This window comes from Mesoplodon bidens (genome assembly GCF_964165515.1).
Source record: "Mesoplodon bidens genome assembly, chromosome: 19".
Taxonomy (NCBI): Eukaryota; Metazoa; Chordata; class Mammalia; order Artiodactyla; family Ziphiidae; genus Mesoplodon; species Mesoplodon bidens.
In genome coordinates, this window is record NC_138179.1 from 52,234,521 (window position 1) to 52,304,880 (window position 70,360).

The window sequence follows — 70,360 nt, forward strand, 5'->3', positions numbered from 1 at the left end:
CCTGGGCTCCGCTTCCTGCTGCTTCAATTTGGAAGCTTCTGGCTCTACTCAGAGAGCAGGACCCAGAAGGGAGTCAGGGACCCTGATCCCTGGACCTGCCAGGCCGTAGCACCCAGGATCCTCCCCGTGGTCCTTGCTCTCGGGAAGCTTTTTCTGGATCCTCAAGTTTCCTTGTCCTATCTTAGCAACCTGGGTTTGCTGGGCCTCCATCTTAGCCTGTCCCCCACCCACGGTAGCTCTGTGCCCCCCAGCTCCCTACCTCTGTCTCTAGGCTCTCGGGGCAAGCCGATAGAGGTACAGCTGTAAAGCATTTGTGCTGGCCGCCAGGCTGGCGGGAGGGCCATCTGCAGCCGGGTAGCTGCCAGGCCTGCAGTGACGGGAACCCTGGGCCTCAGCCCAGCCCCAGCCCTTCCACCCCAACCCCCAGGGCAGGAACTTGGCAGTCTACCAAGGCCAAGGAGTCCAAGGGTGAGGGGAATGACCTCGGGGCACTCCTGCAGTCGGGGGACAGACATAGTTAGCCCCTATTTGGCAACCTGCAGCTGAGCTGAGCTTCAGGGATAGGGATCAGCCTCCCAGAGGAGGCGTCATAAATTCTAAGACTGCCCCGCTAAGCCTCAGTGAGAGATTTGTCCTCAGCTGGCCACGGTCCCACCATAATCCTCTGTGGGTAATAGAAAAGTTCCCAGGCCACTCGCCTGGAGAGGAGAGAGAAGGAAAGTACTCTCTCTCCCAGCCCTGATGAAAAGGACCCTCCTCACCTCCACTTGCCCTTAGCCCACGCCCCCTCTCCCCTCCCAGGGAAGGGCATTGAGTAAGTGGACTGCCGAAACAGGCCTCTGGCCACAGCGGACCCATCTGGTTCCGATCAGGAGAGCAGGTTCCCAGATTGTGGAGGGCACACGGGGGAGGGAGACCACAACCTCACAAACTCACTACCTCACTGTGCACCCCCAACACCTCTCCCCACAGTGTGGCCCCCTTTTGCCTCCCAGAGGGGCCTCACACACAGCCACTGGAAGACTAGGTGAGGCAGGAAAACTTTAGGGGGCCTGGGCCTGCCTTTTCCTACCCAGTGGTCTAACCATACACCCCAGACCTCTGCCCTTAGTTAGACAACTAGACCACAGAGGAGAGAAGGGAAACTGCAGGAAAGGTGGGGCCTGGAGGGAGGAGAAAGGACTTCAAACACAGAGCAAGGGAGCCCTAGAAACCACCAGGTTCCAGCTGGATTTTATTACAAATGGGGACCACAGGTCCTGAGAAGGGAGTCCAGTAGAACCACTTACTGGACTTGGCCCCAAGCCCTATTCAGGCATTCTGCCCACTGGCCCTCACAGGAACTCTATAGATAGGAATCACCATCCCCATTTGACAGATAGGAAAACTGAGGCTCGCAGGATTGAAAGGTCATACCTGCCCAACCTCACCCAAGTAGTTCAGTGACCGGGTCTGTCTGAGCCAGAGTCTGGGCACTAGGCTGCCCTCCATAAAGTCAAGGTTGCCTCAGCAGCCCAAGCCCCAGGAACCCATCTTGTTTTCCCTCCTGCCTCCAGACTTGGACCAGGGCCTGCTCTGGTTTCCCTCCCCCACCCAGCCCCAACCTCTGTCTCCAGGCCCAGGGTGGAAGGATAAAACAGCCTCCCCGGTCATGGCTTGGTGCCAGGTTTCTCTCCTGGCTCTGGATGACACGGGCCCCTGGGCCTCAACGTACCCATGGATAAAATGGACCGAGTTGTCTGAAACTGGGTTGAACAATGATTCTGTGATTCTCCAACCCTCCATTCCTGTCATCCTGAACAAACCTAGAGGCTTCCCCTTGGCTTGGGTGGTCTTTAGAAGGTTCTGACCCCAATCTCAGAATTTAGAGCCAGCCAGGGGGCCAAGACAAAGAGGGGACCCAGCCAGCTATGGAAGCCGCTAATCTCCATCTCTCCCTGAGGGGACTTCACTGCTACCTCCACTGAAAGCAATTTGTCATGCCCTGAATTAAGTGATTCCAACAAGGGTTTAATTTCAGTTTAATGGCTCTGTTTTTATGTGTAATTAAATACCACTGCATGGCAAAAATATGTTGTTTGCACTTTAGAGACTGTGTAAGGGTCCAGGAAGCCAATCCCACCGGGTTTCCACTCCCAGGCTCCACCAGCCCCTCCCCTTGCCTGGCTGGAATTGTCCAGGTCACGGAGAAGGGGGTTGGGGACCTGGGGAAGGGAGGGGGACAGTGAGGGGAGAGGTGGTCCTGGTGGCGCCTGCTCACTCATTAGGGTATGTTTCTAATTATCTACAGCACCCCCACTTCTACTCCCTGACCCCAAGCCTCCCCAACCTCTGGAGCCTCAGACATAGAGGGGACAGGTTACTCTACAGTTAGGATCTAATTAGGCACCACGCTGGCTGGCGTGGTGTCTGCTCCCCCGCGCATGCGCATGTGTGTGCCCCGAGGTCCGTTCCATTGCCCCTCCTCCACTCATTGCTCCCCGTTAACTCCCTCCTCCCCCTTGAATATGCTTCCTCCTCCTTGACCCTCTCCCCAGACTCACAAAGCGCCCCTTTCCTCCCCTCTTCCCTAGGACAACCCAGCATCCCAGCTGCCAGTGCCTCCCAGCTCCATCCAACCACATCATCTTGACTTTCTCTTTCGAGGTCAGAGGTGACATTGCCATAGGGGTCTGGAATGCAGGGGGAGTTTCTCTGGCTGGGAATATTTCAGGGTCATTTACCACACAGCCAGATCCCCCCAGGAAGGGGGACCCCTGAGCAGGAGCCCCAAGTCCTGCATGCCTCATAACATTCCTGGAGTAACTTAGTGGTGGAATCTGGCCCAGAGGGCAGAGGGGTTAGAACAAGCAGCCCTTTCCTGAGGGGTTGAAGGAATGGCTGTGTCTGGACCCTCAGGTCCCCAATAGGAGAAGGGCCAGAAGGCTTGGCCAGCTCTCCAGAGACTCCCCCACCTGAATCCAGTACTGGAATCAATCCAAGTCTCCATTTTGTTTCTCTCTACTCCCACCTGGTCTTCTTGACAATGGAAAACCCAGCCTCCACCCCTCAGCCAGACATCAGGTCTTGATCTCCACTGGGGAGCTGGGAGATGGAAACCGAATGAATGCCTGGTGCCAGTCAGCACCAATGGGCTAGGGGGTCCCCCATCCCCCTGCTCCAAACCACAGTGGGAGGAATGACGTTTCTTAGGGAGGCAGGACAGACCACTCAAGGACTTTGGTTTAAAGTTATTCTAGGGGACTTCCTTGGTGGTCCAGTGATTAAGACTTCGCCTTCCAATGCAGGGGTTGCGGGTTCAATCCCTGGTTGGGGAGCTAGGATCCCGCATGCCTCGGGGCCAAAAAACCAAAGCATAAAACAGAAGCAATATTGTAACGAACTCAATAAAGACTTTAAAAAATGGTCCACGTCAAAAAAAACTTTAAAAAAATAATAAATTAAAAATTAAAGTTATTCTAGGTATGGTGGCCCCACCAGGACACAAGAGTTTGGTCCTTGCCTCCTCCTCCCTTCCACCTCTGCCAGGATGCTGATGCCCCTGTGGCAACTAGAGTGACCATTCAAGGGTATTTGGAGGCCACGGGAGGGCTTAGGTACAAACTAGACCAGCTATTCCTCTCTGGAGCCCGGTTCCCCCCACTGTGACACTACCCAGGGCAGTTCACTTCCTCTGGCCTGGCAGTGGTAGAGGGTGTCCACACAGACACGGAGTTGCTTTTATTTTGTCCCCGTCACATGGCCAAAATTAAAATGTGGCATCTTAGTTCCCCGACCAGGGATCGAACCCGCACCCCCTGCCATGGAAGCGCAGAGCCTTCACCACTGGACCGCCAGGGGAGTCCCCAGAGTTGCTTTTATTTCCTTCTTTTTTGACAACTAGGACCTGGCTCCCAGATGGTGTGGGCAAGCACCAGGGGTGGGGGGCGTTCTGTGGGATGTGGGAGTCCCACTCCCAAAGTGCACATCCTCTGTTCTCTTGTGCGAGACATCTCCCTACAAGCCCTGCACTGAGGGTACCTAATGAGTGGAGGAGGGAAGTACATACATACACTGTGAATTTCACTCCCTCTCTCTTCACATCACACCCATTCATACTCAGATTCGTACAGCCCACCCAGACACACCACACGAATGTGCATCACATCTACACACACCCAGCCCAGGTACACACGCCCTGTAAAAGCCCACACTCTCACTCACATTTCAGGTGTCACTTCACTATATGCACACTCAGGCACACACACACATTATAAATACACACCTATCACAAAGGCACATCCCAGGCCACACGGGCAGCTACTTCCCAAGCAGACCCAGGTTTTTTTTGGAGGCACATGTAAAGAAAAGGACCTCTTACCACCCATTCCGAGGATACAAGAATAGAGCATTAGGAAGGGAGGCTGGAGACAAAGGGTAATTTAAAGAGATGGCTTAGGGAAAGAGATACTCTCCCTACATTTGGCTTAGGGACCTAAAACTTCATCTTCAGCCTACACTCAACCTCCTCTCCCAGCATGCCTTGGCTTCAGCCCCAGAAGGAGGGGGCTCTATGTAGAGCAGGCCCCCTAGCTGAAGGAGCGTCACTTTGTTCTTTATCTCCTGCTGCTGGCAGCAGCTTGTGGTGCCTCAGGAAGACTAGATGGCTGTGGGATGCCGCCACAAAGGCAGAGTTAGAGAGATGAGGATTGCAGCGCCAGGGTCAAGATTCAGACGGCACAGGTGCCAGTGCATCAGGGGCCAGTGCAATCGAGAAGCCTGGGAGTACCTGAAGAGATCAATCACACACACACACACACACACACACACACACGCACACACAGCACAAAGGTGAGAGGTAAGGAGCATTGGGAGATGACCAGGAATCCAGTGGTACCACGTGGGCACACATTCTGGGGCTGGCACTGAGAGCCCACAGCCTGGTGAGTCCAGGACAGCAAGATCAAAGATACCCCCACTCCCAACCCCTCAGAATCAAATCTCAGCCCCAACCCCCAGTCAGGAATCTAGGCAGTCAGAGCTGTGGAATGTGTTGGAGAGCTTACCCCCTTTCCCTAGCTTCAGGGCAGTACCTCCCCTCACTAAATCGATAAATCAAATCCAGACGCAAACCCAGTCTGCCTGATGCCCTAGGAAATGCCCCCGCTTCACACACCAGCTGATCCCAGAAATAGCTCTGGCCCAGCAGGGCTGGCCCAGCTTGCTGCCTCCCTTCAGAAGCCATTACTGGCCCACCAGGAGTCTGAACACAGACAGCACAGACTTTGGGGACAGAGAGACTCCCCAGGAAGAAGCTGCAAGGAAGAGGAGGGTGAAGTGGCTGACCCTTTGCAGTCCTTTTTACCATGTAAGACACAGTTCTCCCCACCCCTGGTGCATCCCTGTCTCTTAATTGTAAATAAATCAACCAAACACCATTGTCTACGGTTTTTTTGGTTTTGTTCTGTTTTGTTAAAAAAAAAAAAAAAAAAAAAAAAAAAAAAAAGACAAGACATCATGGCCAACTGGTAGGTTCCTAAGTCTCTTTCCATCCAGTCAAGCCAGAAAATGCCCAGTGGGTAGGGAAGTATCGGGGAGGAAGGTCCAGGGAAGGAGGTGTGGGGAGGAAGGCAGAGCCACAGTGAGCCACTGAAGGAGGGAGTCGTCCTGGTGACTTCCTGGCTGTGACCACAAGTGGGGGAGGAAGCAGGACCCCAGGTAAGCCCCTCACCTCCCGGCATGTGATTTCCTTTCTCCAGGCACATGCAGTCCAGCTGTGCACTCCTTCCTCCTCCCCTGACTGCTCAGAGATGGGCCCCACCTCCCCAGCCCTCAGTCCTGCAGGGCTTCCGCTGACCTCTTCCCTCCCCCAAAGCAGGGTCTCAGTTGCCAGGCAACCAAGCTAAGGTGCGCTTGTCCCTGCAGGTCCTTCCCCCTGGAGGGACCTGGGGAGGAAGTAAAGGGGAGCCTGGCAGGCTTTAGCTTTGGAATTGGGTCTCAGTCGGTCTCCTAACCACTGAGTCATCTGCTACCCCACACTTTCCCTATGGCCTCCACCCTCTGACTAGTTTGAGGGGAGGGACAACGGTCAAGGTACATGTCTATTTTCCTCCCCTCATTATGGGACTGGGACTTTTCTTCTCCTACAGACTTGTGCTCACCTTATAGGAGGTGGCCTCACATGTCTAAATCAGAGGGAGTCAAAATAAGAGCCCGCAGGGCTGAAAACTAGAGCTGACATGTAGTATGTGGTCAAGAAGTGTTTATAGACGGCTGAAGGGCTGAATGAATCCAGGATCAATTTGGAAACATACCAGGGCTCTCTCAGGCTATCTAAGCCCAAAGAAGGACATCCCTAGGCTTCGGCTCACCCCAAGGGCACACCCACGCTCATAAACACACACGCATACACACAAACACACCCCAAGGGAAACTTCTGGGCCAGAAGCAGGGCCAGGACTCAGACCCAGGCTCCAGGTCAGCTCTGCAGCCTCCAGGGGAGGGGGCAGCAGGGGGCAGTGAGCCCCCCGCCTGCTGACAGGGCTCACTCGCGGAAGCTGTCAGCCAGCTGGTGGCAGTCCAGCTCCCCCTTCGGCTCCAGGCCCCCCGGAAGCTTCACTCCCGTCTTCCGGTCCACACACCAGCACTTGCCGCGCTGCCCATCCAGGGCCGGGTGGCACTGCCAAGACAAGGGTGTGAGAGGTCAGATCTCAGGCAGCCGGCCCCGATCCCAGCCCAGCCCCCAAGTCAGACAGTGGCTCCAAGATGGACTCTTGAGGGCAGAGGCTTTCTTGAACATGAGTCCTCTGAGCTCAATGGAGTAAAGTTGGCCAAGAAGGAAAGGTCCAGACAGTTTTGGTCCAGAAGGTCCAGAAGGCAGGGTCCTGAGGAAGTTCTGCAGCCTACCTGGAGGGGAGACTGGATCCATGGAGTTGAAAGGTGCAGGTGGACTTAAAAGGCTAGGGTTCAGGTTGGAGAAGTTTTTAATTTGTGTTCTGATTGTGTTTTAGTTTGGGTTCTGATTGTGTTGGGACTTTAAGAATAGGATTATGGTTAAGATTGTGATTATCCACATTGAAGTTAGGGTAGGATCAGCATAAGAGTTGCAGTTGAACTGGGGATTATGACTAAAACTTGAATGGGGTGAGGCTTAGAGCCCAGGTCAGAAATGGAATTGGGATAGAGATAGAGGTCAAGGTCAGAACAATTAAAGCAGTTGGGCTAAAGTTTGGGTCGGGATTAGACGGGGGAGGAGGAAGAGTAGGGGTAAAGGTGTATTTCAGAGTCAGGATTAGAGTTGGAGTGAAGGTTGTCTCAAGGGTCAGAACCGGCCTGAGGATAAAGGGTCAAGTGTCAGAATTTTCAGTGGGATAAAAACTGGGGGGAAGGAAACACATAAACATGTATAACACAAAGAGTAAGCCCTAACGTAAACTATGGACTTTAGTTAATAACTAATAATCAATTTTAGTTCCTCAATTGTAACAAATGTACCACACTCACGTTAATAGGAGAGATTGGGGGTGGGAAAGTAGATGGGAACCCTGTACTTCCTGCTCAGTTTTTCTGTAAACTTAAAACTGCTCTAAAAAATAAAGTCTACTGATTTTTTTAAAGGGGTCGGTGGGGGGTAGTTTTTAAAAATTGGGACAAGGAGGAATTCCCTGGCGGTCCAGTGATTAGGACTCTGCTTTCACTGCCGGAGGGCCCAGGTTGGGGAACTGAGATCCCACAAGCCACATGGCGCGGTCAAAAAAAAGGAAAAAGAAAAATTGGGACAAGGATAAAATTGGTATTGGGATAAAGGCTGGAGAGAGGTTTGGCGTAGGTTTGGCGGGGAGACCCTTGTGGTCCTCCTCCATTGCACACCTCTTCATAACCTCCTCATGCCATCCTGGGGTGTGCAGACTCGGGGGCAGCCTTTCTCCTCCTAGCTAGGCCTCTTCTGGCTGAGTGGTGGTCCACCTTGTGGATTCATCTGTAGAGCACAGAATGGGAGGACGTGTGTACCTACACCCACAAGGGCTGGAGGAGATCCAGGCCACACCCAGCACGCCAATCCCAAGCGTCCTGGGGGCTTGTCAGAGGAGCCCATGTTCCAAGGGCGTAAGGAGGTACAGAGGTTTCTGCATTCCTGTCTTGTCTCCTGCCCTCTCCTTCCTCTGCTGCACCCAAAGTTCCCGTCTCCAGCTGTCAGGTCTGGCTTCGCCTCCAGCCTGGCTGAACCCCAGGTGGCTGGGCGGCTCAGCTTGCGGGAAGGGGAAGGCTGAGTTTCCTCCTCAACTCTTCAAGACCTAGCCCCTCCATTCCCAGAGGAAACCTCAGACATCAGGAGTTCCCTGGCAGTCCAGTGGTTAGGACTTCACGCTTTCACTGCGAGGGCGTGGGCTCGATCCCTGGCCAGGAAACTAAGATCCCACAAGCCACATGTGGAAACCTCAGACGTCCAGGGACAAAGGAGAACTCACAGGAATGGAGGAAGGGGAGTGAGAGAGGGTTGGGAGGCAGAGGTTGGCAGGAGTGCCAGGTCTGCATCACAGATGGTGACCACAGAGGTCATAGAAATAAGCCTGGACGGGGAGGCAGGGTCACTGGTCTGCCTTTAACTCGCTCTGTGACTTCGGGCCGGCCTCTACCCCTCCCTGGGCCTCAGTCTCCTCATCTGCAAAATGAGTGAGTGGGCAAAATGAGTTGAGGTCCTGAGGCTGGGGGAGGGTTTGGGGAGGGTCCAAGGGGTTAGGTTTGGGTTGAGGAGCTCCCCCCTTCCCGAGACCTCCATCCTGGACATCCTGGAGCTGAGGCCGGGCCAAGTCGGCGGAGATGGAGACCCACCTGCTTGGGGTGGAAGTTGCCGTTGCGGTCGCAGTTGGGGATGGGGATGACGTAGAGGTCCTCGTGGGTGCGGCTCTGTGAGGCGGCCAGCCGCTCCAGGGCCCGGTGCAGCTCACTCTGGCAGGAGCCCTGGGGCTGGAGGAGGGGGAGAAGGAAACTGCTCAGCAGAAGGGAGAGAGGCAGGAGGACCGGGGCTGGGGGTCAAATCAGGACTGCAGGCTCTGAAAGGAGGGTTAAGGCCTGGAAGCTGAGCGGGGCCCAACGAGGTAAAAGGAGGAGCTCGGGCTCAGGGGACACTGGCGGGCAGAACAGAGGGACATTGAAGAGAGGATCTTGAGCCAAAGGGCTTCTAAAAAGGAGGGGTATGATGTGAAGGGAAATTGTGGGGAAAGGAAATCTATGGTGAAGGACAGGAAGGGGATGATTTCTAAACAGGAGTGATGGATGAAATCATGTAATTAACAACTTGTAAGACCCAGGCATGGATCCATCAGAAACACCCATCAGAAAGGACATTAGCCAGACCCTGGAGCAGGGTCCCAAGGCTCCCTGCTCTGGCCAGCATGAACCCTTTAGCTACTGAGAAGCTCTGGGGTGGGGAATCCCTGGGAAGGGCCAAGAAACATCAGGAGGCTTGGGGCCACTGCTGTTCACCCACCAGTACGCAAGTGTCTCAGTATTTAACAATAACTTGAGCTATCCCAATGTCTAGAACTGGTGAGCGGGAAAGGAATTTCAAGAAGAGGAGTGAGGACTTTCTGGGTCCTGATGATGCACACTAGGTGCATCTTGCACACAGCAGACATGTAAAGAATGTTTGCTGAATGGTCATTGTCCAGATCTGGTGACGGTGATGGTGTGTGTGCCTATGCACATGCGCATCTGGTCAGAGGTCCTCACCACAGGCCGGGCTTCCTCCCGAGGGACCCCGATGACCTTCATCTTGCCCCCACTGGTGCTCCGGTCTCGAATTTTGGCGAAGTGCTTCTGCAGGCACCTGCGGTCATGGGCGCTGCAGGGGCTGAAGCTGTTATTGGGGTGATCACCCTCGTCCTTGTCTGCAATCAGGCCAAGATGGGGAAAGGTCAGCGATGGGAAAGGACAAGGCAGCACAGCAACCCAGCCTCCCACCTGCTTTCTCCTTCTTAGGGATGAAGAGCAGGGGGTCTGGGGGGTGCGAAGAAATGAAAGCAGCCGCCGGTTTCTTCCCCACTCCCCAGGATCTCCCCAGGAGAACATTCCTCTTGAAGTCCTTGATCTGTCCCTCACTCCACCCAGTCCAGCCCTCAGATGAGTCACCAGCTGCAGCTGCCCAGACAGCAGGAGGGTCCCCCGGGCCCTGCAGGGAGGTCTCAAGCAGGCAGGGGGCCCCACAGCGAATCTCCTCCCCCTGCCATTCATCTCTTCCTACCATCCCCCTCTCAGTCTGCTCTTTCTTCCTCTCTCCTTTCCTGCTCTTTTCGGCATCTGGCTGAGGCAGCCAGGGGATCCCCAGGGCTGTGGGCTCTGCTGACCCTCTTCCAAATGGCCAGAATCAAAGTTTCCATGAGTGATGAGAAATCTGGCCCCCAAACTCTCTCCATTGGCTGCACAGGAGAAGTGGGAGTGGGTGTGTATGCCTGCATGTGAAAGAGTGTGTGTGTGTGCGTGTGTCTGAGACACTGTGTGGCCCCAGGACCAAGAGAACACCCTCACACATCCCTTCAGCACCCCCACCCCAAAGTCTCCCATCCTTACATTTCAGGCCCCATCCAAAGTGCACATCTGTTGCCCAGAGCCAGGGCACTGGGGACGTGGAGATGGGGGGTGGTGAGGCTGAACCGCCACGCTTTCCCTGGGCTCTCCTAAAGGCTCTACCCGAACTCAAGAAAAACCCCATCCAGAAGTCCCAGAATTGTAACCACTGCTCCTCCATCCAGGCAGCCAAAACCAGAACACAGGGCTGAGCTGGAGAAAGAGGTCGCAAGATCCCTCTGCAAATCAGAGCCACCTCTGAAATGCTCGGGTTTGGCAACTTGCTGCCGGCCTGAGTGCAGAGCCCCTGCCAGCATTCCAGATGTTGGCAGCAGGACAGAAGGTTACATCTGGTTTGCGTCAGGGTTTTTTTTCCTGAGGAGTTAGCAGGTTCCTCCATGCATGGCCGCAGTCCCAGAGCTGCCTCTGGGTTAAATGGTATTTTTCTGCCGAGCCAAAGTTAGTTGGGGGGTTAGTTCTCTTTTTATTCTCCTAGTTCTGGGGGTCCAGGGGGAAGCACGTGGATAAAGGGAAACCAGGCAAGGAGGAATCTAGACCCCCAGAAAGTCTTTGTCAAGATTCCACACCAAAGGTTATTTATAAAATTCAGTCACCGAGGATGGGAAGAGGTTTTGTCACTGATGCAGGGCTGGCTTAGAAAAAAAAGCAACAGAGGGAAGGAATAAATGGAGCAGATAGATATAATCTCTCCTTCTGCATATTTAACATCCCAAGAAGAACAGTCTGGAGGGGACTTCCGTCCCAAAAGATCAAGTTCCCGAAGGTCAACCAAGGAGAAGCCACTACAGCAAAGACTTCCCAGCTGGTGTGGGCAGCAAAAGAAGGAGCAGATCAAGTTCAGAAGACCAGGATTGTGCAAAGGGGGCCGTAGGAAGATGGACCCCAAGCCCCCAGGCAGGAACCAGAGAGAAGACCTGAGATCGAAGCTCTTCCCTGAAGACCTTCCCAAGGAAACTTCTGGTTAAGAAGGCCCAGGCTGGTCAGTGACCACACCCCGCCATCACCGCGTCCGCCTTGCCCAAAGCCCCAGGACTAGTGGATGGGGCCACAGCACTGCAGGTGTGTAGGCTGGAGCTGGGGATTGGAGAGAAAGGAAATAGAAGACCTAAGAGAATTGAGAGAGTTGTCTTGGAACCACAGAAGCGGAGCGAGCTTGGAACAAAGGGGCCACCATTCTACCTGGAAAGGCTGGAAGGGTCCCAGGGGCTCATTTGACACAACCCATGACACTACCTTGAGGGGCCCCTTCAACCGGAAAGGTTTTGTCGTTCTTCGAGTTTGCTTTCCTTTCATGACCATAAAGGAAAGCACGGCTGTGCACAGTGACACTTGTCCCTCTTGGTAAGTGGCCAGATGTTCTTAGGTTCCCTAGGAAGAGTTTTCTAATGCATGGGGCTGCCTCAGGAGGTAGAGTTCTGCCCTGGAGGCGTGGCACGTCAGGGTGGCAGAGGTCTCAAGGACCCGGAGAGATCTGCCGTAGAAATTCGACTACTTTCCAACATTGTGTTTCTATGAGTCAAGTTCACAAAAACACTCGGGGGAGTGATTTTTTTTTTTAACATCTTTATTGGAGTATAATTGCTTTACAATGGTGTGTTAGTTTCTGCTCTATAACAAAGTGAATCAGTTGTACATAAACATATATCGCCATATCTCCTCCCTCTTGCGTCTCCCTCCCACCCTCCCTATCCCACCCCTCTAGGTGGACACAAAGCACCGAGCTGATCTCCCTGTGCTACACGGGGGATTATTCAAGGATATTTGGAATGATTATCCCTTAATTTAGGAAGTGCCATGAAGGAGGACAACTGGGTCCCCTCACTGAACCCCGGGGACGCGCGGGGCATAGGGCGAGCTTGGAAACATAGCTCATGTTCTTGTATCCGCAGGGCTCCCATCACATGGGGCACTATCAGCAGGCGGCCTGCCTGGCCTCCCCCACCTTGGTTTCTCCACCACCCAGCGCACGTAGCCGCAGCTTGTGTCTCAGCCTAAGAGTAGGACACGGCAGGCAGGGAGAGCGGCTCCGTGCTGCCTCTCTCAGGGGCCAGGGTACAAAGACCACGTCCCTATCTGCCAGCTCAGACACAGGCTGGGACTCAAGGATCACACACATACACAAACAATCACGTGTCCAGACACACACGGGTCCACGCGTGCACACCCACATGCACCCAGGCGCCCTGACCCTGCCCTGGCCAGAGCACACTGACTGTGCCCCGGCTGTTGACTTTCCACTTAATCTGTAACTTCTTCTTGCCCAGGCTTGTCTAACTGGCAGACTGAGACCCCACCCCAGGATCCACCCTAGGCACTAGGCTTGAGAGGGTGAGGGTCATAGCCTTGAGTCTCTAAAGAAACGTTCACCTTCCCGTGTCTAAAAGTGGCTAAATTCTTGCTACTTCCCTGCTCATGCAGGATGTCCATCTTTCTCGTGCTCCACACCCAGGTGGTGCCCTCTGGAAAAACCGCAATCCCGGTGGGTTCCCCTCTGGGCGGGAGCTGAGTCAAACCTGCCCGCCCCCCACCAAAGGTCGCACCTCCCGACATCCATCCGAAAGGCTTGTTTGGGAGGCGGGGCTTCCGAGGTAGGCCAGGTCACCTCCTCTTGCCCCGCTGGAGCTAAGCCAACGACATCCAGCCACAGGGGAAACCTTGGTCTTTGCTCCAGCCACAGAGGAAGGGCGGGCACCCAGAGAAAGAAGAGGTTTCACAGCTTTGGCACCGATGGCTGCAAAGTTCATGGTCAAAGCTAGAAGATTTCCTCTTTCCTGCTGCCTGATTTCATCCTCATGATTTCCCTTCACCTCCAGCCCCCACTCCCCTCAAGACGCCCAGGGTGAGGCTGTGAGGTAGGTGGGCCCAGCCAACCAGACACAGTCTGGAGGGTCACCCACCTGCCCTACAACAAAGGCCTTTTCCTTCTTCGCCTGCATTCTGGCTGGAGAAGCCAAGACCACCCATGCTGGGTGCCAGGCCTTTCTTTGAGGTCTGGCTCAAGCGGTGTCCCCCTCACCCTTGGGCCATGCTGCGGGCCTCAGACTGAAGAGTCAGAGAAGTACAGCTGGCCCTTCCACCCTACCCCCTCCACCCCTCTGCATGTCCCCCCAGCTTTGCTCACTTGCCCTACTGTCCCCCAGAGCCCCAGCATCAGAGGAGAAGTTAAGCTTCAACTTAAATCCATTCGGTTTCCTCTTCATCAGCATCCTCATCACTGCTCCCTTACTCCATGCCAGATGCCCCCACCCTGCAAGATAGGTCCCACTGTCCCCCCTTTTTACAGATGAGGAAGTGAAGCAGTCCGGCTAGAGGAAAGGAGAAGAACTTATCTCTGCAGCTCCTATGTCTTTAAATGGAAAGACTCCTGATACCCGAGGCACCAATAATTCTGGCTTTGCCAAAACTAAAGAAAAAATGTTAAGCAGCCATGCTCCCCCTTCCCCCCTCCCCCAAGGCACAGAATTTCTGGGAAGGCCCTGTTCCCATGACATGACTGGATTCCCAGTACTGAAGTAGGGGGGACAATATTTGCTGTGTTGACTAAAAATTAACCCAGCCTGCATGTTCCCTAACCCTGTCCCAGAGGGACCCAGAGCACAGTTTAGGATCTCCCCAGTCCAAACGCTAATCTTCCCACTGTCCACTCCCCCAGATTCCACAAGTCGAGGGTCAGTACACTGAATCAGGATTGTGGACTTCTGACACACGTGTCCCACCCCGCCCCCACCTCTGGTGGCCTGAGCTGTGTTAATCCACAACCTTTTCTGGCTTGGAAAGCTGGGACAGGGGGTCACGGCAGAGGGCACGGGAGAGGGGGGTAGCCGGGAGAGGGATGGGGGAGACCTGCCCCAGGAGCAAAGAGTGGGCCTCTGGACCATAGCAGGCCAAGGGAGGGGGCACGCTGAGTGACTGCCCTCCCCAGTCACCTGCTGAAGCTCAGCGCCAAGAGGAAAAGGCAGGAAGAAGAGCCTGATTGACCTCTCTGCCAAACTATTCCCCAGGCAAGAAGGCCCTTGGGCTTCCCTGGTGGCGCAGTGGTTGAGAGTCCGCCTGCCGATGCAGGGGACGCGGGTTCGTGCCCCGGTCCGGGAAGATCCCACATGCTGCAGAGCGGCTGGGCCCGTGAGCCATGGCCGCTGAGCCTGCGCGTCTGGAGCCTGTGCTCCGCAACAGGAGAGCCCACAACAGTGAGAGGCCCGCGTACAGCAAAAAAAAAAGAAGACCCAAGCTTTGGGACGCAGGAGGGACAGTAGCCTATCGACAGTGGAAGGCTCAGGAGGACAGCGGGGAGAGGGGCCGAGCCCTGGCCGCCTGGTCTCACCAGACACCCTGCAGGGCTACGGCACAACTCTAGGGGGCGCCTTTCACGCAGTGCAGTGTGGCCGGGCCGTGGCAGGGGTACTTCTGGGATGACTGGGAGGTAAGAGGGCATGGACACAGCTTGCTGAGTAGGTACCTAGTTTCCCCAGGGCCCCCCCAGACCTCCCCTTTCCCTCTCCCGATATCTGCCTGCACTGCAAGGGTGGAAGCCAAGGCAAGGAGACCTTGGGCCCTGTAATCCAAAAGGGGCCTAAAGCTGCCTTTCGAGGCTGGTGTACACGATGTTCACAGGACACTCACAAACTGCTCACGGCATGCCTCCCCAAAGCTCCTAGGGGAGCAGTTTCTTCCACTTCAGGATGGGGTGTTCCTACCCAGCCAGGGAAGAAGGGGTTCCCGAGACCCACTGAGGGCTCTTCTGTCCCCCCTTCAAGTTGGTGACAGAGGAGGAGCTCACCAGCCATCCTAATCTGGTGCCAGATACCCGCTGGCCGGCAGAGGGTGGAGATACGAAGCAAAAGGAACCCGTTATACCCGGGGAGCCCAAGGGCTCAGCCCTCACTCCCAGTCTGGTCCTGTACCAGTACCCCTCCTCTCCCACTAGCACTGGCATCTCTGCCCCAGGATCAGCGACTGACACCCCCAGAACCCCCCCACCCCCGCTTCCCAGATGTGCCGGGTGCCAGGCTGGCATTTTCCTAGAATGTTTTCTGCTGACCTATCTCTCGCTGCCCAGGGGCAGGAGGGGCAGAGAGGCCCGAGGCCCAGACCCCTGGGGTCCACCTCCTTCCTGTTTTCCCTGCATCCTGCTCTCCTCTGGCTAACAAGCTGCAGAGGATTGAGGAAGTGGAGCGGTCTGGGACCCAGGGCAGGAAGCTTGGGGCCGGAGTCCCAGCATCCGGACTGCAACAATGGAAGCTTCAAGCACCAGGAAAAGAGACAGAAACAGACAGAGGCACAGGGAGAGCAAAACAGAGTCGGAGAGGGAACAAGAAACAGAGACAGAGGTAGAGAAAGGCAGACAGAGAGATTCTGAAAGCAACAGAGAAAGACAGGAACAAAGACAGAAAGAGAAACGGTGACAGGGTCAAGAGAATGAGCAACGGAAAGAGCCTGAGATGAAAGTGAGCAAAGCAGGGCAACAAAAACAGGAAAAGGAATAGGATAAAGAGAAAGAAACTGATAACGGGCAGGAGATATTTCGGAAAGGAGAATCTGAGAATGTTGTTAGTGAAACTAGAGGTTGAGAGACACAGCAGGGAAGAACAAAAGAATAAGAGAAAGAAGGAGAGAGACAGAAAGACTACAAGGGAGAAACTGAAAGTCTCACTGAGAAATAGAAAGGAAGTGTAAGAATGAGTTTAGGGCAAGAGACCTTCTAAACCTCTCTCTCCCTTTCTCTCTCTCTCTCTCCCCCCACCCCATCCCTCCCCTCTCTACTGCCTGTCCCGTTAGGGTTTCTGCAGCTCTGGGCTGGGAGCCAAGACTTGCTTCTCTTCTGCCACCTCAAATGGCACCTGCCAGGAGAAAGGAGCAGGGTGCCTGTGTACCAGGGCAGGAGGAGGTGCCCAGGCCTGCCAGAGAGACCCCTGTCTTCCCAATACCTCTCAAAAAGCTAGGTGAGCCGGCCTGGGTCTTTGAGGAAGGGCCACTCTGATGCCCCTCACCACCAAAGCCACTCTAATTTACATGTCCCACTCCACCCCACCCCACCTCAATGTCAAAAGCCCGAGCCCTGGCTTCTCAGACCCCTGGGGCCTCCACTTGTGTCCAGGGTGAGGGGAGGTCCCTGGATCAGGAACAGAAAGCCTCCACTGCCACCAACCCCATCCTCCAGGTATCTGGCCCTAGACTGCTCACTTGCAGGCTGTGGGCTGGACCAGGTCACTTAATTTTCCACTCTTGCTCCAGCAGCCAGGACTACCCTTGAGACGTCTCTTCCCAAATAGGCACCCTTGAGATGGAGGGGTGGGACAGAGTCCTCCCTGATGGTGGCAACAGGCTGCTAGGGACTTGAGAGCAGTTTCCTTGGCTGACCCTGTCCCGTGCCAGTCGGGCCCTGCCACATACCTGCCTTCTGCTCAGCTCACAGGGGATTTTCAAGAGTCTTTCGGGCCAGCCCGAATGGGGAAGGGGCTTCTGGGAGGGGAGGACCCCAGGGAGGGCGTGCAAGGGATGGGGCACCTTACCAGAGGGCTGCAGGCTTTCCTGGATAGCCTCGATCTCTGCCAGTTCCATACACACGCCTTGCCCGTGCACCAGCGTGTGCAGGGGCTTCTCCACGCCCCGGGGCGGGTAGCAGCGCAGGCCGGAGCCGCAGCGGGGGGTATACACCCCGCAGGGCATCCCCTTGCCCAGGGCGCAAGTGGCGCAACAGCCGCAGCCCGGCTCTCGCACCAGCTCCTCGCAGCCCACGGGGGGGCGGCAGCGCGCCAGCTTCTCCTCGGAGCAGGGCGGGCAGTGGATGGCTTCGTCGCCCAGGCTCGGCCCGGGCCCGGCGGCCAGCAGCAGCGCGGCCACGAGGCACAGGGGCAGCATGACCGGGCGAGGACGGGGCACGGGCGGACAGCGGGGGACACAGAGGCAGCGCCCGGCGCGCCTGGAGGACCCGACCCAGAGGGCGCGGCGACACGGGGCGGCTCCGCTGGCGGACAAGGACGAAGCCGAGGAAGTTAGCAAGCGGGCCGGAGGGGAGCGAGCCTGGCGCTGCGCCGCATCCTCGGCCCGGCCCAGGCGGCTGGCTGTAGGGGGCAGGGGGCTGAGCTGCTGCCCGGGACCGGCTCCCCCGGACTTTATACCGGCCCCTGGCCACACCCCCAGCGCCTTCCCGGGGGTGGGGGGAATGGGGGGGAGGGGAGGAATGGGGGGGAGGGGACGGGGGCGCCCAGGGAGAGGGAGAAGGAGAGGCGGCGGTTAGGGGGAGGGGGCGCTGTCCTAAGTCGTCGCTGCTGTCGCTGCTGCCGCCGCCGCCGCCGCTACTACATCTGAAAGTCCTTTTCTGCCGCAGGAGAAAGCGGCGCAGTTTGGAAGCCACGGCAGGCGCCGAGAGCGCTTCTGAACCGGAGCCCGGGAGGGCAGCGAAGGGCGAACGAAAGCGAAGGGGCGGCTCCGTGGCCCCCTCCCCCGACCTTGGAGGATTCTCCCCGGACCCCACTGAGATGGCCCCGCAGCCCCCCCGCACTGAGAGCGCGGCGACCTCCTAGCCCGGACTCCCAGCTCCGGGGATTCAGTCTCCCTGGCCAGAGTCCTTCCCACCCCACTCCAGTGCTTCCAGTCTCAGCCGCTGGAGCCCAAGTCTGGTGAGGAGGGGAAAGGGGGCCCAGAAGGGCCTAATGGCCCTAAGAGGTTGATAGGCTCTCTCCCCACTCGCCCCTTCCAACCTGCCCCTGCCCCCAATCTCCCCAGGGTTCATTTGGGCCCCTGTCCCCTCTGCCTTACACAGGATGGCATCCACAGAACTCGCACCCGGAGAGGGAGGTGCCAAGACGCTTGCTCCTTCCTGGGTGTTTGCTTCTACTGCCCAGACCCACTCCCAGAGGGATATAAGCTGAGGCAATATATATTGTGGCAATATATATTGCCACTCTCAAGTGCAAATTGCGCATTGCACAACTCCAGGGGGCGCCATTTCTCTGGTAGTCATTGTAGACTTGTATAGCTGTTGTGACTGTTTTCCAGCAGATGGCACTCAAGGGTTTTGAGAAAGGGGTGCCTTTTTCTAATTCACCTAGCAGTGCTGTTTGGGCTAGTGTCAGGGGTGGCTAGGCCCTCTGTGAGATCCTGTTGGTGCCTATATCCCCTACCCTTTGCCTCAGTCTTGCTGGGATTGGGAGGGATTCTAGAGTAGCATGTGGAGAAGGGACTCCTCTCCTAGGTGGTCTCTCAGGTCCCCCCAGGGTTTACCCATCCTCCCTCACAAAACTTTCTGCTATCCTGGAGCTGATTTCAGAGTAAGGGCGCCTGTCCAGGCATACCTGGTGACCTACTGTGGATTTTTTTGGCTTGGCCTAGAAAGCTGCAGGGCAGCCAAGCTGAAGTGCAGATCAGAGACCCTCTTCCCGCTTCCTCTCCCAGGGCAGGGGTTTTTCAATCTCACAGGGATTGGGCCCTCTCCTACTTTCTGCAAGTACAGACTGTCCAGGTTGAGAGGAGAAAGAGGGGCTAGAAGCTGGACCTGCCGGGGCAGAACCAAAAGTTGCAAACTGACGGCACCTACTGGCAGCCATAAGGACTGCAGACGGGCTGGAGAGTCGCGGCCGAGGACAAGATTCTGGGATTCTCTCCGCGCCATCTCACGGACTACTGGGGTCTCTTCTGCCCCCATCTGCCTTGGAGAAGGGTAAAGAGAACCAGGATCCTCAAGTCCCTGGGGGAAGCCTGGCCTGTCCCTGATTCAGAAAACTGCCCCCAGCCCCCTCCCCATCCTTCGCCATCACTGGACCCAGTTCTGCCACAAACTTATGGTGTGAACTTGGACACCAGCCCTTGGAGCTCGAATGTCCCTAACTGCAATGGAGGTAGGTCATCTCCACCTAGCCTAGCTTTTGAAGCTCTTGTGAGAATAAAATGGGACCAGGAAGAATAGTTCTGATCCCAATGCCAGACTTGTCTTCTAGACCGCACACCTGGGAGGGATAAAGGTACTGGGACATGGAGGAAGGAGGGCAGAGCTGGCGATGAAGCATGAATGCGGGTGAGTGCAGGAAATCTGGACAGGTTTCCAGGTGAGACAGATGCCCAAACTCCTACCCCAGCAGCCCCCCCAACCCATCCTCGGGCTCACCCCCATCACCATCTAGGATAATTCCTGGGAGGCAGGAAAATGAACACGAGGAGGCCTCCCCACCATTCATGCAACCCACCTTTACTGAGCACCTGTTGTGTGCAGGCTTTGTGCTACATCCAGGGGATCCAGACACGGCCGAGACCACTGTCCGCCCTCAGGGAGCTTACTGCCTAGTGAGGGGAGACAGACATATGAATAAAATAAGTGCAGGTGCCCTGGAGGTGTTTATAGGGGGCAGGGTGGGCCAGAGGCACAAATGGTCAGTTCGACATCCAGGGCGTGGAAAGACTTCATGGAGGAGGTGACCCTTGAGCCAACGGTCTTCCATGCTAGAGGAGCAAACACAGGTAGCATCAGGCTAACCTGGATTCTATCCCAGTTTTGCCACCAAGGTCACCGGGGAACCTGAAACCAGTTACTCTCTGAGCTTCACTGAGCTTCACTTTTTTTTTTTTTCTTTTTTTTCTTTTTTTTAACATCTTTATTGGAGTATCATTGCTTTACAATGGTGTGTTAGTTTCTGCTGTATAACAAAATGAATCAGCTATACATATACATAAATCCCCATATCTCCTCCCTCTGGCATCTCCCTCCCACCCTCCCTATCCCACCCCTGTAGGTGGTCACAAAGCACTGAGCTGATCTCCCTGTGCTACACGGCTGCTTCCCACTAGCTATCTGTCTTACATTTGGTAGTGTATGTAAGTCCATGTCACTGTCTCACTTCGTCCCAGCTTACCCTTCCCGCTCCCTGTGTCCTCAAGTCCATTCTCTACGTCTGTGTCTTTATTCCTGTCCTTACCTGGAAAATGGTAAGAAAGAAAGACGGGTGGGGAGGGAAGAGAGAGAAAGAGTGGCCCGTGCAGTACCCAGCAAACAGTAGGCACCAAATGTTTGCTCCCTCCTGCCCCTCCCTGGTGGAAACTAACTTCTCCACGTGGCTGGAGATCCCCCGGTGGCAGGATCTGTGTGTCCCCGACCAGACCAGAAGTTCCCAGTGGACTGGGTTTAGTATCTCCTCCTTCTCTGGCCTGCTGGTGTCTGGGAGAGGCTATATATAAAGGGCATGGGATTTGGAGTCACTGGACCTGGGTTCGAGTTGCAGCACAGCCACTTAAGAGCTTTGTTACACTAGAAACTAACATAACATTGTAAATTAACTATACTTCAATTTAAAAAAAAAAGAGTTTTGTGGCTTTGGACGCACACTTAATGTCTTGAAGGGTCATTTCCATCCTTTGCTAAAAGAGAGAGAGAGAGGGCTTCCCTGGTGGCGCAGTGGTTGAGAGTCCGCCTGCCGATGCAGGGGACACGGGTTCGTGCCCCGGTCCGGGAGGATCCCACATGCCGCGGAGCGGCTGGGCCCGTGAGCCATGGCTGCTGAGCCTGCGCGTCCGGAGCCTGTGCTCCACAACGGGAGAGGCCACAACAGTGAGAGGCCCGCATACCGCAAAATAAATAAATAAATGAGAGAGAGAGAGAGAGAGAGAGAGAGAGAGAGAGAGAGAGAGAGAGCTAGAGCTAATAACTGGGCTTGCCCCACAGGACGATTGCAAGAAAAAGTGAGATAGTGGAAGAGAAAGGGCTTTGGAACCCGAGGAATGAGAAGCAGATGCTGCGTGTTGGTTTTCTCCACCTGACTGCTGCCTATTTGACGACAGGGAGCCCCCCAGAGGCAGAAACCTGGTTCTCCTTCTCTGTGGTCTTCCCCAGCCCAGGGCTGTACAGGTAAAAGAAACTCTTCCTCCCCCTCAGCATCCCTGTCTGTCCCTCACCTCCTGGACACCCAGGGGGGCCAGGAAGATGCTCCTAATGGAGGGGTGAAAAGCCTCGCTCCCTTCAGCCTCTTCCACCCCACAGCCTCACTGGCTTGTTGCTTAGAAAGAGTCTCACTAGCTCCCTTGTTAGCTCAGTATCAAATGTCTACTGGGCTCCAGCTGGGCTTCTTAGATAATCAATAAGAAAAAGAGCTCCATTCCCAAGGGAAAGACACCGTCCTGTCCTCAGGGAACCCCCGATCTGATGGGCTTGCCCCAGGGAGCATGTCATAGGATGGAGAAGGCAAAATGTACATAATAACGAAGGGTAACATTTAATGAGCATGGACCATACACTGGACGTGTTCTAAGTGCTTCACTATGTCCCCTTCACAACAACCTCATGAAGTAGTCACTATCATTATCCACTTTTTAAGCGGGAAAGTGAGGCACAGAGAGGTATGTAACTTACTCAAGGTCACCCAACAAGTATGTGGAAAATCAGGGATGTGAGCCCAGGCAGTCTGGCTCCAGGATCTGTATGATTAACCCTTATGGGGTTTTTGGGGGGGTTTTTTGTTTTGTTTTGTTTTGTTTTGTTTGCGGTACGCGGGCCTCTCACTGTTGTGGCCTCTCCCGTTGCGGAGCACAGGCTCCGGACGCGCAGGCTCAGCGGCCATGGCTCACGGGCCCAGCCGCTCCGCGGCATGCGGGATCCTCCCGGTCCGGGGCACGAACCCGCGTCCCCTGCATCGGCAGGCGGACTCTCAACCACTGCGCCACCAGGGAAGCCCCAAGAAAAAATTTTTTGTTTATTTTTTTAAAGAGCCCTAGCTCTCAAGTCATCCTGCCTGGACTGGATTTCTGGCAGTAGATTTAGAATAAATTAGCACATCTCTCTGTGCCTGGGTGCCCTCATCCTTCATATTAATCACCCATCATGTTACAGAGGGCGGCTATAGTGATTAAATGAATGAATCTGTGTAAAATGCTTACAGTGATGCCTGCTCCTTATTAAGTGTCCAATGAGTGTTAGTTATTAGCCATGACCAGCCAGGTTAGTGAGGTGAAGAGCCTGAAACCAAAGCGCCTGCACTGAATTCTGGATTTGCCATTTCCTAGACCTGTGACTTTAGCCAAATGACATCCTCCCTCTTATCCTTAAATGCTCTCTGTTGTAAAAGAGGAATAACGCCAGCCCAGCCTGATAGAGAGCTGTGCGAGAACCTACAGAGACTATCTATGTAAAGCAGTCAGCGCAGTGCCCGGCACAGATACGTATTAGCCATGATGATGATTGATCACCATGGTAACCCTATAAACCCATTTTATAGATGGGGCTCCAGGTAGTCAAAAGACTGGATTAAGGTCTCATGGAACTAAACGTGATTTAAATCCTTTTGGGGGATGATAGAGTTCCACCTGGCACCCCCGCCACATCCCCTCTTTCACATGACCCCCATCCTCTTCTCTCCTAAAGCCTGTGTTCCTCCTACTCTCACCCCTCAGCCCTCACTGTTCCCAGAGGCTTGATATTTGGAGCCAGTAATCCTCAATATCTGTGCAGTCTGTTCCTCACCCCCACCCAGTCATGATGATCTAAAGAGCAGCAGAAGCTGGGCCCAAAGCTAGGGGAAAACCAGACAGCCAGTAATGGAGATGAGCTTTGCCCTCAGGTTGGGGTGCACAAGCTACAGGTCAGAGAGCTCTTGCAGTCAGAGCTAGGGGTTCAAATCCCAGCTGTGCCCTGATTAACGGTGCACTGTGGGCTTGTCTCTTCACCATGATGGTCCTCAGTTTCCTCATCTGTAAAATGGGGATGCCAGTCCCTAATTCACTCTGTAGGGCTATCAGGAGTATCAAATGAGGCTATCCATATAAGTGAAAGGACGTATATCCCAGAACACAAGTTACAAATTAGTAGCTCAATGTTTTGTCAAATCACACTGACATTCAGCCTCTACTCAGGCTCCCCCCACCTGCAAACAAACAAGCAAGTATGCATTAGGAGAGGGAGGGAAGGGCCTGGAGCCCAAAGAGATGCGATGGCCAGAGAGACAGATGGCTGCGGGTAGAGGTACACAGCACCACACCCCATCCTACTCCTCCCTTTCAGGGTCCCACCCTAATGCCCCCTGCAATTCTGACACCTATTCTGATGTGTGGGTTTTCCAACACCATCAAGACATCTACAACGCTAGCTTGGTGTCCTACAATTTAACTCAATTCTCACTGTCTACCTGGAGATGGCATCAGATCCCACAGGTTAAGGGCTCAGTCCTACAATACCGCCCCACCACCACCACCTTTAGATGCCAATCGCAAGCTCAGGTTGTCACCTGGGCTTCTGACTGACCAGCTATATATAAGAAGTTCCAATGACCCCCCGCCTTGGGTTCGATTAATTTGTTGGGGCACCTCACAGAACTCAGAGAAACATTTTACTTACTAGATTACTGGTTTATTATAAAAGGATATAACTCAGGAACAGCCAGATGGAAGAGAGACATAGGGCAAGATATGGGGAAAGGTGGGTGGAGCTTCTCCTACCCAGCCACTCTCTTAGCACTCTGAGTGTTCGCTGATGCAGGAGCTCTCCAAATCCCAACCTTTTGGGTTTTTATGGAGGCTTCATTACATGAGCATGATTGATTAAATCATCGGCCATTGGTGATTGAACTCAACCTCTGGCCCTTCTCTCCTCCGAGGTCAGGGTTGGGACCAAAATTTCTAACCCTCTGATAACTTTCTACTCCCATCAGGGCTCCTGGCTTGGCCCCATTGCCTTCCCCTACAAAAGTCCCTCACCCCAAATACATACACTCCCCTTCTGTGGTTCACCTCCACCCCTCCTGCCTCTCCTTCCACATATAGGATGGAATTAGGTCTCCTGGTCCCCCTGGCTGCCAGTGGTTTCCAGAACCCCCAGGACATCAGGGATACCCTGGCCATGAAGACTCCCAGGACCACCCTGGATACCTAGGGACTGGGACTGGTGGGCTCCCAGGAACCGCAGGGCAGCCCTGGCTGTCCAAGGCTGCCAGGCCCACATGGGCTCCCATGGAGGTCAGGGACCGGTAGGGACCCTCTGGGCAAGAGTTTCCTCCAGGCCAGACAAGTCAGCCAGGTCCACTCACCTTGGCCCCCAGTCTCCTCTATCCCGAGCCCGCCTGCAACTCCCTCAACACCCTTTTTAACTTCTTTCTGGGGACTGCGCACTTATCGCTGAGTTTTAGCCATCATTTTTCTAGTTGCCCTATTGCCATAAGTAGAATGTGAGTTACTGGACGTCGACAACTAGGCCTTTCTCTCCTCCTCTTTCCCCTGTTTCTTTACTTTCTCCCTCCCTCCTTTTCTTTAGCACCTCCCCTCCATCCTTCCCTACAGCCTTTCCCATAACAAATGCTGCTTACGTGTACGACACTGTGTCCGACGCATCCCTGTGTGGTCTTAGACTGGCACATAATAGATGCTCAGGCATATGTACTGTTGGTTCCCTGACCCTCTACCCCACCTCCCCTCTCCCACCTAGCTCTCTCCCTTTGGGGGTCTTTCCCCAGGATGGAAGAGCTCATCTCATCCTGTGTCCTACCCACCTTCCCAGTACAGGGCCAGAAAGCAGAGGGAGGCTCCCTGGATGCTCTAGGTTTGTCCCATAGGCTTGGAGGGGCCTCCTGGAGCCCCAGGCCCATCTGGAACTGTCATCTATGCTCAGATGGATCTCCCTGAGAGGACAGGACAGAGGACCCCTCCTTCATGGCTGCTGTCCCCTCTTTCTCTCTTATTTCCTCTTCCTCCCTGAAGCAATGTTCTCAAATCTGCCTTTCAGATCTCACCATCCACTGTCAGAGATTGATTGGCTTTGAGGAGGCAGTGTATGTAGTAGAACATCAATGGTCTGGGAATTGTGTGATCTTGGACATCTCGCTTCTCATATGTCAGTGAAGCCTGCGAAAGTATTTTTTCCCCTCAGAATAAATGATTCCAGATGCTCCCTTCATCCTCTCTCCTCTCATCTGTTTGCTCAGAATTTGTCCTTTGCAATACCCTGCCGTTCCCCTCGTTCCTTCATCTGCTCCACCTCTTTCCAAGTGGCGCCAGTGGACGCCCTCCTCCCTACTGCCAGTACCCCCATCACTACCCCCCAACACACACCTTCTGCATTCGGGTAGCCCCAAGAAAAAGAGGTAGGAGGGTGTCTACAGAGACCCCGTGGGACTGCCCTGCCTCTGCTTCCAGAGGACAGACCTAACCTGAGTCCCACCTCTCTGCTGAGCGCACGTGAGGCATGTGGATAGAGGAGCACCACACCTATGCACACCCCCACCTCACCCCATCCTTAGAGGTGCCCAGGTTCCATCCCTGGTCAGGGAACTAAGATCCTGCAAGCTGAGTGGCGAGGCCAAAAAAAAAAAAAAGTGATCTGGGAAGAACAGAATATCTGAGAGAACCGTAGGAGGAGGAGGGCTTGGGAATGAGATTGCCGGGCCTGCTGACTCTATCCACTTTCCAGTTAGGAGTAGGATTCATTCGCCCTAGTGGAGAATTCTTCCTCCTCCCCTTTTCACCTCATGGGGATGCAGACTTACTCAGGAAAAGCCTCTCCTGGGACACTTGCAGGTGACCCCTTCTGCCTCTTCTGGGTTTTCTTTCCTGCAACTCCCTCACTGGGGAGGGAGTCCAGGCCCAGACGCTCCAGGACAGTCCCAGTGTCCCCAACGGCAGCCCAGCCAACATCAGTAATAGGTACTGAGCTTTCCACGGAATCCCCGGAGGATGGAGCCAACTGTTGGTACAGTGGGCCCTAGCTTCCAGCGAGGGGGCGCAAGCAGAGGCATTTCCCTTCACTTTAGTGTTTGACTTTGCCAGGCCAGCCCTCCAGAGTCCTGCGCTCCTGAAACAGGGGTTTTGCTGCTGGTATGCTGCCCCCAGGTGGACAATGATAGTACTGAGAGTACCGTTAGCGGAGAGCCTCCTGGGGAATAATGGGCATCGTACAAGGTGCTGAGGATTCCAAAGACGCAGGCAATCCCTGCCTTCAGAAGGGCCTGTGGTCTGAACACGGAGACCTGCAGGTAAACACACCATGGTCAGTGCTGCGTAATAGAGAGAAATGCCCTGGATGCCAAGAAAACAGAGAGGAGCCAGAGTGGTTAGGAAGAGCTTCAAGAGAGGAGACTTTGGATCTAAGTCTTGAAAGGTAAGTAAGAAATTCACAATCTTGAGGAAATCACCTAACCCCTCCAAGCCTCAGTTTTCTCAGTTTAAAAGGTTTTTGTAAAGATCGGGGGGGAAAATTATGTAAAGTGCTTATTATAGTATCTAGTACATAACCGGCACTCAGAAATTTACATATATCTGATTTATTCTAAGGAACTGGCTCCGATTATGGGGGTTGACAAGTCTGCAATCTGTAGGGCAGACCGGCAGGCTGGAGACTCTTGCAGGATTTCTATGTTACAGTCTTGAGGCAGAATTCTTTCTGGGAAACCTCAGTTTTCTGCTCTTAGCTCCTTCAACTGATCATATGAGGCCCACTGGAATTATAAAGGGTTAATCCTTTTATTTAAGGTCAACTGATTGTAGATGATGCTAATACATCTACAAAATACCTTCACAGCAATATCTAGACTAGAGTTTGACCAAACACCCGGATACCCTAGCCTAGCCAAGTTGACACAGAAAATCAACCATCACAGACATCGTTCCAAGCAGAGGCTACTCCAGACAGGGACTATATTACATTTTCCCACTTGATTAGGCTTCTTGAAAAATCACTCTGTTAAACGAGTAAAACGTAAGTGTTTAAATAATACTAGGCTTGAATCTGATAAATAATTTATAGCACAATTTATAGAAATGTAAACTCCAGTGGGCTTGAGCTCTGGTGCAGCCCCAGGCTGGGCACTGGCGGGGGAAGGGAAGACAAAGATGCAGACATACCCTGATTTAAACCAACTCAATGCACAAAAAGTTATATTTGCAATCACACAGTGTTAAAACAAGAAGGGCTCCCCCCCTTAAACATCATTTGCCCAGGGTTTTTGTTTGTTCATTTTTGTTCGTTTGGTTTTTTAATGTAAGGAGTGGATCATCATTTTCAAATGAAATCTTGCACAGAATCTTACACAGGACATAGAAGATGAAAATGGAAATCAACTATACTTCAATAAAATTAAAAAAGAAAAAAAAAGATGAAAATGGAGCTTCTCTGGGTTGGAGAAGTTGGGCCTCACCTCCTCTAACCAACCTCCCCATCCTCACCATCACCTCTCTAAGACTGAGGAAGGCATAGGCTTCAGTTTACAGGTGGGGAAACTGAGACCTAGAGAGAGGAGATGTGCCCAAGTCATGCAACTAGTGACGACACAGCTGAGCTAGGACTTCCCACCACCACACACTGTCCCTCAATTTGGTCCAAAGATTGAGTTTTTCTGCAGAGTCTTCACCACTGTGTTCAATCAACTGCAAGTTCCCCCCGTATATTGAAAACCTCTCTATCTACGAAGCTCCCATTCTCACACAAACTTGTATAGTCAGGTATGCCATGCCTTCACTGAGGTGGGGAAAAGGGACAGCAGTAAGTAGGGTGTAGGGCATGGAGGAAAACAAACACTTAGAAAGCCACATGGCAAAAGGTAATGAAACAGAGAATTACCCAGACCCATGATTACTGAGGGAAATCTTTTAAATTTTGTTTATGTAAGCTAACTTGTCACATTATAAAAATACTATGTCTATAATTTAAAATTTTTCACATAGGATAGAAGGGAAAACATGAAAAGTTTTCCTTTGCCTCCATATATTTACAGTTCCTTCCAGATGTTTTTCAATGCATACATAAACATTTACCCAAATGGGATTATGCCTTACACACTATTCTATACCTCACGTTCTAAAACTTAACAATATATCTTGGTGATATTTCCATATCAGTACACCTAGATCAACTTCATTCTAGAGGCAAGAAACACTGCCCTTCCAAGGGGAGTTCCCAGCGGGAGGATGGAGACCCCTCCCCCACTGAGTGGAGAGACAGGAAACGCACAACACCCAGAAGAAATACTTATGAAAGGAACTCATCCGCATATGCAAATGTACCCCAAAGGTCTTAAGGGAGCCTCAGTAAAAACAGATGGCCTGCGAAGATTCTCTGGAGTCTCCTTGGAAGAGGGAAATTTTGAACTGGTTTTGGAAGAATGGACTTGTTAAAACGGACCAGGATCTGGGAGGAAGTTCTTGAAAAGAAGTAGCGCTCATAACTGCTAACATGTTTTGAGCACTTACTAATTTGCCAAGCAATGCACTAAGGGCTTTGCCTGTGTTACCCCACCCTATGAGGAGGTACTCTCATCATCCACATTTTAGATGAAGAAGTGGAGGTACAGTGAGCCTGAGTGACTCGCCCAAGGTCCTACACCCAGCAAATCAGGAATCTGACTCAGCTACTCAACTTCACACCCCTACAGGTGGGTGTAAAGATGGGGGCAAGGTCCAGAGTATCTAGTTTGGGCCCCTGTGGAATTGGGGCAAGGAGGGGTCGGGGGAGGATGAGGGTGATGGCAGCCCCCTCTCTCCCTGGAACTGACCCCCAATCCCTTCTTGCCTCCCAGGACTAGAGGCCAGCAGGCACCTAGAACTCTCTTTCTGGACAATGCCTCCCAGGCCACCTGTCCCAGACTCCCTTCTTTCCCCTCTCCCACCTCAAGTCCTGCAGGACCCTCTGCGATAGGCTCTGGAAAGGAGGAGGGGCTGAAAAAGAAATAGCTTGTGTCCCGAAGAGAAGCCCACCCCCGCTGCCCCACCCCACCACAAGACCATCCTGGGCTGGAGGACTGGAAGGTTGTCTTAGGTGCTTCCATATCTCATTTAGCTCTCTGTACCTCTGATAAAGGATAATGACATGGGGAAATTGAGGCTCAGGGAGATTTCTGACTCAGGCATGTATGACTCCAAATTCCTTTTGACTCCCCAGGTCTGCTTCAGGGCCTTTGGAACAAAGACCCACACAGTCAGGATCCGGCTAAACTGCAGGGATATTTAAAGCTGGGTACCAGAAAACAGGGCTGGAGCTGCTTATTAAATTCCCATCGCCTCATCCCCAGATGGGTCTTGCAGGGAATTGCAGGCTGGGATGAGCTACAAGGTGGAGGCCAAGAGGCAGAGGCTGGATTGCCATCCTTGGGGGAGGATGCCCACCTACCCTTACTACCTGGGGCCTCTGTGTTCCAAGAGGTAGAAGGCATGGCTGGTCTCTGTCAGGGTCACCCTCTGTCTTGGGGAAGCTGCAGAGAATGACAGGCTGGCCCTGGAGCCCAGGACCCGCTCAGCCTTCCAGATGGGCAGAAGCTACTGGATGTGGATGGGCTTCCCTACAACTGCTCTGAGACCCTGGTGGTCCTGTGCATTGAGGCTGCCTTTCTGTATCAGTACAGAGCAGGTGTTGAGCAGGGTGGAGCTGAAGACACTCAGAAACTGCTGGAGGCCCGGAGAGACCAAGAGGACAGGGGCCAGAGCAATGCCAAAGCTCCATTCCTTTGGCTTTTCCAATTTCCCTAGTCCGTGGGCCACTTCCAACATCCTTGGCTTCCTGTCACAACACACCCCCTCCTCACCGGCCCTCCCGGGGGCTTTGCCAGCAGAGTGGGCGTTGGATACTCTGCAGTGATTTAACAGTTGGTTGACCTGATTTCGAAGGGAAAAGAAGAAGGATTAAATCCACAAATTGTCACGCCAACCTCATGAAAATCCCTGCTTCCTGATTCCGATACCGTTAGTTTACTATTCTAAACACCTTATGTTTATGTCCTGTAATCCTCATACCACTCTGAGGTAACCGTTGTTTTTCCTTCTCTTTTCTGAGAGGAGGAAAAGGAAACACCGAGAAGCCTGCCTCCATCAAGACCACACGACTGGCAAATTGCCGAGTCGGGATTGAAACTCGGGGAATAATGCTTGGAAGGAGGTGGTCCTGATGGGATTCGTAGTCACTCTGATGGTGCAGTTATTTTCTCTAGCATCTTGTAAGGGCAACGACTTTTTTTTTGGGTCATTTGAACCTTGTGGATTGAGGAGCACAGAAAAGAAAACCCATTCAAACATTTAGACGTCAGAGTAAACACTTCGGTCTTTGGCATTTCCTCGTCAAATCTGGACTGCAGGGCTCAGGGAATTTAAAACCGAGGAGAGCAAACGTAACAAGTACGAGGGCATCCTGCTGGCCGTCTGAGGGAAAAGTTATGGTCTTCGAATGGCCCCTAAACCATCCTCAACTCCTGAGGTGGTGACTATAAATTATACCCTTTGATTGACCAGTCGCAGCCCGACGCCGCTCTTCCCCGGGGGCCTGGAATGCTGCTCTCTTCTGTGTGGCCTCTCTATGCCCTTCTATTACACGAAAACCCACCAACTATACGACTTTTGTTTCTTTAAAAATAAATTTGGGGGACTTCCCTAGTGGCGCAGTGGTTAAGAATCTGCCTGCCAAGGCAGGCAACATGGGTTCGAGCCCTGGTCCATGCGGGACGATCCCGCATGCCGCGGAGCAACTAAGCCCGTGCGCCACAACTACTGAGCCTGCGCTCTAGAGCCCGCGAGCCACAACTACTGAGCCCGGGTGCCACAACTACTGAAGCCCGCGCGCCTAGAGCTCGTGCTCCGCAACAAGAGAAGCCACCGCAGTGAGTAGCCTGCGCACTGCAACGAAGAGTAGCCCCGGCTCGCTGCAACCAGAGAAAGCCCACGCGTAGCAATGAAGAGCCAACGCAGCCAAATAAATAAATAAATAAATTTGGGGGGTGGGGGGACGGAGTTTGAGGCAGACGCCAGAGCCTGTTCGCTGAACTGAACCAAATCACGGGGTGTCTGTCCAGAAAGCCGGCTCTCAGTTTCCTCAGGAAACGGAGCTAGGACTCCCGTTCTTCTCGCTTAAAAACAAACAAACAAACAAACAAAAACACCTCAGGATGGAGAACGGTTTTTAGATTTCAGTGGTCTGAAAGACGTTAGCAGCTCCTGAGGTATACATACCCTCTCCTTTCCTCTTTTTACCCCAGCTCGGACCTCAGAAACCCCCCTCCCACTTCCACAGCGCATCTCCTCAGAGTTACACACGGAGAACAAGCTAGCCCCCATCATTGGCTAGATTCCCTGTCCGTCTCTCCGCTACCATTCCGAGTGGTGCCTTTCGAAAGTCCTCTAGTCCCGCTTCCCTTGTCTAATTGGTTCATTCGAACGGGCTCCCGGCCAGCTCAGTCATTCATTGGTGAATATAAAACGCCAGCTCTGATTGGTTTTTCGAATCGGTGCCAGTGAGAGCGCCTCAGGGATTGGCTTACCTGGTTTGGGCGGGCTAGCGGAACGTTCAAACCGGAGTGGAAGCGCTCTCCTAACCGCCGAACGTCTGTGTCTCCACAGCGGCTCGCTCCGTGATTGTCTCAAAGGTTGCGCCGGCTTAGTCGCTTGCTGGGTTCTCGAGCACCTTCACGACCGTCACCATGGAGATGTCTCCACTGCAGGTACGGCTCGCGGAAGGGTCGCGTCGCGGGGCCTCAACGTGGCCCGGCATCCCTTCGGCTGCCTGTGAGAGAGGGAGGCGCCTGGGCTGTGGTCCGGCAGAGGCTGACCGGGCGCCGGTGTTCCGCGTCGATCCGGGTCCCCTGGGCTCGGCGTGATCGCGAAGCTGCTGAAACCCCTTTCTCGTGCTAATAGTGAAGTATTGTCGGCTAACCTGGCTTCTAAGGTGTGCCGTTGTGTTTTACTGTGTCTAGGAATTCACTTAGTCCTGGAGTAGATCGGTGGGATCATGGTCCGCGTGGGGCTTTAAGCGGCGCAGACAGATGCTCTCCTCTTCTACCTGGGCTGAAAATGGGATTGAACGCCCCTGAGCTTGGAAAGCGCAGAGCAAGGCACAGGGTTCCCACTGTGCAGCCGGCAGCCCCGAGGTGCTCAAAATACATCCCTCCTGTGTTCAAAACCTTAACGTGCCCAAAGGATGGGATCCATAGCCTCCCAGACTGCTGCTGCTGAATTAGAATCTGTTACGTGCCTGGGACCTAGTAGGCGCTCAGTAACTATGTGTGGAGTAGGTGAAAGAAGGGGGTGTATGCTATGGATGGCGTCTAACACGTAAAACGATTGCCTTACCCTTGGCAAAATAATATGTCAATTTAAAGGACACCTGGGAACCTGGCTGCAATAACTTAAACTGCCGTGTTTGTACAAAACGATGTCGACTCCACTGATAACTACTAAAAGGTTGTGGTTTGTTATAGTGTCACTCTGATAGGTGTTTTGTTCATGGTTTCTGATAAACCTGTGACTCAAAATACCTTCTCTTCAATTTTTTAAAAATTGCCAGCCTGTAAATGACAATATGCAGGTCAACAAAACAAAGAAAAATGAAGATGCTAAGAAAAGACTGTCTATTGAAAGAATCTATCAAAAGAAGACACAACTGGAACATATTCTGCTCCGCCCAGACACCTACATCGGCTCTGTGGAATCAGTGACCCAGGTAAAACCAAGCTCATTAAATGCAGCGACTAAGTAGCTAAAATGTGTACTTTTCCAGGTTAATTGTCTGTACTTCGTATACTTGGAGTGTCACTGGAACTGGCCTAATCTATCATGTATATTGTCCTGCTAATCCAGAAGACTTTACAGTCATCCTGATGGTACAATAGAATAAATATATGGTCAAAGTAACCATATTTCTTTGCCTTATTTCCAGCAAATGTGGGTTTACGACGAAGATACTGGCATTAACTATAGGGAAGTCACTTTTGTTCCTGGTTTGTACAAAATCTTTGATGAGATTCTAGGTGAGTGTATTCTCTTTTTTTTTTTTTAAACATCTTTATTGGAATATAATTGCTTAACAATGTTGTGTTAGTTTCTGCTGTATAACAAAGTGAATCAGCTATATGCAGGTGAGTATATTCTTTAATACAAAGATCCACTGGTCAGATCCTTCCTAAGAAGTATCATTCCTGGCAAACCCTCTGTAGCCAGAAATCCTATCCTTTCAAACAACAGGTGGCAAAGGTGAAGCAGTCTACTGGGATCTAGGAAGTTCACTTCTTTCCTAGAAACAGGCCGATGAATAAAAATTGCTAAATGAATACCTCATTACTGTTATTCCTGTGCTGCTTGAGATTTTTTTCTTTTTATGCCTTAGAGTTAAAGGATATTTTTTAAAACACTTTAATTTTTTACCAATATGTATTTTATCTTCTTTCAGTCAATGCTGCAGACAACAAACAAAGGGACCCAAAAATGTCTTGTATTAGAGTCACAATTGACCCGTAAGTCTCTTGCTTAGTCTTGTTTTTTATAGCTCATTGTTACTGTTAGTTGCATTTACTTTGATTTATAGTAAAGTTGGCTTTTTCTTTTTTTTTGTTTTTTTTAATTAATTTATTTATTTTTGGCTGTGTTGGGTCTTGTTTCTGTGTGAGGGCTTTCTCCAGTTGCGGCGAGCAGGGGCCACTCTTCATCGCGGTGCGCGGGCCTCTCACTATCACGGCCCCTCCCATTGCGGAGCACAGGCTCCAGACGCACAGGCTCAGTAGTTGTGGCTCACGGACCCAGTTGCTCCGCGGCATGTGGGATCCTCCCAGACCAGGGCTCGAACCCATAGTCCCCTGTATTGGCAGGCAGATTCTCAACCACTGCGCCACCAGGGAAGCCCCAAGTTGGCTTTTTCTTAAATGGGAGTTTGCAAAAGTGCAGAAAGGTAGAAGGCTAAAATGAACAATCTATGATACCTACAATCTAGATCCAACAGTTATCAACACTTTGCCATATTTGCCCCATCTATATTTTTTCTGAATCATTTCAAAATAAATTACAGACATTATGACACTTCGTCCCTAAATATTTTAGTAAGCATCTCCACTAACTACTCTAAGTATTCTGGAGTCTATAGCTGTAACTTTTTCTCATGATGCTATTCAAATAGTAAACCAGCAGGTGGTGATAGAGCATAATTTGATCTAACATTTCTGCATATAAATGTCCCCCTTTGTGGGTAGTCAGGGTGTTGCTTCCCCTTGTTATTAGCCTGATGAGTTATAACATAAACTATACTTCAGGCTCTTTTTGGGAAATGTGTTAATGATGTACTCAAATGCTCCTAAGCACTTGATATCATAGTCTTTTAAAAAACGTTAAGCTACCCTGGTGGCGCAGTGGTTGAGAGTCCGCCTGCCGATGCAGGGGACACGGGTTCGTGCCCCGGTCTGGGAAGATCCCACATGCCGCGGAGCGGCTGGGCCCGTGAGCCATGGCCGCTGAGCCTGCGCGTCCGGAGCCTGTGCTCCGCAACGGGAGAGGCCACAGCAGTGATGAGGCCTGCGAACAACCAAAAAAAAAAAAAAAAGTTAAGCTAGATTTAATTAGTCTTCTGTGTAGATAATACTCAGTACTATTTGCAATAAGAACCACAGTTTGTTTCCGGTTATAACTAAAATATATTATCTTCTGAGAATTAAAATAACTAAGAGATATGTAAGTCCAAATAAATTTTTAGCATTTCATTGGCGAGCAGGGAAGTTTACAATTAATAATGCCCTTTCATATTTGTTTTGCAATGTACTTTGTTGGGTGGGAAAGCTAAGGGTGCTGGGACAGTACAGATGATCCCCTTAAAAGTGATATAATAATATTGTTTCCAAATTTTGTCCTTTTCTTTCCATTGGGCATAAATCATTTCCCTTTGTTGATCCTAACATTTTAAAATTTCCTATTTTTTCAATATTATCAGTGTCTGCCCAGGTGTTGGAAAAGGACTGATTTTTTTTTTCTTTTGGCTCCTATTTCAGGAGTGTTAGGAACTAAGCATGCTGAAGTTCAAAAGGTATATATGAAAAAGAGTCAAAGACATTGAGACTTGTGAACTCATGTATTTTAGAGATAATATTTAAATATTAAAAAATATTAAGCACTAGTTTAGCATCTGTTTTATTAAAAAAATTTTCACTCTTCTTTTCTTAGGGAGAATAATTTAATTAGTATATGGAATAATGGAAAAGGTATTCCTGTTGTTGAACACAAAGTTGAGAAGATGTATGTCCCAGCTCTCATCTTTGGACAGCTCCTAACTTCTAGTAACTATGATGATGAAGAAAAGAAAGTAACGGGTAGAGTATTGAGGAAAATAAAAAACATATTTGTTGCTGAAAAAAAAATACATCTTTTAAATGACTGTCTGTGGCATAAAGGTTAAAAGCATGGAAATAAATCTCTGTAATTGAATAACATGGCCAGTGATTAAGAAGCAAAGCTGTTAATGAGATAAGAACAATTAAATAGTGTTTTACATTTATTTGCCCAGGTGGTCGAAATGGCTATGGAGCCAAATTGTGTAACATATTCAGTACCAAATTTACTGTGGAAACAGCCAGTAGAGAATACAAGAAAATGTTCAAACAGGCAAGTAAATAGGTATCTTGTGCCTTGATTATAAATTGTGCTATAGCAATTTATATTGGTATTAATGGTTTAACATAATTTATAAGCTATTACATCACGGGAAGTTATTCATAAACATATTGGGGGGTTGGGGGGGGTTTGGCTTTTGTTTGTTTGGGAGGGTTTTTTAGGACTTGTAAATTTGCAAGTCTAAACAACTAACTAAACAATCTCTAGTCTGTGAGATTACTTGAATTTTTTCTCTCTCCTCTATTCTCTATTTCCATAGACATGGATGGATAACATGGGGAGAGCTGGTGAGATGGAACTCAAGCCCTTTAGTGCAGAAGATTATACATGTATTACCTTCCACCCTGATTTGTCTAAGTTTAAAATGCAAAACCTAGACAAAGATATTGTTGCACTGATGGTTAGAAGAGCATATGATATTGCTGGATCCACTAAAGATGTCAAGGTGTTTCTCAATGGAAATAAGCTTCCAGTAAGTACTTTCCTGGGTGTGGGCAAGGAGGGACTATTGTGATCATTGTCAAAGGCAATGCTGATTTTTTTTTTCCATCCCATATATTTTTCTTAACCACTTCTCAAATATGTTCCTGTAAAGAAAACGTCATGCTACATTTTTTAAAATCAGTTAGCCCATTTTAAGTTCACTAAAGTCTTTCTCAAAGAATCTCCTAAATAAATCCTTTTGTGTCTTTTAATGACCATCTTCTTATGCCCATCAGTGAACACCATTTCATTCGTTTTGAAAAATCTTTACAATCTACTTTTTAATTTACTTTAAATTTTTAATACTATTATTTTTAATTCCTGTTTAGATAAAAGGATTCCGTAGCTATGTAGATATGTATCTGAAGGATAAGGTAGATGAAACTGGCAATCCACTGAAAATTATCCATGAACAAGTAAACCCCAGGTGGGAAGTGTGTTTAACAATGAGTGAAAAAGGCTTTCAGCAAATCAGCTTTGTCAACAGCATTGCTACTTCCAAGGTAATTTTATTTTTGAATTATTAATCATGATTTACCTTTACATATAAGTATTATTGTTTTAAATGTATAAAATGAACTTGAATATTTGGCTACCTTGGCATAAAGGAAGCTAAATTAGATTTTTTTTAATGTTTTATTATTATAATTTTGAGGGTAATGAATTTACAGTTTGGTATTTTTCCTCATTAGGGTGGCAGACATGTTGATTATGTAGCTGATCAGATTGTGACTAAACTTGTTGATGTTGTGAAGAAAAAGAACAAGGGTGGTGTTGCAGTAAAAGCACATCAGGTATGATACTTTAACACAGTGTTCTTTTTCTAAAGTCAAGAAAGAAGAGAAAGGCTATAAATAAAGCATGAGTAAGTTTTTAGTGATTTATTATCAACTTTTACTGCAGGTAAAAAATCACATGTGGATTTTTGTGAATGCCTTAATTGAAAACCCAACCTTCGACTCCCAGACAAAAGAGAACATGACTTTACAAGTCAAGAGCTTTGGATCAACATGCCAATTGACTGAAAAATTCATCAAAGCTGTGAGTACTTGGAGGGAAATAAAAAATAGAAGCACCTTCCTTTATTTTCCATTGCCCTTCTCAGCCCTGCAGAAATAAAGCTTCCTCCCACATGTCTTCTCACTCTGAAAAGGAAATAAAAGAACAACTCTTACCTCTTACCAGGTCTTACCAAGCCCTTAATTACCATCTATACACCATCTATATTTACCCATTACATGTCACCAATTTAGATCACTTCTGAATTTAACCCATCTAACTACTTACCAAGCATTGAATGCCTAAAGTTGCTCTCAGTGGACACATCCAAAACTGAATTAGTTCTCTCCGTACTAACTGATCGCCATACGAGGAACTCCCCCACCCCCAGAAAACAAAACTATTTCCTGTTTTAGTCAAAGGCCCCAACTAACCACTAGGTTGCATAAATCTAAATCCAAATTCCTTAATTTGGCCCGCAAGACCCTGCCATTTCCAACCTCATCTCAGTACCACTTTTCCTACGTTATCTAAGCTTCACTTCTACTGGCTTTAAATTACTCAAAAGCAGAGTACTCTTCCCCTCCTGAGAGCTTTTTCACATTTCTGGCAGAGGGTTACTCTGCCTGAAATGCTTTACACTTGGCTATTTTAAGTCTTTTATTTTTATTTTTATTATTTATTTATTTAGGCTGTACTGGGTCTTAGTTGTGGCACGTGGGATCTTCACTGTGGTATGCGGGATCTTTAGTTGCAGCATGCAGAATCTTTAGTTGCAGCATGCGGACTTCTTAGGTGCGGCATGCAGACTCTAGATGCAGCATGTATGCAGGATCTAGTTCCCTGACCAGAGATCGAACCCAAGGCCCCTGCATTGGGAGCGCAGTCTTACCCACTGGACCAAAGGGAAGTCCCCAACTACTTTAGGTCTTAAATGTCATTTCCTCAGGAAAGCCTTTACTTTCTACTTCTTTCCCTAAGTTTGTTCCCATATAACACTGGACATACATTACTATATATAACATGCTTTTCACTTATCTGTAACACCCGCCACACTTGTAATTTCTCATTTTATTTCTGTCTTCCTTGTTGTAAACTAAACTCCTTGAGGGCAAGGACCATGTCTAATTTGTTTTAACCAATAGATCTCCACATGCAGCTCAGTGCCTGGCACAATATAAGTATGTAGTCAGTAAATATTTATTGAATGAATGAACCCAAAGGAACCAGCTCCCTCAGTAGTGGTAACCTGAGGCAGGAAGATGTGCCACCCTCTATCCAGACATTACTTTTCTACCTCTTTTCATTTTTGAATTCTTTTTATTTTTGTGTGAGCTCATTTGTACTCTAGATTTCTGACAGAACTCTTCTTCCCTAACATGAATCCTCTCATTTTCAGGCAACTGGCTGTGGTATTGTAGAAAGCGTACTAAATTGGGTGAAATTTAAGGCCCAAGTCCAGTTAAACAAGAAGTGTTCAGCTGTAAAACATAATAGAATCAAAGGAATTCCCAAACTTGATGATGCCAATGATGCAGGTACACATTTAATAATGTTTCCAAACTTTAAATCTTGTAGTTCAGTTATTTGTTTTATTCATTAACATCATACTGTAGATATTTTTCCCTTGACACTTAATATTCAATGGAATATTTATACTTTGTTAAAAAATCAACCAGTTCCCTGTTATTGAACACTTGGGTCATTTCCATTTTTAGCTGTTAAAAATAGTGTTGAGATGATTATTTGGGAGTGTAAAACAAGAATGTTTATACAGTAATCTATTACCTAATGTAGAGGAGAAAAAGTCTTCTCAACCTTCTTAGGTCCCTGGCTATCTCTGAAAATTAAACTGACAAAGACAGATTAATAGGAAAAAAGCATGAGAATTTATTTAATATGGTTTTTTGTGACACCAGAAAATTGTAAGGAAATGCAGACCCAAAGAAATGGTTAAACCTAAGTGGTTTTATGCTAGCTTTTTTTTTTTTTTTTTTGCTGTATGCGGGCCTCTCACTGCTGTGGCCTCTCCCGTTGTGGAGCACAGGCTCCGGACGCACAGGCTCAGCGGCCATGGCTCACGGGCCCAGCCGCTCCGCGGCACGTGGGATCCTCCCGGTCCGGGGCACGAACCCGTGTCCCCTGCATCGGCAGGCGGACGGACTCTCAACCACTGCGCCATGAGGGAAGCCCCTTACGCTAGCTTTGATGAAGAATGGAAAGTTGTGGAAAGATATGATAGAAAAATGATTATGAGCTAAGTATAGTAAACTTGGGGAAACTTAGCAAGACCTTTTCATTCAGATTCTTCTTGGTGACCCTCAATCTTGGATTAGAATATTCCTTTCCTCCAGGTATAAAGAGGGCATCTCCTCATGAGGGTCTTACGACATGCTTCAGGGGCAAAGTTTAACAGGGAGGTCAGAGAGATATTTCTGCTTCTACCATTTTCTCAAAACTCCCTCAGCTTAAGATATTCAGTATGCCAAGGTGCCATATTTGGGGGTAGCATGTCTTAAACCTCATCACCAACAAATATATTAAATGTAATATGATTAAATGAATGTTTAGCAACAGTATAATTGTCATGAGAAATTAGTCTAAGAAACTAAGACTTTATTAACTTACAGACTTAAGCTAAACTATGTATCCAATTACTTAGCTCCATTTGACTCCTCAGCCAACTTGTTATGAATTGTAAATTATTTGTGTTTTATCACATGTCTGAGTTAAGTATATTTGAGGTTGAACTAAATATGCTAATATTAATTTATTTATTTTAGGAGGCCGAAACTCCACTGAGTGTACACTTATCCTGACAGAGGGAGACTCAGCTAAAACTTTGGCTGTTTCAGGCCTTGGTGTGGTTGGGAGAGACAAGTACGGGGTTTTCCCTCTTAGAGGAAAAATGCTTAATGTTCGAGAAGCTTCTCATAAACAGGTAGAATACATAAAAACTATCTTCAGAATCTAAATCTAGTTTTATAATGCAGGACTTCATGCTTGTATTTCATTCCTTTATTGGGCATTTTGAAATATATCTTGGATATTTTTTTGTTACTTTAGGAAATTGGGTACACTGTAGCATATCTTAACAGATCTTTCTGACTTACTGAAGTATAGGCTAATAACTCAAAATACTGGAGTTCAAGAAAACCCAAGCAACATATACTGTTGTAATTCTTTGTTCTTTTAAAGTTTATAAACAAAATAGTACTTTTTTGGCTACACATCCATTTCAGATAATGGAAAATGCTGAAATTAACAGTATAATCAAGATTGTGGGTCTTCAGTACAAGAAAAACTATGAAGATGAAGATTCATTGAAGACTCTGCGTTATGGGAAGATAATGATTATGACAGATCAGGTCAGATTTGTTATCAAATATTTTAAATTTTTAAATTTTATTTATTTATTTATTTTTGGCTGTGTTGAGTCTTCGTTGCTGTGCGCTGGCTTTCTCTTAGTTGCAGCAAGCAGGGGCTATTCTTCATTGCAGTGCACAGGCTTCTCATTGCGTTGGCTTCTCTTGTTGCGGAGCACGGGCTCTAGGCACGCGGGCTTCAGTAGTTGCGGCACACGGGCTCAGTAGTTGTGGCGCACGGGCTTAGTTGCTCCGCGGCATGTGGGATCTTCCGGAACCAGGGCTCAAACCCGTGTCCCCCGCATTGGCAGGCAGATTCTTAACCACTGTACCATCAGGGAAGCCCGATAGCAAATATTTTAGATTGTTAACCTAAATTAAACACATCTTATTGTTGCATTGCTTTTCTGCCATGAAAGGAAATTACTTAACTTGGAGCTTTGTTCATTATTTTTAATCCACATCTAATAAGATATATTATGTTTGTATTTTATGTATATTACATATATAAGTTAAGTGAGTCTGAATTTGAATAGCCTTTTTTTTAATCCCCATAGAAAAAAATTTGAGAAATTACCAGTAAGTCAATCATAATCTTATTAGTTTCTAAACAATTCTTTTGTGTTTTGGCTTTTCAAATATTTCTAGGACCAAGATGGTTCCCATATCAAAGGCTTGCTGATTAATTTTATCCATCATAACTGGCCCTCTCTTCTGCGACATCGTTTTCTGGAGGAATTTATCACTCCCATTGTAAAGGTATACTAATTTCTAAGATACCATAATGGATATATATATATATTTTTTCATAATGGATATTTTAAAGCCCTACTCCTCAACCCTGGATACACATATAACTCCAGTGATGCATGATGATATGCAGGTGACTCAGAAGTGTGGAAAGCCACAGCAATGTGTTTTTTACCTCAGGTGTCTAAAAACAAGCAAGAAATGGCATTCTATAGCCTTCCTGAGTTTGAAGAATGGAAGAGTTCTACGCCAAATCATAAAAAATGGAAAGTCAAGTATTACAAAGGTTTGTAATGAAACTCACATAGAACTTCTCATTTTGTTACATACCATTGTACAATATTATATGGAGTAACTTGGTGTTCTTGGTTTTGTAGGTTTGGGCACCAGCACATCAAAAGAAGCTAAAGAGTACTTTGCAGATATGAAAAGACATCGTATCCAATTCAAATATTCAGGTCCTGAAGATGATGCTGCAATCAGCCTGGTGAGTTTGAGTGTATTTCATACATACCTTCTAGTTTTAGAAATCAATGCTTCAACTAGTCAATTGAAACATTTAAATTTTCATATAATAAAATGTTTTATAAAATAGATTGTTTTTAGTAAGCATATCCCAAAGAAAGGAGCCAGATATTTTAGAAACTGAGTTTTTGTTGTTTTTTTGTTAATTTTTTATAGAAGAAATATTTTGGAACCTATTAGTGCCAGTGACATCTTTTTCATCTTCTAATTTGTAGGCCTTTAGCAAAAAACAGATAGATGATCGAAAGGAATGGTTAACTCATTTCATGGAAGATAGAAGGCAACGAAAGTTACTTGGCCTTCCTGAGGTAAAAAAATGTTAAATATATCCCATAAAATGTACTATTTATTACCTTTAGAATTGACATTATAGCAAATTAAAGTTACTGAATAATAAGTACCTCAGTTAAAAAGTTAATGGATAACTATTTATAAATATCCTTATTCTTATTTAGACTGCTGCATAAATGTATTGGACCTGAAAGAAACTACAGAGTCAATGCACTTTTTTCCTGATTGTGCAGCAATTAAATTCGTTTTGTCTTTAAAACATAAAATACTTCATAATTCTTTGCTTTTGAGGGACTTAACAATTATCATAGAAGTGATATAGAAGTGATAATGCTAGCATGTGTCTTTGTTTTATTTTTGTATTAAGCATTGTTAAGACCAGTGATATTTTTTATTTTAAACTAGATCATGTAATACTCTCTTTGGTTCCTCAGGATTACTTATATGGGCAAACTACCACATATCTGACATACAATGACTTCATAAACAAGGAACTTATCCTGTTCTCAAATTCTGATAATGAGAGGTCTATCCCATCTATGGTGGACGGTGAGTTCTATTTTTATCATAAGATGGAAATCAATGCCCAGAAATGGTTAATTTGAGGATATTAATATTTGCACTTCTTTCATTTTAAAGGTTTGAAACCAGGTCAGAGAAAGGTTTTGTTTACATGTTTCAAACGGAATGACAAGCGAGAGGTGAAGGTTGCCCAGTTAGCTGGGTCAGTAGCTGAGATGTCCTCTTATCATCATGGTGAGGTAAACACATAATCTATAATGTTTCCAGAAAGCATTGTAGCAGAAATATCTGCAAAGCCATTCTCCAAACAGTTGATGGAAGTATAAGCTATACATCCATAGTAGAGAACAATGTGGTGAAATATATCAAACTATAAAATTGCTTATTTTTTGACCTAACAAAGCTATTTATAAAAATAATGTTCCTGTAAGGATACTATAATAGATCAAAAGATATGCAAGGATCTATGTTCAAAGAGATTTAGTGATGTTCGCTATAACTTTGTTGTGCCAAAATTTAGACATGGAAAGTGTCCATCAATTGGAAAATTATTATACCTTATGACACATCTATGCATGGAATCAGTGATATAACAAGTAAATCTATATGTACTAACATTGAAGAATGTCCATGTTCTATTGTCAGGTGAGGGAAAAGAAAAAAGAGGCAGAATAATACTTAAAGGAAGGATATACTCCAAATTGTTAACTTTGGTTATCGCTGGGAATTGGAAAGGGCAACATTCCAATTTTTCATCTATGTCTAAATTGTTTGACTTTATATCAATACAAACATACACCTGTTCATTTTTTATTTTGTAATTGAAATTGCTTTTTTGCATTTATTATGTAAAACAGTTTTAAAGAATTAGATTGCCTATAAGTTTCTAGAACTTTAAAGGTAATGATTGTCTTGCTTGTTGCTTCAATCAAAATATAGCAGGTACTCAATAAGTGTTCACATAATAAACATTTGTTGAATGCTTAGCATGTACCAAGTATACAAAGATAAATCATACATGTTCTCTACCTTTAAGGTATAATCACAGTTTAACCAGAGGATTCTCTCTCTCTCTCTCTCCCTCCCTCTCTCTCTCTCTCTCTCTCTCACTCACACACACACACACACACACACACACACACCTTTAGAATAGAGTGATACATGCTAGAATAGAAATGAGCAAAGTGTTTAACACAAAGGAGGAAATATTTCATTCTGCTGAGGGTGAATAGAGGAGCTATACCTTCAAGGTTGAGTAGGACTTGATAGAAATTACTGGAAGGCAAGATCCCTGAACTTGGAGCCAGAATTCTTAGGTTTAAGGTACTACTTCTGCCATGTATTGATCTGGGAAAAGCCAATAAATATCTACACTTCATAAAACCTTACAGGATTATAGTGAAACACACTCATAACAAACATGTTATTATTGAGAGACTACAGATTAGACTAATGAATCTTTTCCCCCCACCCACAGATGTCACTAATGATGACCATTATCAATTTGGCTCAGAACTTTGTGGGTAGCAATAATCTGAACCTCTTGCAGCCCATTGGTCAGTTTGGTACCAGGCTGCATGGTGGCAAGGATTCTGCTAGTCCTCGATACATCTTCACAATGCTCAGGTGGGTATGCTTCCGATTTTTTGTGAATTGCCTTTTCCAATTTTGAAGTATTGTGAGATTTAGTTGACCAAAAATAGAAAAATCCAGTTAATCGGAAAATAGATTTTTGATGCAGATGCTTGGATTATTAATTGTTTAAAACTAGCTCTTTAAAGTTGAACTATGCTACTCTTTGCAATGAGTAGAAAGTCAAAATTCTATTTCAGCTTGATAGCTTAGCCTTTGTATCCCTTAGAAGTACTGTTTCCTTGCCAAACTATAAATGTTTTTACTCCCATTTCTTTTATTTTCTTCTCTTTCTCCATATAGAGCTGTGGTTCTCAACCAGGGTAGATTTTACCCTTCAGGGGTCATGTGGCAATGTCTGGAGACATTTTTGATTGTCATGACTAGGGAGCCATGCCACTGGCATCTAGTGAGCAGAGGCCAGGGATATTGCTAAACACTCTGTAATGCACAGGGTGGCACCCCCACGGCAAAGAACAAAGATGCAGTAGTGCCGAGGTTGGGAAACCCTGGAGAGTTTGAGCCGGAGTAAAGAAGAACTTGATTCTTCTTAAATACCACAAGTTGAAATTTTACTTCCTTTACAAGTCTATGGAAAATACATTATGAGTGGTCAGTTTTCACCTGTCATCTTATTCAACTTTTCAACAGCATAGGGTACGGTAATCACTCCATCCTTTAAAGTCTTCTTTCATTATTTGTCCTCCAAGACACCAGACTGTTGGTTCTCCTCCCTATTAGTCTTCACTGGGTCCTTCTCATCTTCCCAACCTCTAAATACTGGCCTGCCCTAGGGCTCCTTCATCAGACCTCTTTCCACTAACTATACTGCCTTCCCATCCATGGATGGTACCTCGTACATCCAGTCTCATAGCTCTAGCCCTACCCTCTAAATTTCATGTCCCCTCTCAACATTTACCACCTGGATGTCTAATAAGTATCTCAAACGTAAGTTCAAAACCATATCCTTAGTCCCTGTCTCAGTAAATGGAAAGCCATCCTTCTAATTCTCAGGCTCAAAATTTGGAGTTACCTTTGACTCCTTTTCTCCACACTTGATCCCTGTGGGCTCCACATTGGAAAAATACTAAGCCACCCCATTCATTATATTCATACAGACTATTATAGTTTACCATTCTTCTTTCTTTTGGCAGCCAATTGATTTTTTTTAAATAGGTTACTCTGGTTCAGAACCTTCCAACTTCTTCATTCAGAGAAAAACTAAAGCCCTGTTTTAGCAAACCAGACCCTATATGATATGTGCTCCCACTCCCCATGTGTTTTGATTCCATCTCCTACTATCTCTGCTTCAAACACACCTGGCCTCTTTGCCTATAGTCAAACATGCCTTCAGGGCCTCTGACTTACTGGTCCCTCTGCTTGCAGTACTCTTTCTCTCAGTTTCTCCTCTGCTCAAGTGTTATCCTATCAGAAAGTGCTTACCATTCCTTAGCATCCCCTCAGTCAATCTTAGCTACTTTATTTTTCTATTTAGCATTTACCGTACCGCCTGACAAAACGCCTGTACTAGAATATCTCCCTGTGCTGAGTTCCTTGAAGACTGAGACTTTGTATCTGCAGTGCCTGGCATGTAGAAAGTACTCAATAAATAATATTGGTAAATGAATATTAGTCAGCAAGTAAAGCCAAAGTAATTTTCATGTATATATCTGAGATAACATATGTTCTTTCCATGAAAGTTGTGTCAAAGCCAATATTTTTCTAAAATAACATTCTTTGTTTTCTTTAGCCCTTTGGCTCGGTTGTTATTTCCACCAAAAGATGATCACACGTTAAAGTTTTTATATGATGACAACCAACGTGTTGAGCCTGAATGGTACATTCCTATTATACCCATGGTGCTGGTAAATGGCGCTGAAGGAATTGGTACTGGGTGGTCCTGCAAAATCCCCAACTTTGATGTTCGTGAAGTTGTGAATAACATCAGACGTTTGATGGATGGAGAAGAACCTTTGCCAATGGTAACTATTCTGTGGTACTAGGAACCTTATTAGTTTTCCTCTGGTTTCAATTCAGCAGATGATGTGGTTAAAGAGGACACAAATAGAAATTTTATTTCATGTTTAATGTTAGTTAGATTTATTGTTTAATACTGTTGGGATTTGTTTTAGTATCACATTTAGAAAATATTCTTTTTTAAAATACTAATTTAGCTTCCAAGTTACAAGAACTTCAAGGGTACTATTGAAGAGCTGGCTTCAAATCAATATGTGATTAGTGGTGAAGTGGCTATTCTTAATTCTACAACCATTGAAATCTCAGAGCTTCCCATCAGAACATGGACCCAGGTAAGTAATTATGGATTTCTTTTTTGATTTTTGTGATCAGGGAAACATTTTTTATACTGATGTTTGTTGAATATTCAGGAGCCTATGTTTGAGAAACTTACAAAAGGATTATTTCTTTCTTTAGACATATAAAGAACAGGTTCTAGAACCCATGTTGAATGGCACTGAGAAGACACCCCCTCTGATAACAGATTATAGGGAATACCACACAGACACCACTGTGAAGTTTGTTGTGAAGATGACTGAAGAAAAACTGGCAGAGACAGAGAGAGTTGGGCTACACAAAGTCTTCAAACTCCAAACTAGTCTCACATGCAACTCTATGGTATGTCTTGTTTCATGAGAAATTTGTATGTATCCATTTATATTAAAGATTAATATCAGTTTTAAAAGGATATTTTAGGCTACTTTTACAGTTTCAAAGAATAAAGTCATTTCTCTAAAACCATTAAAGTTTAGCCAATTTATCTGTTGTTGACTCCAATCTTGTTTTTCTTTTCTAGGTGCTTTTTGACCACGTAGGCTGTTTAAAGAAATATGACACAGTGTTGGATATTCTAAGAGACTTCTTTGAACTCAGGCTTAAATATTATGGATTAAGAAAAGAATGGCTTCTAGGAATGCTTGGCGCTGAATCTGCTAAACTGAATAATCAGGCTCGCTTTATCTTAGAGAAAATAGATGGCAAAATAATCATTGGTATGTTTTTGGAACAATAACTTCCTGTACTAAAATTACTATCGTGCCTCACTTCCTTTAAACATTTTTGGTGAGAGGGAGGATGGGGAGGGCGGGCAAAATCCGTTTATTTCCACTGGTTACACGTACAAGTATTTCTTTCAAATACCTAAATAAGCATTTATAGTTTAAAAGAGATAGCTTTTCCTAGATTGAGCATCGTGAGAAATCAATATTTAGTTAACATTTAGACAGGAAGAGAACAGAGAGCTAGAAGAGGTCCCTGTGTAAACTGATAAAGAGCAGAGATAAGTCTGATAGAAAAACAAAAAAAGGAAGGAGGATTTTAAGTGGCTTATATTATAAGTAAATGGTATACTCCAGACTGAAAGTCATGTCTAAGGGAATTTTTTTAAGACATTCTAGAAGCAACTAAATCAGAGTTTAAGTAACCAGGAAGAAAACAGTTTTGACTAAAGCTGGAAGGTTAAAAGAAATGGCTCAGCTCTGGCCAGAGTAAACTAGAAAAGCCAGGTAACTATGGGTTGTAGTAGCAAGTCCCAAAACATGACAACACAAGTTACCAGTGATCACAGGATCATTTTCCGATGGTACATGAAAATGTTTAACTTAGTAGTTACATGTTCATTTTCATGGATATTTTAAAATACAATAACAATGGCATATCAGTCCCCTAATTTCACGGATATTATTGCTTAAGACAAAGCTAAAATAAGTAATATTGGATATGACTCAAAGAAAAATAAAAGTAAAGATAGTATTTAGTTGACTGGAATTTAGGAAATACTAGAGGCTATATCCAGTCTTCTTGAGGAGTAAATATAGAGGGCCTAAAAGTGTGACCTATATCAAGTTAATTGATGAAAGGTGGTACTCGAAACCTCACTCTATTATAGCTAGTAACTCTCAGTGTCCCTCAAAGTCTAACTAATTGACTGCAGTAAACATTGGGAGAGGGGTGTTATAGAAAAAAGGGAACAAATGCATTATAGGGGACTATAATCAAGAGAAATCAATGTCTGAATGGGTGGCACTAAAAACTTGCCCACTCGGGTGTTGAAATTAAAAGGCCAGGGAGGAGACTCCCCTGGTGGCACAGTGGCTAAGAATCCTCCTGCCAATGCAGGGGACATGGTTTCAAGCCCTGGTCCCGGAAGATCCCACATGCCACAGAGCAACTAAGCCCGTGCACCACAACTACTGAGCCTGCGCTCTAGAGCTCGCAAGCCACAACTACTGAGCCTGCGTGCCACAACTACTGAAGCCCACGTGCCTAGAGCCCGTGCTCCGCAACAAGAGAAGCCACCGCAATGGGAAGCCCGCGCACCGCAACGAAGAGTAGCCCCGGGGCTTCCCTGGTGGCGCAGTGGTTGAGAGTCCGCCTGCCGATGCAGGGGACACGGGTTCGTGCCCCGGTCTGGGAAGATCCCACATGCCGCGGAGCGGCTGGGTCCGTGCGCCATGGCCGCTGAGCCTGCGCATCCGGAGCCTGTGCTCCGCAACGGGAGAGGCCACAGCAGTGAGAAGCCCGCGTAACGCAAAAAAAAAAAAAATAAAAAAAAAAAATAAAAGACCAGGGAATATAATTGAGGTCAATATTTATCAGAAATAAAGGTTTTGATTGTCTTCTGTTATTCAAGTTATGATTAAGTCACTACCTCATATATGATTTGACTGCCCCCTTGTGGTAATTTACATTTGTCAGTGGTTTAGGGAGCAGACTTGACTATCCACCAGGATGTACAAATTTATGCAAGAAGACAGTTTAATCTCCAGTTTTAATCTTTTCACTTAATATGGTAAAACCTTATCCCTTACCTAAAATATTGCTCAAAACTACTATCTCTGTTCACATTTGTTTAAACAGAAAACAAGCCTAAGAAAGAACTAATTAAAGTTCTGATTCAAAGAGGTTATGATTCGGATCCTGTGAAGGCTTGGAAAGAAGCCCAGCAAAAGGTAATTTCTTGGTTAGCATTTTCCGTATTATTAAAGTCTATGTGTAGTCTAATGTCTATGTTTCACATTTCCTATTAAAGCTACATTTTAATTTCTCCTTTAGGTTCCAGATGAAGAAGAAAATGAAGAGAGTGACAATGAAAAGGAAACTGAAAAGAGTGACTCTGTAACAGATTCTGGACCAACCTTCAACTACCTTCTTGATATGCCTCTTTGGTATCTAACCAAGGAAAAGAAAGATGAACTGTGCAGACTAAGAAATGAAAAAGTGAGTTGTGGATGGATAGTACCTGTTGCTTGGTTGTATTCTAATGGTGAAAGTAAATTGTGTGCTTTGGGAAAATGCTGTGTATGCACATAAATTAACTTAATTTTCTGACTATCTTATGAAGGAGCAAGAGCTAGAAACATTAAAGAGAAAGAGTCCATCAGATTTGTGGAAAGAAGACTTGGCTGCTTTTATTGAAGAGCTGGAGGTGTGTAGTTTATAATGCCTGTGTTAGAATTTTTATTAATGAAATAATGTATTCTAGCAATGTACCTCTTTGTCAAGAAATTTCACAATTGACAATAGAAAGCATATAGGAGGCATGGAGATACATTACAAGATAACACAAAATAACAGATTGTTAGAAACTAGTTAGAATAAAGTAAATGGTGCCAAGAAACATAATACCTAAAAGTTTTTGGACAAAGAGGGGAAAGGGCAGGAGTTGACTTTTGACCTATTGGAACTGAGAAGATAAAGAGAATTCAAACGTGGAAGAAAACCAGCCCAGTCCCTCAAGTAAACCTGAAAGGACAAAAACAGTTTCCTTCAGGGAAACTAATCAGTAGTTTCAGGAGATCCTGTTACCAAAATTGCTAGTGTGGTTTGTTCTCCAGTATTATCTTAACATAAAGTATTTCATAAATTAAGATAAAAGGCCTAACATGTAGATTTATAATATTGTACTTCAGTTTGGATGTCCAACTTGTAATCAGTTGATTGGATAAATGTACATTACTGGAATCACATCCTTTCTTATTTCTTAATTGAGTTTATAAAGTGTGCCTTAATGTTGGTGGTATACTTGACAGAACAGCTTATCACAAATTTATGTTAAGATGTAACAAATTGAAATCAGTTTAACCGTTGCCTTTTATTCTGTCCCTATAAAGTGGCATCGAGGCTGTAATGTCTTTGTTAGCTTATAAACTTGCTTTCTTATATCAACCTTTTGTAGGCTGTTGAAGCAAAGGAGAAACAAGATGAACAAATAGGACTTCCTGGGAAAGGTGGGAAAGCAAAGGGGAAAAAAACACAAAAGGCAGAAGTTTTGCCTTCTCCATGTGGACGAAGAGTCATCCCCCAAGTGACCATAGAGATGAAAGCAGAGGCAGAAAAGAAAATTAAAAAAAAAATTAAGGTAGTACTCTTGAAAGCATTATACATAAAACACGTTAAATATTTTTCCACTTAAAATTGAACTAGTCATAAAACTTCTAGTCCCGTAGTCAGGAATTTGTCAACTAATCATAACTTTCCTTTCTTATGAGCCTGATTTTTTTAATGTTTAAGTATCTTGAAAAAGTCATACCCATACCCTTCTTTATTCAGAGCTCTTAGCCAAAATACAAAGAAAAAAAAAAAATCACTCTTTGACCAGACGTATATTTGTATATTTGACCTTATACTATTCCAAATAATAAATGAGCAGAACTTAACCATTTTTGTCTTGCTATCTTTTAGAATGAAAATACTGAAGGAAGCCCTCAGGAGAATGGGATGGAAATAGAAGGCCTAAAACAGAGATTAGAAAAGAAGCAGAAAAGAGAACCAGGTATTAAAACATTTTAAGGAAAATCATATAGAGTTGAGACTAAATTATGTTCATTACCTAGTACGTTCCATATAGACGTTCAAGAGTTCTTATTGAGGTACATGAAGAAGGGCTATGTCTGAAGTATACTTGAACTTCCCTAACATTGTCCTTGGGATCTGATTTATTTTAGAAGAGATCATTCTGTAATGAAATACTTTGTTGGGATCTAAAGAAAACGTTCAGTTTATTAGATTTCACTTTCTAGACAGTTATGAGGTTTTAATATATGTAATATATTCGTATGTAAAGCTTCTTGAGGACAGTCACCATATCTTAGTCATGTTGTTTTATCCCTAGAGTTCAACACCATGCCTGGGATATACTTAACACTCACTCAGTAAATTAAATAGAAGTAACAATTCTGTTAACCATTTGATTATGCCTTTACTGAATATCTACTTTTTTCTAACTTCTTCATTGAGATATTCACATACCAAATTCACTTATTTAAAGTGTACCATTCAGTGGTTTTAGTATACTCAGTTTTAGAACAGTTTCTTGTCCTGGAAAGAAACACTGTACCCAATTAGTGGTCAGCCCCCCCATTTTCTCCCAACTCCCTCTCCTTCTAAGCAACCACCAATTTACTTTCTGTGTCTAAATTTGCCTATTCTGGACATTTCATATGAATGGAATCATATAATATGTTCTTCTGTGGCTGGCTTCTTCACTTAGCATAATGTTTTCAAGGATCATCCATGTAGTAACATGTATCAATACTTCATTCTATTTTGTTGCCAAATAGTTTTTCATTGTATGAATATACCACATTATATTTATTTGTTCATCAACTGCTAGATATTTGGATTGTTTCCACTTTGGGGCTTTTATATTTCTTTGGCAAAATGTCTATTCAGATCCTTTGCCCATTTTTTAATTGGGTTATTTATCTTTTTATTGTTGAGTTACTTGTAAGAGTTCTTTATATTCCAGATGCCAGACCGTTATCAGATATATGATTCTCAAATACTTTTTGCCAGCCTGTGGATTATCTTTTCATTTTCTTGATGGTGTCCTTTGAAGCACAAGTTTTTTATTTTGATGCAGTCTAATTTATCTTTTTTTTTTCTTTTGTTGCTCACGTTTTTGGTGTCATATCTAATCTTTTGCCAAATCCAAGGTCATTAAGATTTACCCCTAGGGTATTCCCTGGCAGTCTAGTGGTTAGGACTCCATGCTTTCATTGCTATGGGCCCGCGTTCAATCCTAGTTGGGGAACTAAGATCCCACAAGCTGTGAGGCATGGCGAAAAAGAAGAAAAGAAAAGATTTACCCCTTGTTTTCTTCTGAGAGTTTTTAGTTTTAGCTCTTACATTTAGGTAATTTTGAATTAAGTTGTATATGGCATAAGGAAAGAAAAGATTTACCCCTTGTTTTCTTCTGAGAGTTTTTAGTTTTAGCTCTTACATTTAGGTAATTTTGAATTAAGTTGTATATGGCATAAGAAAGGGGTCCAACTTCATTCTTTTGCATGTGGATATCCAGTTGACCCAGCACCATATATTGAAAAACCTTCTTTCCTGTTGAATTGTCTTCACCCTTGCCAAAAATCTATTGACCATAAATATTAAGGTTTATTTATGGATTCTTAACTCTATTCCATTGATTGATGTATATGTCTATCCTTCAGTATCTACTTTTGATAGATAACGTTCAGTTCTGTGGGGAATACAAAGATGAATAAAACAAATGGAAACATCTTAGTATTAAAAAGAAGTAATAAAAGTATGTTGTGTGTGCTGTGTTGTGGAAAATTATATATTGGCCTTATAATGCAGCACATATTTAACTTTAAACCTACCTAACAATCAATTAGCATATAAACCAGTGAATCAGATAAGTATTTTGAGCATTCACGTTTCCCATCACTATCTCAAATCTTGTGAGGTCACAAGAAGTGGGGAAGCATGGCACTTACCCTCAAGAGGTTTATCAGGAAAGAAAGGTAAAGCAGTACATACTAGCCATTGTAGGGATTTAGAGAAAGGTGAGATCAGTGTGGGTACATGTAGATTGTAGAGGCTTTGTGAAAGAGGTAAAACTTGGGTTAGAGTCTTAAAGATTGGGTAAGATTTAGGTATTCTAGACTGGGAGAAGGCAAATGGACATATAATATGCATGGGACAATAAGAAGGCCCCTTAACAGAGTGGAAAATAGTAGAAAATAGTTAAACCAGATTATGGAGAGTTAGAAAACCAGGTTGGAGGAGGGTGGATAAGATTAGATTCAACTAGGAGATATGAAATAGGTAGGTGTATGAAGAAAGGACTAAGTCAGGTCAGTAAGGAGTCTGTCCTTATCTTTGGGCCTAGATGAGGGAAATAAATAGCAAAGGATTGGTATGAGAGACATTTGAGGAAAAGAATTAACAAGACTTAGTGACTTTAAACCTCCTTAACTCAGCCATTAAATGCTCTTCAAGGTTTGGGCCTAGCCATTCTGTTCCCTTTGAGTTGTTTCCCTTGCCTTGACTTCAGCAGTAACCTTCTGTTGATCTTGCATCTCTTCTTGTGCCTTTCCCATCTCCACACTACAGTCTTAGAGAACTCTTTATTTATTTTTATTTATTTATTTATTTATTTTTTGCGGTACGCGGACCTCTCACTGTTGTGGCCTCTCCCGTTGCGGAGCACAGGCTCCGGGCGCACAGGCTCAGCAGCCATGGCTCACGGGCCCAGCCGCTCCACGGCATGTGGGATCTTCCCAGACCGGGGCACGAACCCGCATCCCCTGCATCGGCAGGCGGACTCTCAACCACTGTGCCACCAGGGAAGCCCCTGAGAGAACTCTTTAAAATGCAAATCTGGTCATATTGGTTCCCTGTTTAAAACAAAATCCTTAACAAGACCAGCCACTCTCTTGGGACTTCCCTAGTGGTCCAGTAGTTAGACTCCACCTTCCAATGCAGGCGGCGCAGGTTTGATCCCTGGTCGGTCGGAGAACTAAGGTCCCACATGCCACGGGTGCAGCCAAAGATTTTTTTAAGAAGACCAGCCACTCTCCCTCAGACTTCTGTTTTCCAGCCATAATGGATTTCTTTCAGTTTCCTAAGTGCACTATGTTTTCTCATAGGGCTTTGTACATGTTATTTCCTAAACTGGAATGTTTTGTCATCCACCTCCCTTCAACTAGTTAACTCAAGCATCTCTTTCTTACAAAAGCCTCTTATTTATATACATATGCATACATACTACATGCCCTATGTAAACATATATACCATGTGGGATTATTAATATATATGGGATTAGATAATCAAACTATAAGCTCCACAGAAAGGGGGACTATGTCCTTTTCTGTTCACCATTCTATTCCCAGTACTGGCACAGAGTTTCAATAAATATTTGAAGGATGGATGGATGATAGATGGAGAAAAGTGAGTCAAAGAATATGTAAACATGGTTAATTCCTATCTCCCTTCCAGGTACCAAGACAAAGAAACAAACTACATTGCCATTTAAACCAGTCAAGAAAGCCAAAAAGAGAAACCCCTGGTCTGATTCGGAATCAGATATGAGCAGTAATGAAAGTAATTTTGATGTCCCTCCCCGAGAAAAAGAGCCACGGAGAGCAGCAAGTAAGGAAGAGTGAAGAACATGCTGCATGTTCTGAAAGATTTGAATGGGCAATCTATTTCAAGGCACATAATCCCAGAAATTGTTACATCTTAGAGCAGTAATTACATTTTGGAGAAACTAAAACATCTTTTAGAAGATTAAACTGAAGCTTATATCTTCAGGAAATGTTATATTAATCTGTGGATTAAATATTTCTCCTATTATCCTCTTTGATCCTTTGTATATGTATATTTTTAACAGCAAAAACCAAATTCACAATGGATTTGGATTCAGATGAAGATTTCTCAGATTCTGATGAAAACACTCAAGATGAAGATTTTGTCCCATCAAATGCTAGTCCACCTAGGACCAAAACTTCCCCAAAGTAAGTATCCTCTCTAATAGGGATTTTATCGTGGTTGTTTTAATAGTTGATGATATATTCTTTGTGGTTTGACACATTTAGAATTGGTCATCAGGATTTTTTTATTATTATTATTCTAGACATACTAACAAAGAACTGAAGCCAGAGAAAAGTGCCACATCAGGTATGTTAAGTACAAATAGTGAGATGTCTGCTTTACTAGAGCACTCAGGTCCACCCGGCTTCTAACCCGGCCTACATTATCCAAGTCCTGTCTTTGAAAGTAAATGTGGGCTCTTGTTAGCATTACATTGATATTGTTCATTAGGTTTAGTTTTGCACATAAATAGGTTCTACATTTAATATACTAAAAGTAAACATTTGCTTGCCAGGTACTATGCTAGGTGCTAGAGGTACAAAAAAATACTGTTTGCTCATGAAGAACTCAGAAATTAGAACAGAGTTATAAAAGTGTGTTTGAAATATTCCAGGAAAGTCACAGACTTTGTGTTTAAATAGACATTCAGAGCAGGGACAAAAGCAGTAAACAGACTTTCAGGTATTGCTTATATGTACTATTTTCCTTTCCATTTGAAGTAACGGACCTTAACGCTGATGATGCCAAGGATAATGTACCACCTCCTCCAAGCTCTCCTGCTGCTGATTTCCCAGCTGTAACTAAAACCATAAACCCTGTTCCTAAAAAGAATGTGACAGTGAAGAAGACGGCAGCAAAAAGTGAGCCTCCATCTTTGAGATGTGGGTTAATATTGGGATTAACTACTGGCTGCCACAAGTCAGCTTCAATGTTTTATTCCCCAAATTTACTGTAGATATTGAAATTAAGCCTTTACCAAATGAAAACAAATCTTTAGATCTTCATAATCAAAATTGCTAGTTAAAAGGTTTAAAATTAGCATGTTTCTCAAAATGTCAGGTGTTAGCTCATTTCTATGACAGGGATGGGAGTTAGAAACAGTTGCAAATGTTTAACATGAAGCATATACCTACAAAAAAATCATATGCTTAAGAATACTTTGATTCTCTAATGCATTTCATCTCTGTTAGGTTGTCTTTTCCTATGTTAAATATAAGCAGTCAACAGGTTGCTAAAGAAGGTTCACTGTGGGAACAATTCAGCTAAGAGTGGCCCTGACAAATTCCTGTGTTCACTTGCAGGTCAGCCTTCCACCTCTACTACAGGGGCCAAAAAAAGGGCTGCACCGAAAGGAACCAAAAAGGATCCAGACTTGGATTCTGATGTCTCTAAAAAGCCTAATCCCCCCAAAACCAAGAGTCAGCGCAAAAGGAAGCCGTCCACTTCTGACGATTCCGACTCTAATTTTGAGGAAATGATGTCTAAAGCAGTCGCAAGCAAGGTATTTACCCTAGTCAGGCCTTTTGCTGTAGGTAGTTTGAAGCACATAACCAAGCTTTGCTCCTAATAATTTGGCACATTTCTAAGGAAATAAATTTAAATCCCATAGTCCGTTAGCCTTTTACCCTATGTAGTTTAGTTGTAAAAAAAAGTTAAATATGCCACTAATTAGTCAGTGAGAGAGTTGCCTTCGGTCTATTTCTTCCCTTTTTTTTTTTTTTTTTTTTTTTTTTTTTTTGCGGTACGCGGGCCTCTCACTGCTGTGGCCTCTCCCATTGCGGAGCACAGGCTCCGGACGCACAGGCCCAGCGGCCATGGCTCACGGGCCCAGCCGCTCCGCGGCACGCGGGATCCTCCCGGACCGGGGCACAAACCCGTGTCCCCTGCATCGGCAGGTGCACTCCCAACCACTGCGCCACCAGGGAAGCCCTTCCCCTTTTTTTTTAAATTTATTTATTTATTTTTGGCTGCTTTGGGTCTTCATTGCTGCACGTGGGCTTTCTCTAGTTGCCGCAAGCAGGGTCTACTCTTCGTTGTAGTATGCAGGCTTCTCATTGTGGTTCTCTTTTGGAGCACGGGCTCTAGGCACGCAGGCTTCAGTAGTTGTGGCACGTGGGCTCAGTAGTCGTGGCTTGCAGGCTCTAGAGCGTAGGCTCAGTAGTTGCGGTGCACGGACTTTGTTGCTCTGCGGCAAGTGGGATCTTCCCGGACCAGGGCTCGAACCTGTGTCCGCTGCATTGGCAGGCGGATTCCCTGTGCCACCAGGGAAGTCCCAGTTTCTTACTACTCATTAGAAGGTGGAAAACTCCTTGAGTTGTAGTCTGTTGATATATTTTTTGCATCGAAATTCTGCTGTCAGGTTGACATTGTACAAACTACTTGGGCTCTTCTCTTTTAGAAACCCAAAGAGGATAGTGATGACTTCCATCTGGACTTAGACTCAGCTGTGGCTTCTCGGGCAAAATCTGGACGGACAAAGAAACCTATAAAGTACCTCGAAGAATCAGATGAAGATGATCTGTTTTAAAATGTGAGGTGATTATTTTAAGTAATTGTCTTATTGAGCCCAAGACTGGTTTTAAAGTTACGTGAATCTCTGTTTCCTCCCCTCTGAATTTAGTTTGGGGAAGGTAGTTTTAATTCAGAACCATCAAAATAAAGTAGAGCCCAAGTGTCCCTTATCTTTATATGATACTGTCTAAGTAGTGACCATCTCATGGGATTGTTTTTTTCTCTGCTTTATATATGTACTGAGTCTGTTTTCCTTTGCCTTTTAAATCTGATTTTAGGTTCTTGGCTCTAGAGAGTTGCGTGGTCACTTCAGCATAATGTAGTTTGACCACTCATTAAGCTAAAATTGGAGCACTTTGACATAAAAGTTTCTACTCTGCCTACTTTCTGTAAATATGAGATACAGCATGATTAATTTCTGTTTTATCTTAGTTTCATAGATAATGTTCCATCAGATAAAACTTTATGTAGTTCCAGTACCAAATACTCCTCGCTCAGCCTTTTATGTGCTGAATTTTTAAGCAGTGAAAAATTGTTCGTATTCTTCATATCTTTTTGAATAAGCTGAAGAAAAACACCGTGGCTGTGTCTATATAACCTCAACACAGTCAATCGGATGAAGAAAATTAGACCCTAAGTTGAGATTATCTCAACGCTTGACTTGTCCCCTCTGGCTGCCTGTGAGTCTGAATCTCCCAAGGAACAAATTTCTAGGAGTCACTAGATTGCAGAAGAGTCAGGGACAGCATTCTCTCAAAGATCTTATATATTGTATTGATGCCATACTCAGCAGCGAGCTGTTACATCCAGTTTGAGGAAATCTCCATAATCTTCAACTTGTAAACTTTTTAAGACCTTCCTTCATTCGTTATATGTGTGTAAGTTGAGTGGTGTTATCAATGTTTTTTGTAAATATTTACTATGTTTTTCTATTTAGCTTAATTCCAACAATTTTATGCTTTAATAAAATGTTGTAGACATTACAACCCGTGATTCTTGCCCATTTTTTCCCCCTGCACTACACTCTATTCCTTAGTCTAAAATATATCCTTCTTCACTATTCACTGTAAAATAGTTTTGAGAACTATTCTGATCATTTTCTGATGTGCCTGCTCCTGACCATAGTGATAGTTCTGAGAGAGAGGCACCATGACCTAACTGGGGCCAACCAGGTTTATTCCTGAGATTTTTAAACGTGGGTGCTAAATTAATCTCTTCCACACTCAAAAGGCATTGGCCCTACATCAATAAATAACTTTAAATATAAACTTTTTTTTTAATGATTCCCTACTTTAACAATATTTTGATAAACTAGTCAACTGCTTGATGATATCAATAAGTTATAATGGGGCAACTGGCTAATCATTTAGGGGAAAAAAATTTAGAAAAATCTAACCCCTTCCTCCCATCTTACCAGAAAGTTAAGTTCAAATAGACTTTTTTTTTTAATTTTGGTGACACCATGTGGCACGTGGGATCTTAGTTCCCCAACCAGGGATAGAACCCGTGCCCCCTGCATTGGGAGCATTGGAGTCTTAACCACTCTGCCAGGGAAGTCCCTCAAATAGACTGAATATCAAAAAGAAAACTGAAGAAGTACTAGAAGAAAAGTAGTCTTGAGTTACAGAGGGATATCCTAAACATATCCCCAAGGGTGGTGTTGACAAAGATATGGAAAATGAGCCCTTTCACTAGAACCTGGACGAAAAAGTCAAACTCTTTGTCCCAGCAACTCTCACTTTAAGAAATTTAGTTCAGGAGAATTGGACATGTGCAAAAAGCTATGTAAATACACACAAATGCAAGTTCAAGTAACAAAAGATATCAGTATCCTGGTTACAACATAATTTTACAAAATGCTACCATTGGGGGAAAGTAGGCAAAGTGTACAAGGGATCTCGTATTATTTCTCACAACTACATGTAAATCTGTAATTATTGCAAAAAAAAAGCCACATATAAATATGCCTATTAAAGTTTCTGTAATAATAAAATTGAAAGTAAACTAAATGTCCAATAAGAGACATCTGGCAAAACAATTAGTTTAAACAAATTATGGTACAATGAGGAATACCAGATGCTCATTAAGAATGATCATGCATATTATTTATTGACATGAAAAGGTATTTAGGACATTGCTGAGTGAAGAAAGCAGGTTACAAGTCAAAGGTGAAATCCCTGTCGGGTATGTATGCATTTGTTTACAAAATAAATGGTGGGACAAAAGCATATAAACCTTCTTTGGAAAGGAAAAAATCAGAAATGTTTCCCTCTCAAAACTAGAAGTTCTCTCCTGAGCAGTAATGCACTTGCTAACTGAAAAGACTCCAAGTGAATTCAGTCCTTGCCTTTTCATTCCTTAAGCCACTGACATTCTAGGAGATAAAAATTTTAGTGCTAATAAACTTCGTGGTTATACACATTTAAACCCTTTATAGAATGTAGTTATTCCTTACACATATGCAACATTGCTTAGATAAGTACATATTACATCAACTATAAATTACTAAAGAATGGCTATTGAGAAAATAAGGGATTCAAAAATTAGTTGATAAGTGATACAATAAGTTTTCTAAGCCTTTTTGTTTTGGATACATTGCATCCCTCTCTTCCTCCTGCAGTGGAATTTTTTTAAATGATTTCTGGCCATTTTTCCTGAAACCCAAACACATAGCAAATCTGCGTTTGTTTTTTGGCTGTGCCTCGCGGCTTACGGGATCTTAGTTCTCCAACCAGTGATTGAACCCAGGCCCTCGGCAGTGAGAGTGCAGAGTCCTAACCACTGGACCACCAGGGAATTCCCACATAGCAAATTTTTTTAATTAACTTTTTTTTCCTACAGTAATGGATGTTTGTTCTTGCCTGCCTCAGTAATAACACGTTTGGAAAATTATTGTCTGAAAAATGAAACATTTGTGTCCAAAAGAGTTCATTGAAGCATTATTTACGCTTGTGAAAAACCGGGAACAGCATAGATGTCCCACAATAGAAGAACTAATTAAACTGGCACACCCTTACTTACCATGTGTTATAGAGTCAATTAAAAGTCATGTGTTCCCAAAATATTTGGTAGCACAGGAAAGTTCTCATTCTGTTAGGAAGAGGGGGAGAAAGATACCAAACTCATATAATTTGTCAAAACTCAATTATAAAATGGTGCTTTTTACTGTGTGTAAATTAGATCACAATAAAGTAGGGAGGAAAAGCCATCTTTCAGACAGTATGAGGCCCAGATATAAACCAGTGCTTCTCAAACCTGTGTTTCAAATCCCTTAGGGATCTTGTTAAACCACAGATTCTGATTCAGTAGGTCTGGGGTGGGGCCTGAAATTGTATTACTAACAAGTTCCCAAGTGATGTCAATACTACTGATTGGGGCTTCCCTGGTGGCACAGTGATTGAGAGTCCGCCTGTCAAGGCAGGGGACATGGGTTCGAGCCCTGGTCCGGGAGGATCCCACGTGCCGCGGAGCGGCTGGGCCCGTGCGCCACAACTACTGAGCCTGCGCACCACAGGTACTGAAGTCCATGTGCCTAGCACCCATGCTCCGCAACAAGAGAAGCCACGGCAATGAGAAGCCCGCGCACCGCAGCGAAGAGAAGCTCCCGCTCGCCACAACTAGAGAGGGCCCGTGTGCAGCGACGGGGACCCAATGCAGCCAAAAATAAATTAATAAAATAAATTTAAAAAAACAAATACTACTGATTGGAGACCCTGCTTGGAACAGCAGAGGTGTAAACTCTGGACCAGTGCTTCTCTGCATGTGGCCCCTGGACTGACTGTGGCAGCAAGACCAGAGAGGCGGTTAGAAATTCTTATTATCGGGCCCACCCCGGAACTACTGACTTAAAAGCACTTGTTTTAACAAGCACTCCAGCTAATCCTGATGCACACTAAAGTTCGAGAATGCAATATGCATTGAAAGGCCTTATTGCAAGTTGCAGCAAAATGTCAGTTGCTTTTCTCTGGATAATGAGATTTGGGTGATTTTGTTTTCTTCTTTGTATCTTCCTATAGTTTTCAAAAATAGTGATGTTACATGTTTTCTTTCAAAATGAAAATAACTTTTAATATTTTTTCTGGTTATAAAAGTAATATATGGGTTCCAGTTCTAACATGATGCTGAACTCGTACCACTCCAGGAGTTGCCCTCAGGTGTTTTTCACTCATGGGCTGCATCCTTGCAAATATGAGCAAGCTGTCTGCAGTCTGTATTGAAAAACTCTGTGATGGTTAATTGTATGTGTCAACTTGACTGGGTTAAGGCACGCCCAGATAGCTGGTAAAATATTACTTCTGAGTGTGTCTGTGAAGGTGTCTCTGGAAAAGATTAGCATGTAACTCAGTAGACTGAGTTAAGATGATTCCCACCAATGCGGGTGGGATCATCCAATCCATTGAGGACCTGAATAGAACAAAAAGGTGGAGGGAGGGTGAATTCACTCTAAGCTGAGGCATCTATCTTCTGCCCTTGGACATCAGTGCTCCTGGTTCTCAGGCCTTCAGACTCAAACTGAATTACACCCCCAGCTTTCCCAATTCTCCAGCTTACAGATAGCAGATCGTGGGACTTTCCAGCCTCCAAAACTGTGAGCTAATTCCTATAACAAATATATATATATATATATATATACACACACACACACACACACCTCCTATTGGTTCTGTTTTTCTGGAGAACCCTGACTATACAAACTCCAAAGTCCATTTTGGTACCTAAAGAACCCAGGATGACCTAGGATAGTGGATGCAGCAGCCTTGGTTCTGAATGCTGCAGAGAAGATCACATGGACCTGTAAAGAAATCCAGGTCAAAACTACAATGAGGGACTTCCCTGGTGGCACAGTAGTTAAGAATCCACCTGTCAATGCAGGGGACACAGGTTCAGTCCCTGGTCCGGGAAGACCCCACATGCTATGGAGCAACTAAGCCCGTGCACCACAACTACTGAGCCTGCGCTCTAGAGCCCATGAGCCACAACTACTGAGCCCGCGTGCCACAACTACTGAAGCCTGCTCTCCTAGAGCCCGTGCTCCGCAACAAGAGAAGCCACCGCAATAAGAAGCCCACGCACCACAACGAAGGGTAGCCCCCGCTCGCCGCAACTAGAGAAAGCCCGTGTGCAGCAACGAAGACCCAACACAACCAAAAATAAATAAATAAAATTTATTTTTTAAAAAACAAACAAAAGGGCTTCCCTGGTGGCGCAGTGTTTGAGAGTCCGCCTGCCGATGCAGGGGACATGGGTTCGTGCCCTGGTCTGGGAAGATCCCACATGCCGCAGAGCGGCTGGCTGGGCCCGTGAGCCATGGCTGCTGAGCCTGTGCGCCCGGAGCCTGTGCTCCGCAACGGGAGAGGCCACAGCAGTGAGAGGCCCGCGTACCGCAAAAACAAACAAAACAAAACAAAACAAAAGTCTACAGCCATCCAGACTGAGGGAGACCTGGAAACTTAGGGCCACATGAGATACAGCCACATCTGTAACAGCAAACACCAGGAGCACCCAGGAGGCCATGGTAATGCTGGTGGCATGCATCACCACAGGATCAACTTCCACAAATATCACCCAGGATACTTTAAGAAAGTTGTTATCTGGCATTACCACTTAAAGAGGAACCAGAGCTTCTGCCCAGATATCAACTGTGATAAATTGTGGAACCTTGGTCAGTGAGCAGACAGGTAAATGTTGTCAAGAACAAGACGAGCTGCTCCTATCATTGATGTGGTGCGATCAGGCTACTATCAATACAAGGCTCTGAGGAAGGGAAAGCTCCCAAAGCAGCCTGCATCGTGAAGGTCAAATTCTTCAGCAGAAGAGTTGAGAAGATTAAGGGTGTGGGTGGGGCATGTGTCCTAGTAGCTTGAAGCCACCTGGTAGAAGATTCAGTAAATGTTAACAACTGCTTTAAAAAAAAAAAGTCTACAAATAATAAATGCTGGAGAGAGTGTGGAGAAAAGGGAGCTCTCCTACACTGTTGGTGGGAATATAAATTGGTGCAGCCACTATGGAGAACATTATGGAGGTTTCTTAAAAAACTAAAACTAGGACTACCATGTGATCCAGCAATCCCACTCCTGGGCATATACCCGGAGAAAACCATAATTCAAAAATATACATGCACCCCAATGTTCATAGCACTGCTATTTACGATAGCCAGGTCATGGAAGCAACCTAAATGTCCATCAACAGAAGAATGGATAAAGAAGATGTGGCACATATATACAATGGAATATTACTCAGCAATAAAAAAACAAAATAATGCCATTTGCAGCAACATGGATGGACCTAGAGATTGTCATACTGAGTTAAGTCAGACACAGAAAGACAAATATCATATGATATCACTTATATGTGGAATCTAAAAAAAGGGAACAAATGAACTTATTTACAAAACAGAAGTAGAGTTTCAGATGTAGAAAACAAACTTATGGTTACCAGGGGATAAGGAGGAGGTGGGGGAGGGATAAACTGGGAGATTGGGACCGACATATACACACTACTATATAAAATAGATAACAAATAATAACCTGCTGTGCAGCACAGGGAACTCTACTCAATGCTCTGTAATGACCTACATAGGAAAAGAACCTTAAAAAAAAAAGTCTACAAATAATAAATGCTGGAGAGGGTGTGGAGAAAAGGAAATCCTCCTACACTGTTGGTGGGAATGTAAATTGGTGCAGCCACTATGGAGAACAGTATGGAGGTATCTTAAAAAACTAAAAATGGAGTTACCATATGATCCAGCAACCCCACTCCTGGGCGTGTATCCAGAAAAGATACAAGCACCACAGTGTTCATTGCAGGAGTATTTACAATAGCCAAGACATGGAAACAACCTAAGTGTCCTTCGACAGATGAATGGATAAAGAAGATGTGGTATATATACACAATGGAATACTACTTAGCCATAAAAAAGAATGAAATAATGCCATTTTCAGCAACATGGATGGACCTAGAGATTATCATACTAAGTGAAGTAAGTCAGATGGAGAAAGACAAATATTATATGATATCACTTATACGTATAATCTAAAAAAAGTACAAATGAACTTATTTACAAAACAGAAACAGACTCACACACATAGAAAACAAAGGGGAGGGGTTACCAAAGAGGAGGGGGGAGGGATAAATTAGGGGTATAGAATTAACAGATACATACTACCATATATAAACTAGATAAACAACAAGGATTTACTGTAAGCACAAGGAACTATATTCAATATCTTGTAATAACCCATGATGGAAGAGAATTTTTAGAAAGAAATATATATATATATATCTGAATCACTTTGCTGTACACCGGAAACTTACACAATATTGTAAATCAACTATACATCAATTAAAACTTTTTTTTAAATAAAAGCAAAAGCAAAAAAAAAAAAAAAGATCAGGGCTTCCCTGGTGGCGCAGTGGTTGAGAGTCTGCCTGCCGATGCAGGGGACACAGGTTCGTGCCCCAGTCCGGGAAGATCCCACATGCCGCGGAGAGGCTGGGGCCGCAACAGTGAGAGGCCCGCGTACCGCAAAAAAAAAAAGAAAAGATAAAAGAAAATCACATGAAGATCCTCCTTTCTTTACTTAGGAATCATTCACTTGATCCTCTTTCATTAGAAAGACCGACTTTTCCAGTCTGGCCCTAAAGATAGTGATAGAATACAGTCATGTGCATCACAACGAGAAGAGATCCATCTTGAATATGCTGTGTCTGCTGGAACAGTTAAAACTAACAAAGAGCAGCTCCTCACTGGCCTATTATTTGCCATTGAAGGCACTGAACTCCCTTGGGATAAGTTGATTCTTGCAGTGTGTATTTCTTCTTCCCGGCCATGTTTATGAATGAACTAGGGATAGTAGACACCCTCACACCTAGGGAACATTGGCGTCACTACACTGCCTTATACTTAAGGGTAACGTGTGCACACATGGTCACGCAGCAATAACTGGCAGCACTGTAGAACAGTTTTATGAAACAACGTGCTTCCTACAAGTAGAATATGTGTTGCAACAATGTCAAGAATATTTAATTTAAAAATAATAAATGAGGAGAATGTTGAGTTTTGCTGACCCCTTCAGTTGTAAGGAATTAAAATGCTAAAAATTGGTGGGCACAAGTTCGCTTCTGGGTACAAGAAAGTCTCCATGCAGCCTCCACCTGACCTACTGATAGGCACTCTCATTTTTACAATTGACCTGTGGAAAATGAGGAGGCAGTTTGCCAAGCCGCTGAGCTGTGGTTAGAGTTGAACACAGAATCACCTTCACGATATTTCTCAACCACATCAAAGTGGATGCTCTTGGAATGACTAAAGAGGAGATGATGATTTCCATTAAATCATCTTCTGGAGAGCCTTGTAATCTTTACTTTTCTGTCTTTACAACCCCCAGACAGAAAAAGTTCACAAGCTCTGCAGCCCGCCAGCTGACCTGTGTAAGGCTGGACAGATATAACTCCTGGTAATGACATCTCGAGAGCAGGCAGGCAAGTTGCTCTGAAAAACGAAAAGGAATCAGTAAAAACAAGCCAACTCCAAGCTGCCTTCAGCTCTGCAATTACTTTTACTGGTCCAACACACAGCAAGATTTCCAAAGACCCTTGGCCATTTAAGTGATCAAAGCGCTGGAAGAGACCAGAGTGTCCAACGGCCCAGCAGCGTCCTCATCTTCTTGGGGCGGAGGAGCTCCGCACCCCCTGCAATCCTCTCGCCCCACTTCATTCATTCTGTCGCCCCACATATATTTACTGATCTTCTACTAAGTGCCAGGAACTGTTCTAGGTGTTGGGGGCAGGATAGTGTATAAAGCACCAAAAGTCCCTGCCCTCATGGAGCTTACACACTAACGGAGGAGATGGATGCTACACAGGATAACTAAGAAAAATATAAAGTATGTTCTGAAGTGGTCAGTGCAAAGGAAATAAAGCTGAGAAAGGGGATAGAAAGTCAGGGGTTAAATTCCAGTTAGGGCAGCAAGGAAAGGCCTCACTAAAAGGCAGCATTTATAGAAAGACTTTTTTAAATGTTAGAGGGACACAGGGGAGAGAAAATACAGCCCTGTGTTGATGACATCACGAGTATTAATTTACCAGGTGCCAACATGTGTGTGCCTGCATGTGTGTGTTCATGTGGGAAGGACATGCATGGGAAGTGGCTCCACAACCTGACGGGTCAGGGTGAGGTGTCTGGGACAGAGACCAAACGTGGACCAGGGCAGGACAGGCTCTGAGCCCAGCCCCAGACCTCACATTTGGCCAAGAACAGGGCCACGTGCCGCCAGCTCTGGGCAACATCAGCAACACCTCCTCCCAGGCTGGACGGCGCTATCTGGGACGGATGGGCCCCGGAGATTGTAGAGTCTCCTGTGTCTGGCCCTGTGGTATCAGGGACTGGGGACAGCACAGGGTGACCATGGGCTCCATGTCCCCCACCCCCCCCAGCCCAGCCCACCACCTCTGCCACTTTCCACTCTCTGCGGGCAGATGGGTCTGGTCTGATGAGGATTTTTCCAGGCTGGGCTGGAGGCCTGACCCAGCAGTGGCCATGCGTCCAGGGCAGGGACCATTCCAGGGGAGATGAGGTATGTCCCTGAGCCCCCATGGCCGGGGGGCAGGGGGCAGGGAGCAGCTTTAGCCAGAAGCAGGTGGAGGCTGGGAATGGGGAGGTCAGCAGTGCCCTCAACACCACATCCTGTTTTTGGAATGGGCCCCAGCATGTGCTTTCCTCTGGACTTGGTCCAGGCCCGTGTCTCCCCACCCAGGCCCAGTCCCAAGGGAACCCCAGCACTCCCAAGCATTAACCTAGGGTTTTTCCAGGCTGGGCCAGGCCCCTGAGCCAGCGTCGGTGAAGGATACCTTTCCCATCCCTTCTTGAAATCGTGCCAGGGGTCCCCAGCGGCCCCCATAGCTGGAGAGGAGAGAAAGTATCATCGAAGAGGAGTCCTGGCATGGCCCCCACCAGCCCCACACAAAAACCCTGGGGACTGTCAGGCCCTGGGACACCACCTGGGAAGCCCAGCCAGGCTGGAAAGGGGACAGTTCCACGATGTGCTCCAAACCAGTGAGGCTGGGCATGCGGCCAGGAGCTGCTCTTTCTTGCCGCGTGAGTGTACCAAGTGGCTTAGCGCTCTGAGTCTCAGCCCTGTTGCCGACTCACCAGGAGGGCTAAGCGAGCTAACTCGCGCGATGAGTGGGGCGCAGGGCCTGGCCCGGAGCAGCTGCACAGGTGGACGAGGGGAATGGTGTGGGTTGGGCTGACTCCTGAAAAGGCAGGGGGAACAAACAAGTGCTCAACCTGGGAGTGTCCCCTCCCTGGCCGCTCAGGTCACCATCGGTCATCCTAACTCTCCTCCCCTATGGGACAGCTTCTCCTGCCACCTAGAGCCGTAGGTGACTCAGTTCAGAGCCTTATGGGGGAAAAGAAGTCTTGCTTTCTATTTATTTTTTGCATTATGAAATGACACGCTCATTACAGTAAATCTGGAAATTACAGAAAAGCAGGAAGGAAGCAAAAGCTTTTATTTCAGTCCTAAAGCCAGATACTCTTGATACTTCAAGGTTTTTCCAAAAGGGAATTTCTTCCGGGCTCGGGCTTTTTTGTTCTCTGTAACGTGGCTGGGACCTTAGCCTTAAGACGCAGAGCCGGAAGGGAACTTGGAGGTCAGCCGGCCCAGGCTCCCCAGCTGACAAGCCAGGAGATTCTGGCCCAGAAGAGCTGAGTGACTGGTCCGAGGTGAGCAGTGGCGGAGCTAGAAGGAGAGTTGCCAGGTGTCTGCTGCCTCTTCAAATACCAGCGCCTCCGGGCTTCCCTGGTGGCTCAGCGGTTGAGAGTCTGCCTGCCAATGCAGGGGACGCGGGTTCGGGCCCTGGTCTGGGAGGATCCCACATGCCGTGGAGCAACTGGGCCCGTGAGCCACTACCACTGAGCCTGCGTGTCTGGAGCCTGTGCTCCGCGACAAGAGAGGCCGCGATAGTGAGAGGCCCGCGCACCGCGATGAAGAGCGGCCCCCACTTGCCACAACTAGAGAAAGCCCTCGCACAGAAACGAAGACCCAACACAGCCATAAATTAAAAAAAAAAAAAAAAAAAAAAACCAGTGCCTCCAACACCAGCGGCAAACCTCGCTCCAGCCCTGAAGACGGCCTTCAGAAGGGACAGTCACTTGATAGTGGACCTAGGCCTTCCAGTTTGGGGGAAGTTTTTGGCGATAGGCTTCCCTCAATAAAAGAGGGAGCTCTGGGGCTTCCCTGGTGGCACAGTGATTCAGAATCCACCTGCCAATGCAGGGGACACAGGTTCGAGCCCTGGTCCGGGAAGATCCCACATGCCACGGAACAACTAAACCCATGTGCCACAACTACTGAGCCTGCGCTCTAGAGCCCGTGAGCCACAACTACTGAAGCCCGCGTGCCTAGAGCCTGTGTGCTCGGCAACAAGAGAAGCCACCACAATGAGAAGCCCGCGCACCACAACCAAGAGTAGCCCCAGCTCACCGCAACTACAGAAAGCCTGCGCGCAGCAACGAAGACCCAATGCAGCCAAAAATAAATAAATTTATTTTAAAAAAAGGGAGAGAGAGGCAGCTCTGGTTAACCCCTTCCCTCATTTCCAGCTGGGGACACAGCCGTGGGGTGGGGGCAGGTGAAGGGATGGAAAGGGAGGTTGGCAGAGCCCAGCAAGGGGTGTGGCCCTGGGTCTGTTCTCAGGGGTGGAGCCAGCCAACAGGGTCACCCTGTCCCTTTAAGAGAAGGGGAGAGCTAGCCCCTCTCAGCCATCCTGTCTTGTCATCCATCCTGGCAAAATCTGAAAGGGAAAATGAAAGAGGGACCAGGAGGAACAGGTCCCAGCCACCTCCCAAGGTCCTTTACTCGGCTTTAACATCCCAGCGTCAGCTACAGGGCGAGTGGTTACGTACGGGTGAGAGTCTGGGGGCATCAGGGGCCTGTGGGACCTGTGAGGGGTGGGGGGAGTTGGGGGGGTTCTCGAGAGATATGGGAGGCTGGAAACAGAGGGACACCAGGGAGGAGATGGGAGAAGGTGGGCCAGCATTCCTGCCACACTGGGCTCAGATGGCAGGGGACACCTAGGACATTGGGTAGAGTTATGGAAGTGGGGTTACCTTTGTGTCTGCTCCCCAATTCTGAGAGCAGTTCACTGCAGTAAAAAGGGCAGGAAAATGGGCGGAGAAAGAAGGAGGTGGGTTCCTCTGGGTCTGCTGGCTCCACTTCTCCCAGGGGTACTGAATTGGGTCCGACGGAGAGCTGGGTTTGGGGCACCACTCTTGCCCACAGAAAGCATCCTTGGGCACATGAGGGCGCTGCTGGGTTTCCGCTTCTACAAATGCAGTCAGAGGCCGTGGGGGTGGGGAGGGCGGGCTGATCTCCAAGGCCCTTTCCCACCAACCTGGACTCTGGAGGAGCAAAGGGTCCAACCCAGCAGGCCCGTGGGTGTCTGACTAGAGCACCAAAGGGGGGCTCCTCCCCAGCGCCCACAGTGGAGAATCACCTAACCCCTCCCGCCCCCGCCCCCCTTGCTAAGCCCTTTGTTCCCACAAAGTCCCTGTTAACCCCAGGCCTGGCTGCCCCCTGGCTCACCTCGAAGTTAGAGGAGGTCCAACTGACTCCACCCCGACGGGCACGGAGGGCTGGGGATCCCGACCCTTCAGCCTCTGACTGCCCGCCCCGCGTCCATCCCCAGCGCCATGGGGGAGTGGGCGTTCCTCGGCTCGCTGCTGGACGCCGTGCAGCTGCAGTCGCCGCTCGTGGGCCGCCTGTGGCTGGTGGTCATGC

At 46.5% G+C, this 70,360-nt stretch overlaps 4 protein-coding genes across 5 annotated transcripts in view; 3 read left to right on the forward strand and 1 right to left on the reverse strand.

The window, feature by feature from the left end:
• Positions 1 to 5,456: 5,456 nt before the first annotated feature.
• IGFBP4 (insulin like growth factor binding protein 4) lies at positions 5,457 to 17,672 on the reverse strand. 2 transcript variants are annotated; one of them, XM_081220191.1, is made up of 4 exons: positions 17,076 to 17,672; positions 9,712 to 9,869; positions 8,812 to 8,946; positions 5,457 to 6,658 (listed from the first exon to the last, which is right to left on the reverse strand). In XM_081220191.1, the coding sequence occupies exons 1-4, from the start codon at positions 17,422 to 17,424 to the stop codon at positions 6,524 to 6,526; spliced, it is 777 nt and encodes a 258-aa protein (XP_081076317.1). In that variant the 5' UTR covers positions 17,425 to 17,672; the 3' UTR covers positions 5,457 to 6,523. The 2 variants fall into 2 exon arrangements, with proteins under 2 accessions (XP_081076317.1, XP_081076318.1); XM_081220192.1 differs by lacking the exon at positions 5,457 to 6,658 and adding an exon at positions 7,752 to 7,957.
• Positions 17,673 to 17,724: 52 nt separating this feature from the next.
• Positions 17,725 to 24,412, forward strand: LOC308607076 (uncharacterized protein; the record flags this gene model as incomplete). The annotated part of the gene is made up of 4 exons (XM_081218666.1): positions 17,725 to 19,403; positions 19,503 to 19,579; positions 21,218 to 21,400; positions 24,304 to 24,412. Exons 1-4 carry the CDS (start codon positions 19,383 to 19,385, stop codon positions 24,410 to 24,412), a joined length of 390 nt encoding a protein of 129 aa, XP_081074792.1. The 5' UTR covers positions 17,725 to 19,382.
• Positions 24,413 to 31,790: 7,378 nt separating this feature from the next.
• TOP2A (DNA topoisomerase II alpha) lies at positions 31,791 to 58,564 on the forward strand. The gene is made up of 35 exons (XM_081220166.1): positions 31,791 to 31,946; positions 32,789 to 32,944; positions 33,161 to 33,251; positions 33,671 to 33,734; positions 35,425 to 35,570; positions 35,765 to 35,862; positions 36,131 to 36,343; positions 36,684 to 36,857; positions 37,047 to 37,148; positions 37,258 to 37,395; positions 38,753 to 38,891; positions 40,137 to 40,294; positions 40,596 to 40,721; positions 41,367 to 41,477; positions 41,649 to 41,754; positions 41,846 to 41,955; positions 42,209 to 42,301; positions 42,719 to 42,833; positions 42,924 to 43,045; positions 44,284 to 44,432; positions 46,189 to 46,420; positions 46,613 to 46,747; positions 46,872 to 47,072; positions 47,251 to 47,446; positions 49,314 to 49,405; positions 49,509 to 49,673; positions 49,798 to 49,881; positions 50,632 to 50,814; positions 51,138 to 51,228; positions 54,693 to 54,845; positions 55,087 to 55,210; positions 55,330 to 55,373; positions 55,787 to 55,927; positions 56,369 to 56,568; positions 57,466 to 58,564. Exons 1-35 carry the CDS (start codon positions 31,926 to 31,928, stop codon positions 57,592 to 57,594), a joined length of 4,602 nt encoding a protein of 1,533 aa, XP_081076292.1. The 5' UTR covers positions 31,791 to 31,925; the 3' UTR covers positions 57,595 to 58,564.
• An 11,708-nt stretch (positions 58,565 to 70,272) lies between these two features.
• The window catches only part of GJD3 (gap junction protein delta 3), a gene marked incomplete at both ends in the record, with an annotated part of 867 nt that continues 779 nt past the window's right edge, over positions 70,273 to 70,360 (forward strand). The window contains one exon of the mRNA XM_081220189.1: positions 70,273 to 70,360. This exon is cut by the window's right edge and continues 779 nt beyond it. Coding sequence (XP_081076315.1) covers positions 70,273 to 70,360 — 88 coding nt within the window.

Coding starts and splice junctions, on each gene's coding strand:
- IGFBP4 (XM_081220191.1), bottom strand. CDS start 17,424: ATGCTGCCCCTGTGCCTCGTGGCCGCGCTGCTGCTGGCCGCCGGGCCC. Junction 8,947..9,711: donor GGGAGGAAGCCCGGCCTGTG/GTGAGGACCTCT, acceptor CCCCTCCTCCAG/CCCCAGGGCTCCTGCCAGAG. Junction 6,659..8,811: donor GCAACTTCCACCCCAAGCAG/GTGGGTCTCCAT, acceptor TTGTCTTGGCAG/TGCCACCCGGCCCTGGATGG.
- TOP2A (XM_081220166.1), top strand. CDS start 31,926: ATGGAGATGTCTCCACTGCAG. Junction 35,863..36,130: donor ACAAGAAAATGTTCAAACAG/GCAAGTAAATAG, acceptor CTATTTCCATAG/ACATGGATGGATAACATGGG. Junction 47,073..47,250: donor GTCTCACATGCAACTCTATG/GTATGTCTTGTT, acceptor TTTCTTTTCTAG/GTGCTTTTTGACCACGTAGG.